Source organism: Rhopilema esculentum, chromosome 11 (genome assembly GCF_057945365.1).
Source record: "Rhopilema esculentum isolate cy_ngs chromosome 11, ASM5794536v1, whole genome shotgun sequence".
Lineage (NCBI taxonomy): Eukaryota > Metazoa > Cnidaria > Scyphozoa > Rhizostomeae > Rhizostomatidae > Rhopilema > Rhopilema esculentum.
In genome coordinates this window covers 667,206-739,294 of record NC_142825.1, presented here as the reverse complement: position 1 = coordinate 739,294, position 72,089 = coordinate 667,206, and the positions used below count along the sequence as shown (strand labels likewise).

General features: G+C 37.6%; 5 protein-coding genes and 2 pseudogenes across 5 annotated transcripts; 4 read left to right on the top strand and 3 right to left on the bottom strand.

The window, feature by feature from the left end:
• Window positions 1-3,029, bottom strand: part of LOC148958774 (uncharacterized) — a 5,309-nt pseudogene extending 2,280 nt beyond the window's left edge.
• The window catches only part of LOC148958773 (uncharacterized), a 7,073-nt pseudogene extending 40 nt beyond the window's left edge, over window positions 1-7,033 (bottom strand).
• A 10,597-nt stretch (window positions 7,034-17,630) lies between these two features.
• LOC148958772 (uncharacterized) lies at window positions 17,631-30,084 on the top strand. The gene is made up of 3 exons (XM_089111179.1): window positions 17,631-24,298; window positions 24,839-25,084; window positions 25,656-30,084. The coding sequence occupies exons 1-3, from the start codon at window positions 24,027-24,029 to the stop codon at window positions 25,777-25,779; spliced, it is 642 nt and encodes a 213-aa protein (XP_088967305.1). The 5' UTR covers window positions 17,631-24,026; the 3' UTR covers window positions 25,780-30,084.
• A 4,395-nt stretch (window positions 30,085-34,479) lies between these two features.
• Window positions 34,480-43,221, top strand: LOC148958771 (uncharacterized). The gene is made up of 2 exons (XM_089111178.1): window positions 34,480-37,429; window positions 38,246-43,221. Exon 2 carries the CDS (start codon window positions 38,249-38,251, stop codon window positions 38,681-38,683), a length of 435 nt encoding a protein of 144 aa, XP_088967304.1. The 5' UTR covers window positions 34,480-37,429; window positions 38,246-38,248; the 3' UTR covers window positions 38,684-43,221.
• A 9,933-nt stretch (window positions 43,222-53,154) lies between these two features.
• Window positions 53,155-62,577, top strand: LOC135693738 (uncharacterized). The gene is made up of 3 exons (XM_089111155.1): window positions 53,155-53,837; window positions 54,051-59,700; window positions 59,967-62,577. Exons 1-2 carry the CDS (start codon window positions 53,155-53,157, stop codon window positions 57,817-57,819), a joined length of 4,452 nt encoding a protein of 1,483 aa, XP_088967281.1. The 3' UTR covers window positions 57,820-59,700; window positions 59,967-62,577.
• On the top strand, window positions 58,051-58,746 carry LOC148958770 (uncharacterized). Its single transcript, XM_089111154.1, has one exon. The coding sequence runs from the start codon at window positions 58,051-58,053 to the stop codon at window positions 58,744-58,746; it is 696 nt and encodes a 231-aa protein (XP_088967280.1).
• Window positions 62,578-63,172: 595 nt separating the features above from the next.
• On the bottom strand, window positions 63,173-68,574 carry LOC148958769 (uncharacterized). Its single transcript, XM_089111153.1, has 3 exons — window positions 67,786-68,574; window positions 65,833-67,329; window positions 63,173-65,542 (listed from the first exon to the last, which is right to left on the bottom strand). The coding sequence occupies exons 1-3, from the start codon at window positions 68,572-68,574 to the stop codon at window positions 63,173-63,175; spliced, it is 4,656 nt and encodes a 1,551-aa protein (XP_088967279.1).
• Window positions 68,575-72,089: the final 3,515 nt, after the last annotated feature.

Here is a 72,089-nt window from a genome sequence, read left to right as displayed (position 1 = left end):
ACCACAAGCTGTGAACCCACAGTCCTTGTTGAATAACTGGCCTATTTTTGACCATGCGTTTTGCTTCATGGGCCTAATTTTGTATCCTTCGGAAGCGATACCACAAACATCTGTACTTGCGGACTTCTTCCAAAAACACTTCTTTGTCGAATTCAGCTGCAAGTAGTTCCTCGCCATTGTACTGGTCTAGGCCTTGTAGGTTGTTCTCAGGGGGGGGGGGGGGGGGGTGACAACAGAGACGATCGTCTCTGTCTTCACAAAACCTGTCTCATCGACGAAGCCTGGCATGGCAGCATTGTCTTAGTGGTTGTAAAGTTCCTGTTGAATGTTGGTATTTGCTAAACTGGCAAGGTCAGCCACAGTTATGTCTCCATTTGCCATCATTTGTTGTAAGAGATTCAGTGTCATTGCAGCTATGTTTTCTTTCTGCTGCTGTTGTTTTCGCATAACTTTTGGTCATGGATGTCACATGACAGGCTTCCAGCAATTTAATTGGCTTGCACCTTTTCCGGCCGCGAACAAGTTGAATCCATTTGAACTCACTTTTTCGCTGCTCCGAACAGTCACCGCGAATGAGCTCCTGAGCTGCACGAGATTTTAAATACGGATGCGTATGCTTGAAAAGAGTCGCTTCGCGCGAATAAATTCGCCTAGTGGAAAACGGCCTTTCCAAGATTTTCTAGGAAATTATTTTCTTATAGCAATTCATTGCGATTTAAGAAGTTTAGGAAGGCTGGGCAAGTAAAACCAATAATTGGATTTGCAATAGAAACAAAATTATTCAACAGCTAAAAGGGGGGTTTTCGGAAATCTAAAGGGTGTGGTCCTGAAAAAATTTTCTCGCAGGTATTAGCAACTCATTTTACCTGCCAGCCGCCCTTGGCCTGAGATAAACTTGTTTTTGTTCGCTGAGCTGTTTAGTTCGGCTCAAGCAGGCGGTTTTGTTTAGAAAGTGCCAAACATAATCCTGGATTTTCAAAAAGTCAATACTTTGACTTTTCTTATTATATTTATTTTGTTACACTCTTTTTTATATAAACCCGATAACTTTTGATGAGCCTCTATGTTCTTAACTTTTTAATAATTTTAGGCTCAAATGTTCTTAAAATTTTTGCAAATATTTGGGAAGTTACATACTGTATATAGTTTCTAAGACGTTTTACTGGGTACAGTTTAAAAATAAAGCAATGACTGCTAGTAGTTGAGAACTTGCGAATTTTAAAATGCGAATTGTTTTTTTTAAATTTTTCATCTGAAGCAGAACATGTTGAGTCTTAGTGTTCTTATTAAGTATGTTCTTATAAAAAAGAGTGTATCCAGATCTCTGTTTAATTTCCACTAGAGTAACCTTTCGGGTTATTCCTTGTAATTCTTTGAAAGTTTTTAGCATTCAAATTAGCTTAGATATTGTGATGTAAATTCAAAACTGGATTCAACTTGCCAGGCATATGCAAGCCACATTCTATCGTATTTGAGGAAAAGGCCAGGCGCATTTATGAAACACTGCCTTCAAAAAAGTGACCAAGCAAAGAGCATACCAGCAAGTCATATCTGCATGCAAGATTCACTATTAAAAGTATGGCAAGGAACTCTTTACCACAAGAATATGAACTCAGCTTTGAAAATTAAGATAATATGCCAAGCTGTTCATGTTTTGTTCATGCCTGTATGGAAAATGTGAAAGTAAATGTGACTAAGGCTGAGATATTTTACAATGTGATTTTAAATATAAAGCTTGTTGAAATAAGCTCTTCAATGCATAACCTGTCACCATATTGTTATTAAGAAAATTGATATTAAGATTTTTTTTAAGAAAACTTATCTAAATGAAAAAAAGGCCATTTGTACTTCAGTAAAATTGTCCTGTCTAAAAATTTCTCTACTTGCAACCTAATTATTTAGGAACATATCAAGGAAAGTCCAGCCTTGAAGTTTAAGAACAGTTAACAAGAGAGATCCTCAACTGCAATTGACCATTTCTAATCTAAAAAAGTTAATGTTGAAAAATAAAGCATGATATTACATCAAGAATAACTATAAAGCTAAAATAGTTATACAGAAATATATCTTTCAAAGTTCTAAATTCAAATTGACCCAACAGTATGCTGGATATGCTTATATTCTTATAAGGAAATGACTATACAAAGGGAAATATACATATTTTCTTGGGTGGAAGGAAAATATACATACTTTTGAGACTAGACAAAATTGGGTTTCAGAGTGAGTTGTTTGTCTATTAAATGTATAGTGTTAATTATATAGTAGTTCTAGCAGAGCCTCAAGAAAAGTCCTCAATAAATTTTATGAAATTTTGAACTCCGAACCAAAAAACTCTACACAAGCTATGCCTGTAGTAGCATTCCAGAAAAGGGGCAAGCTGAACTTGCATGAAGGGGAACTGTGTCTCATGAGGAAGTCTTTATAACTAGTGCATCAAAACAGTGGGTATGGGGGGATGCCTGGTCGTTCAAGCTCTGTATAAGGTCAGGTTATAACAAAAATTGTCAACATGTTTATCTTCTAAAAATTGTTCTTACTTAACAATATAGTCATCAAGGTCTTACTTGAAAAGAAGGAATGTTTGGATATGAATTTTATCTGGCATTTATAAGTTTTATGAACAGAGGATCTTTTGGTTACAGAATAATACCAGCATTTTCGCTTATAGGGTTTCATTATTTTTACTATGAGTCCTAACCTACTCATTCCTTCTTTTCCAGGCTACTTTGGTAAAGGGACAGTAGCAATTTGTTTTGCTGCTGTACCTCTTCCAAAATAGCCTGTTGTTGCTGCAGCTGTTGACTTAAAATATTTATAATTTCATAATCCTTTCTCTCAATTGCCCTCTTCCTCACTGTCTCTGCTGTTTCTTTTTCAATGTCATTCTTCTTCTTCACCTCTCCCCTGAACAACTGTTCTTGCTACTTCCTTGCAGTCTCTGTAATACCCTCAAGAGCCTGATCCAGCTCATCAGGCTCTTCTGGACTGATACCGCTGGGCTCATTTTTATAAGAAACATAGGTCAACATTTAGTAGCAAAGTCTCTCATTGCTGCTGCATTTTCAGCACTTGCTTTTGTCAACTTTCTTAATTTTATGTCACTAATTCATAATTCAAATATTTTAACTTATAACTGAAGGGGACTTGATTAACTTATAACTGACTTGGTAAAATCCCTTTAATAATAAATATTTGAAAATTTCAGCTTCAAATGCGTTATGAAGCTGGCATACTTTTGATAAAATAACTCTTAGTCAAATTTTAACTATGTTTTTTATAAAGAATAGGGAATAGAAAGCCATAATTTATAAGAAATATAAGACAGTGTTCAGTTAGTAGATGGCAATGCGATATGACTATGAACACAGGTCGGCTTTCCATTTCTTTGAATAGTGGTTCCGTTGCCATTTTCCCTCTGAAACAGGTCAATTTGACAAGGCTGAAATGCAAATAAAAGCTTGCTGAAATGAGCTGTTTTTACTTCGAAGAGATCAATTGATGTATCAATAAATAAAAAAGATCTCAATTTTTAACTATTATATCAAAAACATGAAACTCTTACCTTGAAAATTATCCCTTCTTCTTCTGAGGGAAATTTTCGAATTTTGCGTTGTAGGCCAGACGAGAAGTAATCATGGGTTATGCACTTTTTTCTGACCACACTATTTCCAGGCCACACAAACTTCCCCGTCATAGCTTCATCAGCGATGGGAAACTCTCTGTTGGCAGTGCTTAGTCACAGGAATTTTGCTAGCTGTATTTTCCTCAAGGAATGCTTTGTAGCGTAATCTCAGTAGTGCTTCAGTCATGACTTTGTGACAGTAGACACTTCTATTGTAATGTTTGCCACTCATTGCACCATTAACCAAGGACTGTCCAATCACATCAGATTCAATAAGTATATCCTGCAAAATAAGTTTTCAGTGTATGAATATCAAATATCTATCATCTTATTCTGTATATATATTTAATTAAATTATATATTTAAAGGCATTTGGGTCTTTCAAAGTTAAATTCTCCAAAGCTTAGTTATGGGAAATATTTTTGCCTCTCATTTCTTGAAATAATTTGTATATCTATAAGCAAAAGTCTGATGAAAGCAAACCTGCAATCCAGCATCTCTAATCTGTCTTGCTATTGCACTCAGAAATGACATGGTTGCATGGAAATCTCCCAGTCTCACTACAAATCTGTTGATAAAACCCTCTTCTTTCCACCTAATCTGCTGAATTTTTGCATAAACTGCTTCATCAAAAACTAGAACAAGACATTGCAAGGACAATTGATTAGCAATTTAGAGACTTCTTTGTAACACAGTGTAGATTGTGGAGTAATCACTACGTGAGCCATCAATTATAGGTAAATACCTTAATTTTGACATGGGTGGATTTTCAGAGCCTCTAAGCAGAGTATTGAAGCCAGATCAACCAGGAAGCAATTTTTTGCTGGAATCAAATGATTTCATTATGATATATGAAAAATCTAGTCTTTTTGAAAATTCTTGTTTTGAAGGTGTCTCTTCCATGCAAAGGTTTTCAACCATGTCTAACAGTTTTGGTGACTTTTTTTCCTAATGAGTATGGAATCAGCTTTGCCATTGAAGGTCCAAATGACCTGCCACCCTTTTCCCTCTTTTGCTATTCCCACTGTTATAAAATTTTCTGTTTGTTTTTTCACCACCGATATGAATTTGTACTTTTGATTCTTCATTAAAATCACCATTGTCAAAGACTAAGCATGTGAATCTTTTGGGTGCATAGTCTCTGCTTTCATGGACAATTTGGCTAAATGGAGTTAGTGTGGCTCAATGGCAGGTAAGATGACAGAAGCCATTCAAAATTTGAGCAAGTTTGAAAGATCTTTCAGCTTTCTACTCGCCATGCTTAGTGCAAGTGATTTCGGGGTTTGACATCTACCTTCAGAAGCAACATAAATAACACATTGGCAAATTGATAAAATCTTTGTAGAATGTGATTCGCTAAGCTTGACATAAGATGACATGCTTGGATCATCTAAAAAACCTAGGATCCAGCTAATGAAATTGAAAAGGTGCACAGGTACAATTCTTAGTGCATTCTCTTCTGTTAAGTCAACAGAGGTGGGCGGTCATGGTATGCTACAGCCAATTGCATCTTTTATACAATTATGCAAGGCCAATCCAAAACGTAAAATTCATGAAGTGTTGCTTCTACAGGAGTGGATGTTTTCAAATCTGTAATCTCTTCTCCATCAGAATCATGGTTAAACTCATCATCACTGCTGACCTGAGTCTGTCCCTCAGCAAGATCCCCAACAGAGATCTCTACCACATAAACAAATTCAATCTTCTTTCCAATCTTTGGTTGATGACACACTAATTGTGGATAGTCCCTTACAAGCCTTGACTTCAAGCGGAGTACACAGAAGTTCAAAACATCAAGACCTTCAACTTCTTTAACTGTTTTTGTGAATAGATTATTTAGATCTTTCATCCGTTTGTTTTCCTTTTTCTTTAAGAGTCTGGGCTTGATGATTTTGCAACAAAAATTCTCATAGCTCTGCTTGTAAATTTCATTATTTGCTAAGTTTTCGGATGTTGGACGGATAGCTGGTCGGCAATAGTTCAAATGACAACTTCTGTGGTGCCCTACTTCTATTGCAACACAGTCCTTGTTAGTTCTATGTGCACTCATATACTCTCATCTCCTTTTTTCTCAGCTGCATATCTTAACAATTCTCCATCAATAGTTTCAGCCAAAACCAATTTGTCAAGCTTTCTTTTTCTTGCTACCTTGTTGAAAAGAAATACTTTAATTTGACAGTTGCAAATGCAGTATTGGGATAGCAGGATTGTAGAATTAATATCTTTTAACAATGGCATAGTTAATTTGCGTGGAAATGGGTTAGACAACCCTTATTTCATCATAATATGGTTGGTTACTAATATTGCCTGACAGTCTATTAATATCGCTATCTGACCTATATCTGGTAATAGAGCTTTTCGCCTTTTGTTATTTTCTCACTCCATGATTTGAATTCATGGGCAATTTATTGGCAATTACTTGTTGATTGCCATCAAGGTTAATCTATTTCTGGCAGAACTCTTTAACTTTTGTTGCAGTATACACTGTAAATTTAAAAAAAACGGGCGGGATTTATTGGGAAAATGAATAAGACACTGTTGCTGACCAGTGTCTTCCGTCACTTTTTCTTTCCTGCAAAAGGCTTGCATATTCATTTGGTCTCGTATTGATGTGAAATAAATGTCACATCAAAGGTGCCACTAAAGCTATGTTTGCGAGTTTCCCATAGGTTTTACAGGAAGAACTGCAGGATTCTGATGATGTGAACAAACAGATTTGAATTCAGCATGTCAAAATCTATGTTTCAATTGAAAACTATTAGCGCCACGAGTTGTGCAGTGAAATTCTTTTTAAGCATTGATAGCAGCTCACAGGTAACGACCTACATGTACATGGCTTCATGTTTAGCATGCCAACTAATGAAAGTTTTACATACGCCAAAATTTTATTTATTGGTTGTCACGTCAAACCTCAAGAAAAACCTGACTGTCTGCTGAAGATCTTCAGGCCTACCCTGGCAGTTAAGCTTGTTTTTAGGTTATAAAATATTGTCTTAGAGCACTTCAAATAAGGATTTATCAAGTTTCAAATGGAAATAAAATATAAAAACATAAAATATTAAGAAAACAGTTTAAAATAATTAGAAAAAATATTCAATCATATAGTTGTGTTTTTACATCAGCATATACAAATAATTCCCTTAAAGGAGAACTGACACGCAAAAATAAGTTTGGATAAAATGGTAGTTTGTGACAAGGAATTTCCGGGATCGAAAAAAAATTTCAAATCTTAGTTACCGTTTTTCAAATACAGGCGTTTTAAGTTGAGAAACGCCAATTGTTCCGACAATTTAAGACTCGAGGCGAAAATCGTCACGAGTGGGCGATCATCTTTGACGTCACAAGTGACATGTTCTCAGCACGTATTGTGTTTCTCTGTAGAAACCTTTAACAAAATGCTGCTGCGGACAAATGTTTATTTTGTGCATGTGAAAGTAGCTAATTTTGCATTTTTGAAACATAATTGACTTTTTCAATGGTTTGGGACTCTGAATCGCAGTTTTATTACACTGATTTCAAAACAAATGGAGAGTTTTTCTGATGGAGAGCTTTTTGCTACCAACCAGCGCTGCCGCTTGGGCAGACAGTCGTCCAGTGACTCAACAGTGATGATGTTACAAACAAAGTACAGACTGGTAGTACAAACTGATATGGAATTTCTATCAAAAACAATGCTATTGCTACAATCTAAATGAGATCAGGTATCGTAAAACTAGAATTTCATTTCAGATTGAGGCGTCTTTGTCAAGACTGCTTTGTTCACTGAAATGGCCTAATTCGCTGAAATGCCTATGATGCCCTAATAGGAACTGCAAGTTATTCGTTATTAATGTAACATTCTATGATTGTTTTTCAATGTTTCAAACGCGTTAACTGTACAGTGATATTAAATAGCAAAGGCGGGTTAAAAGTTGACTTGTGCGGATTATATGCCATTTTTACCGGGCGTGAAGAGTTTCGGGAACTGATAAGTTACCTGGCAGTCGAAAAATCTGGATTTACGAAATAGGCTGCTCTTGCCTGTTAGTCAAAGAACTTGATTTCTTTGTCAAGGGAAATGCTGTTTAGCTGTCATAGGAATATCAACTGGCACATTATCTTCTTTTGCGAGCAATTTTGACTTCAGTGGGGGATGGTCTTTTTGCAAAACTAGGTTATTCCCTAGTGTCTCTACCTCTGTTAAAATAGAATAATCTAGTTCAGTGAAATTATTATTTAGTCACATTCGCAACTCACATCAACCAAGGTTTTTTCTTGAATTCATATTTCTGCACTCAAAGCAGGTTGCAGGATTGTTGTCATCGCTGTCTCCACTAGATTTCGCTTATCTTTTGGCTTTTGCTTCAACCCCCCTCCCACCAGCCCTATGTTGCAATTTTCTTTGTAATTGTAAAAATAAAAATTTTGAAGAAACAGTATCAGTCTTCCAACAAAGTTGACTCCTTTTTTCACAAGCTTAGAGGTTCTTTCAATGTTTCAAGGCATGCTGATTCAAAGATATCATGGCATAAAAATAAATTTTATGTGGTTATTAGCGTCTTAGCAGACTTGTAGGTAGGATTTTCTAGCTTTTTATACTTATAAATGAAATGCCTCACACTTTTTTGTCTTTTCACTCCATACTATTTTCAATAAAACACAAAACTTCATTTGTACTATCACCGTTGCAGTGAAAGCCTTTACACAGCATTGTTAACATGTCACTTGTGACATCAACCAAGAATTTTAACAACTCCTGGCGATAATCTTGTTTCTGCTTCAGGAAATTCCCAGGTCCTGGCTGTGATGTAATTGACAGATAAAAGTGCAAATATCAGAAAAACGGCGAATCCAAGAAGAAAACTTTTTCCAGATTTGAAGTAAGCGACAAATTTTGCACCGATTAAGCCAAAGTTTTTTTTGCGTGTCAGTTCTCCTTGAACAACTCTATTGGTGATTAAAAACTTACCTTTTCTCTCATAAAGCAGATCTGTTTAGGTCTTCATCTGTGCAGATTTGTTTAGGTTTTTCATCAGTGTAGTCAATTTAAGGGGGTTATTTAGGTTTTGATAAAAAATCATGATAAAAAAATGTAATTATTTCAATAATGACAGGTCACACAGATCTGTAACTTGCCAAAAATTTATTGATAACTTAGAAAGAAATTTTCCAAAAAAAATTTGAAAGTCACATGACCGGTCTGTATTTTGCAAAATTTTGTCTGCTTGTTTTAATAACAACCTGAAAATAATGTACCATAGAAAATTTGAGCTAAATATCTCATATACTTTCAGAGATATCCTTTCTTAAAATCAAAGACAGCTAATTTACAAAAACGGCTTTGAAAGTTTATTAACAACTTTTTTACAACAAATGTTATTAATTCGACATATTTTTTTATCATAACTGCTATGATTGATAACTGATGTACCTTATTTCTCAGAAGACAATTTAAAACAGGCTGTCCTACTTTTCGGCTCTTTTTTGGCATGTTCCTCAACCAGAAGGATATGGTATTCATTGACAAATGTTACGCCATTATCATCAGTGGATGTCACTTATTTTCTTTTGGGTCTTCTTTTGGTTTTCTGCAAGACAATCTGGAACTTTGTAGATACTGAATCCACCAGCCAAGTAATCTTGTCCAGTTTTTGAGTTTTTCTTTCTTTTTCTTCTTAAAAGTCTTCTTTGATTTCGATATTTGCTTTTGCATTTCTGAGCTGCACTGATCAAACGTTGGTTATTGAGCCAGCGACAACCTTTTAGCATGTTAACGCCTATATAATTTATTACAAACCTATTAAGGATGTTTGTAAGTGCACCTGGCACTTTGTTCCATTATAAAACAGCAGCTAATGTTGCTGTCTCTAATCTTCTTTTGCCACAACAAACTCTTTTTGGGCATTTCTGCCCTAACACGTTGTTAAGAAATACATTTTGATTTTGGTTTGGTCCTCTTAAGCAGCCGCGCAGCAGACTTTCAACTTCATAATCGGTAGCAGTTCTTTTCTAAAAACAGACAGTAGACATTTAGCTCTTTCATAGCTCTTGGTTTTTAGCACAATGTCCTTTTGATATTTTCACCATTGTTTTTAGCACAATGTGCATTTGATAATTGCACAAAAACAGGCATGCTCAATTGCATGTGCCTGTTTTTGAACTTTCATCCTCTGTGCGCTATTCTTTTGCCTATGGGTACCTATTCATCTTACTCCCAGTGACAGGGGAAACGATGATGCTTTTGATCCATTCAGCAAATTCGCTGTCTATAAGGGATCTGGTCTCATCTGTCGGTCTCCCTGGAGCTATAGACTCCAGATCGACCGGACAGGCCAGATCTTCGACATTGATTGCTCTCTTCAAGTCCTGCGCCCAGCTCATACTGTCACACAAGGCTGGGGTGGTACCCGAGGGCTCAAAGTACATTCCGGGATCCACTCCATCTTGGCAGGCAGAGACGCACCCAGCAGACACAGAGGACTGTTGTTCTTTCAATAGTTGAGCCAGAATCGTTTTGTATTTCTGACTCTTGACTCGCTGTCCTTTAATTTGATCGATGGTATATTTAGGGAATAATACTCTAAGTCGCTGGTTAAGCCGATCTCTCAGCCCAGCGCCAACGAGCCTAGCTTCCTCCCTAGCTAGAAGGTGGAGGGCTTCCTCTGTCCATCTTTCTCTCAGTCTAGTTTTTGGAAGCCGTTCAGCCTGATACGCTTCAGGGTGCTTAGCTCGCATGTGCACGCTAAGACCCCCTTTCCTCTTGCACATAAGGCCGCAGAGATCACAGTGAAGTGGATCAGCAGGACCTTCATCCAGCACAAAATTGCTAGGACCAGCCGCGGTGGCAGCTGGTTCCTCTTCTCTTGTTTTCTGCTTTGGAACCTTGCAAATAGCCGCAGTCGGGTGGTTAGCCCGACTATGGTTGGCAGCTTCAGCAACTGGTAATACCAGCCAAACAGCACGCACCGGTAAAGGATCAATGATTACCCAGATCAAGGTACCAGGGCATATGCTGCCCAAGCGCATGTCTCTAGAACGACCTTCACACACGAGTAGGTATCTGCCATGCGCTAAAGAGACAACTACTCCCCTTAATATATCAGATTCAGAGGTGATTGGAGTCAAGGTATAGTGTTTTTGATAGCAGGGTGTCATCATGGTACGTTGCTTGGCAAGCGACTATCCTCTGCTATAGGACAACAAGCGAGCTGGGTTTTACTCATATTTCACCCTTATTGCTACAACTTGGTCCAGCCGAAATTAGCTCCGTCTTGTTAGTAGGTGTAATATAAGAGAGTCCTAGTTACTCCTGCTGTTTACCCGCGCTTGGTTGAATTTCTTCACTTTGACATTCAGAGCAGAAATCACATTGCGTCAACACCGTTTCCGGCCATCGCAATGTTTTGTTTTAATTAAACAGTCGGATTCCCCTTGTCCGTACCAGTTCTAAGTCGGTTGTTAATTGCCTGCCGAACTGCCATGGCTGGCAAAGCTGGGCCCATTCACCGGCAGTCTCTTCCGAGGTAGATTCAACTGGGACAAACTCCCAATCTGATAGTATCTTCATCTCAGATTGACCTGCCCAACAAGGCCTTGATGCCAGAAAGTGAGCTGTGAGGCTCGCTTCTGTTCAACCAAATGAATTAAAAAACGATAAGAGTAGTGGTATTTCACTGTTGCACTGCTGCTCCCACTTATTCTACACCTCTCATGTCTTTTCACAGAATCAGACTAGAGTCAAGCTCAACAGGGTCTTCTTTCCCTGCTGATTTTGCCAAGCCCGTTTCGTTGGCTGTGTTTTCGCTAGATAGTAGAAAGGGACAGTGGGAATCTCGTTAAACCATTCATTCACATCACTAATTAGATTACGAGGCATTTGGCTATAACTGGTACCCAATAGCGACACACTCATGAGGCTAATCATCTTTTGAAATCATAGCTTGAGTGGTTTATCATTATGGATAACGATTCGAGCAGATGTGCACCTACCACCCGCTTTCGCTAAGATAAGTAGCGTGCACTGGCCGCCCTCTCACTTTAGGTGCGCCAGAGTCCAGTCCCAGTTCGGCCTATCGTTCACTACAAGCGATGAGCTTCATACGCTGGTCTCCGGTGTGCCCTCACCTATGTGCGATATAAGTTTTCATCCTATCCGTAACAGTCTTCACGCTTATAAGCTTGAGATCATTCTGTGACAGGCCAAGTTCGGTCACTGACTGAAAGGAAAGTGGTGCCATTGCAAACCTCCGATTCATAGCCATCGCTGTATACACTACAGCACTATTCCCATGGAGCCTCTGCACAAAGTCAGTCACACACGGAACTTGATACTTGCTGACTTTGCTTCGATGTTTGCTGTCCAGGTTCACATTGTCCGCGACCATGGTACCATCAATAACATATGATACCCCATCCCTGGAAACCAGCAGATCAGGTTTCATCTTAGTGCCATTTGGAAGGTTCATAAATACCTCTTGGCTAACAAGGTATCCTTTTGGTGTGAGCTTTCCCACCACAAAGTTGCAGAGATTGTTGTGCCGTTTTATGTGGTGGCCCCAGGTCCAAGGACATACCTGGAGGATGTTTCCAACAGTTTCAATTCTTCCGCAAGCATCACAATCGACCCTTCTGGCAGGTCTTCCTCTACTTGCACGTTTTGCTGTTGGTAGAACACCAGCACGCAACTGCATGCAACCAATGACCTCTGCCCCGCTCATCAATGAGCTTCCTTCACTAATCCACCTATGAATCTGGGGGACATCGGGGTGAGATATCAAACCCTGGCCATCTACACTCGAGTGGTGGAGGTCACGCCAACGCAAGGAAGCAGCTGCCAAGGAAGCAGGTGTTGAAACTTCTTTTTGCCCAACATTTCAACAATAGCAGGGTCAGCACTGCTCACCAGCTCTCCTAGTCTGTTGCTTCTCATGATGGGGACAGAGTGACGCAATGAAGGAATGGCCAGGCCACCATCCCTTTCCTTGGCGTGGTAAAAGGCGTTTGTTGTGTCCTTTGGTAATCGTAACCAGCTTCTTACTGCTGATCTTACGCAACATTCAAGCCACTTGAGAGTCTAATCGGTAACATTGGAAAGTACAAGTGTGTGGTACAGCTTGGGAATGAGGTAAAGCCGTAGCAAATATAGGCGCTGCTGTGGTTTCAGAGGCGCCTGACTCAGTTCCCTCATCCCATCATCCAAAACCTTTTTGGCTATACAACTAGCTCTGCTAGCAGAGATAGTGATGCTTAGGTACTTGTAGCCCTGCGTTATTGATAACACAGGTACACTTTCCTCTCCTGCTTTCAAGAAATCGTGGGGATTTACAACCCCCCCTTTGGCTTTTCCATCTACGTCAATTCGAAGGCTGGCAGACTTTCCATTAGCTCCAGCGCTAATTTCGAGTCCACCCCTGCCCAAGCTCTTCACAAACGCATCTAGCTGGCTTTGAAGAACTTCAGGTGACGAAGCGAGAAGCACTTCATCTGCACAGCGCCCATGATTCCGTTTATATAGCCCTTGTATGCGTGCATACTGATACCTACGCAGTTTAGAACCATTCATCCCAGCGACATTCCTTGACATCCCACCTGGTTGCTTACTCCCAGTGACAGGGGAAACGATGATGCTTTTGATCCATTCAGCAAATTCGCTGTCTATAAGGGATCTGGTCTCATCTGTCGGTTTCCTTGGAGCTAAAGACTCCAGATCGACCAGACAGGCCAGATCTTCGACATTGATTGCTGTCTTCAAGTCCTGCGCCCAACTCATACTGTCACACAAGGCTGGGTAGTACCAGAGGGCTCAAAGTACATTCCGGGATCCACTCCATCTTGGCAGGCAGAGACGCTCCCAGCAGACACAGAGGACTGTTGTTCTTTCAATAGTTGAGCCAGAATCGTTTTGTATTTCTGACTCTTGACTCGCTGTCCTTTAATTTGATCGATGGTATATTTAGGGAATAATAATCTAAGTCGCTGGTTAAGCCGATCTCTCAGCCCAGCGCCAACGAGCCTAGCTTCCTCCCTAGCTAGGAGGTGGAGGGCTTCCTCTGTCCATCTTTCTCTCAGTCTAGTTTTTGGAAGCCGTTCAGCCTGATACGCTTCAGGGTGCTTAGCTTGCATGTGCACCCCCTTTCCTCTTGCACATAAGGCCGCAGAGATCACAGTGAAGTGGATCAGCAGGACCTTCATCCAGCACAAAATTGCTAGGACCAGCCGCGGTGGCAGCTGGTTCCTCTTCTCTTGTTTTCTGCTTTGGAACCTTGCAAATAGCCGCAGTCGGGTGGTTAGCCCGACTATGGTTGGCAGCTTCAGCAACTGGTAATACCAGCCAAACAGCACGCACCGGTAAAGGATCAATGATTACCCAGATCAAGGTACCAGGGCATATGCTGCCCAAGCACATGTCTCTAGAACGACCTTCACACACGAGTAGGTATCTGCCATGTGCTAAAGAGACAACTACTCCCCTTAATATATCAGATTCAGAGGTGATTGGAGTCAAGGTATAGTGTTTTTGATAGCAGGGTGTCATCATGGTACGTTGCTTGGCAAGCGACTATCCTCTGCTATAGGACAACAAGCGAGCTGGGTTTTACTCGTATTTCACCCTTATTGCTACAACTTGGTCCAGCCGAAATTAGCTCCGTCTTGTTAGTAGGTGTAATATAAGAGAGTCATAGTTACTCCTGCCATTTACCCGCGCTTGGTTGAATTTCTTCACTTTGAAATTCAGAGCAATGGGCTTTGAAATTCACCTCAATCCTTTCCTGTGCATCACTATTTAGAGGATCTTGCTGCAGATCTTAAATGTAAACTTCTCAGCCTCTGCATCCCATTGAAGTCCTAAGGCTCGCTCTGTTGGAAGCTCTTCATTCTCAAGGCTGATATCTTTCAAATCTTTTGACCATTCATTTTGTGGTATTGCGTTCAGAACTGCTCTGCTGTTACTGATCCATTTTGTAAGACAAAATCCACCAAGAGAGATCATCTCACGAAGCTGCTTACTCAATCTTATTGCTTCTTCTGGCTTCTCCACTGATTTCAGTAAATCGTCAACATAGAAACTTCGATTAACTGTACTGGCAACATCAGGATCAAACTTTTCATTGTTATCCAAGGCCGTCTTCTTTAAAGCAAAACTTGCGCGGCTAGGTCACCAAACACCTCTAAACAAATGTACCATCATCTGATATTCGTGTGGCTCAGCAGACAAATTGCCATGAGGATACCAGAGAAATCTCAATGCATTCAGATCTTTAGGATGTTCACACACCTGGTGGAACATTGCCTCTACATCTGCCATCATTGCTACAGTTTCTTGTCTGAATCTGCGCAATCAAGCTATTCGTCAAATCTGGACCCTGAAGAATCTTGTCATTCATTGACTCGCCATGGTACTTTGCAGCACAGTCAAAGACTACCCTCACTTTATCTGGTTTCTTTGCATGGATTACGTTGTGGTGCGGCAAAAACCAAATTTTACCATCTCTGCATTCCAGCTGCTGGTCAGGAACTCTGCGTGCATACCCTTTGTCAAGTAAGTCATCAATAAATACTGTATACCTTTGTTTCAAACTTGAGTCTTGAAAGAGTCTCCTTTGTAGATATCCCAAGCGCTTTTCTGCATCCTGTCGATTATTTGGCATACAAGGTTGTCCCTCTTTCCATGGAATTGCAATCTGGTAATGACCATTCACCAATTGAACTGATTCTTCAAATGTTTTCAAAGCATGTTTATCTTGCACTGACAGCTTCTTCGTATCGTCGGCTATTAAATTCGTTGAAATCCTGATTAAGATAACTCTTAAGCTGATGGCATAGATACTCATCACTTGGAGAAATTGTGTTCACAAACATGCAATAAGCACTTCTGTTTGAGGAATCCAGTGGTCTATTCAGAGTGCAATCAAACTTTTTTTTGACAGCATATGGTCCTCCATTTAATGATCTGCGTATTTCCACTGGTTCCAATGCTTCAGGTACATCAACACCCATCAAAAGGCCGACTTACCATGATCTATCGCTCTAGGCAGTTCCACACCTTGCAGATAAGCCAATCTGTCCACATCTCCTTGTGTTGCCATAGCATCTTTTGACACATTCAATCGTTGGACTGAGAGCACATTGGACAAATGAACTTTGACTTTTTCATCTTAATCCATCACTTCTAAGCTCACCAATGATGATCTGAAATCTTCTTTGTAACCATCGATTGTTGCCAATGATATTTGACAGTTTTGTCACTCCTTGTTCAAGTTTTCATCAATTCGACATCACAAAAAGTTGCTGTTGAGCCACTGTCAAGCAAAGCATAGGTTTCAATGATTTTACCTTTTCCTCTAGCTTTCACCTTTATTGGAACTATGGACAATGCTTGACTGTTGGGTCCGGCCCCTGTCTGGCTTGCTAATCCCTCGATTTTGCTTCGGCTCACGTTTCACATTATGTTGATTTCCAGAAATTGTCTGTCTCAGCTTGTTATTGCGTCTTTCTTCAAATTTGGCAAGAGCATCATAGATTGCTGACAAATGTTTGCGTTTAATTGAACATCCATGCAATGTACAATCACATTTTCGCTTGCAACCAGCAGAAAAATGAAATGAGGATAAACAATTATCACAAAGTTTCTTCTCACGCATAAACCTGAATTTATCTTCGCCAGGCAGCCTTCTAAACTCGTCACAGCTCTCCAGTTTATGATGCTTGTTACAGTAATAGCACTTCACATTTTCACCAACAATCTTTGAATTTTCACCGCTCATTTGTATGCTGAAATTCATGTTTTGTTGAGGTGCTGGTCTCATAGTTGTATGTTCTTGTCGTGTACCCATCCGCGTCGAAGAGACAGAATCCTTCACTCCACCATCCAAAAGTGCATCAAAGACAGGGTTGTTTCTCTCCATAGCAATGGCCTTGATCAGTTTTCTCACGTCTTCTACATTTGGATTTCGTCCTTTTGATCGAATTTCTTGGATACATGACTGCCATCCTGATCTAACAAACACAGGGCATCTCTCCAAAATCCGGACTAGCTTGTTTTCGTTGTTAATTTGTCCAAGTCAGTTGTCAATTGTACCCAGAGCGAAAAAGAAATCTGGGCTTTCAGAGAAATTGCCATCAATATCCAAATAATTTAACATGATTGGTAATGAGTTAGTGCTGCAAAATGCAAGCTTTTGATGGATGAAAACGAGCATAGGAACAAACAGACATAAAAAAATCCAAGTCATGCGACCACCATATTGAACAAAACTATGGTGTTTAGCCTATGGTTGGTTAAAATTGAAGAGAAGTATTCCTATATAAAAAATCTTAGTCATGAAAACAAGTTTATTTGGATGATGAGTCAAGAAGATACTGATTTGATTCAAAATCTTGCGATAACATAAGGCAAACATTCTAAAAGCGTGAAATTTATCTACCTTCTGAAAATGCCCCGGGGCCTTAATATTAGGCTAGTTGACACATAGTTTATTTTTATTTCCTATCTTTTTGTTTATTTTATCCTTATTACTTCTGTTTATTTTTTCCACGTTTTCTATCTATTTTTTTTCTTTTCTTTGCATTCTATATTTATTATATTTATTTACCTAGTTTCTTATTTTTTTTGGGACAGACAGCATTTACCATTTCTTTTTCTTGGACTTTTCTGCATGCTATACCATCTGTTATCGCACTTGTTCTATTGTTCTTTTATCTATTGTATTTATCCATCTTTTCTCACCTCTGGTTGGGCTAAGAAACTATCATTATGTTGTTAAATTAGCTATTATTGTTCTTGCTCGTAAAATGTGTTACCTTTTGTTCTTTTGTTTCGTATTCCTTCTTTTACGCTCCAGATGTATGTGTTAGTTATTCTGGAGAAGCTTATAGCGAAACGTCAACCAAGTTGTTTTTTTATTGAGTATCTATATATTATATATATATACATACATTCATATTTATATAGACGATCAGTAAAAGAACAACTTGATTAACGTTTCGCAATATGCTACTTCAGAATTGATTCTTAAGAAGCTTATTGCCAAACGTTAATCAAGTTGTTTCTTTATTATCTATTTAAGTTTTTAGAAAACATTACAGTCTAGAGCTTTTGAATACACACATATATATATATATATGAAGATATCTGATGCCAGCATGGTCAAATACACAAGTTTACTCAAAATGATTTGGAGAAATTTGAAAAAGCAGTTTCAACGAAATAACATTCAAACTTATGCCTGTTCAAACAAAACATGAAAATATGACACCTACAAATTAAGTTAATATTCATGTGACACCAAGACCTATCCTCTCCTATCAAACATAATTGAATATAATATCAGTTTACCAGTAAAAGGCACATAACTGTTTTTATTTGTCAGTTAATGAAACCATGAGCCAAATTGCTTGTCATCCTGAAAACAATGAATTCCAGAAGCAGTCTTCATAGTCGAAAGTGCAGACTTGTTTCCTGTTTGACAATAAGTTTTTTGAATTGGTTTCCTGTTTGACAAATACTTAGTGTAATAATTTCCCTCGCTCTTGACATTTGCTATTAATATCTTTGACAATATTACGGTAAACGTCAGCATTGCTGGCTTTGGGCATATTGGTAAATATCAGTTTCCTCTTGTAGCTGTCATTGTTTGCAACAATGTCAATCAAATCATTCAATAGCTCTGTAGACCAAATAGCCTTAGGTCCTGATTTGCCCTTAGCCTTTTTCACTGGGAGAGTTGTTTCCTGCAGTGTTTCTTGTTGTTTTCTTGAAACTGGTTTGTTTGAATCATTCTCGAGATCTTCTTCACTGCATGAAACAACTCTTTTTAGCCCTGGTCTGAGCCTTTTTCTAGGTGCCCCAACGCCACGTTCGGAACCACTTTCTTTTTCACTTTCTTTGAAGCTTTCTGCAGAATTGTCAGCAACACTTAACTGAGCATTAACTTCGTTGAAACTTCAAACCAAAGTTTATTTGGCACGATCGACTTAATTGCCACATTCCGAAGAGAATAACAAGTTTCCTGAACACAGCCATTTTGTTTTGTTGTGGAAACTACGCTGCACTGTACTGCTCATGCTCATTTATGTATTCAAAGAGAAATTTGCAGACCGGGGCCAGTTTTGAATTGATTCATCAATCGATCATCCCATCATGTAAAATGACAATGAGCCAAAGATAAAATTATTCAAATTGGTTCAACTGAAAGTGATTAGCTCATCATGGGCACATCATGGGCACTAGCATATCCTATTCCTCTCAGAGCATTGAGGATCTAACTGAAACGCTCAACAACGAATTGAAATGTTTGAAAGAATGGCTTCAGGGCAATAAATTGTCTTTGAATGTAATCAAGACTCAGGCAATGGTAATCGGATCTAGACCAAATCTGAAAAAGATTGGTGAAAACACTGTGGATTCTCCTGCATTTGTTATCAATGATTCCCCTGTAGAACTCGTCGACAGTATTAAGTATCTTGGTGTCCAAGTTGACCAATACCTCGTGTGGGACGAGCAAATTAAATCTGTTCAAGCCAAAGTCTCCTGCTCGTTAGGTTTTTTAAATATGCAAAGAAATTTTTGCCAAAAACTGTACTTTGCAATTTATATAGAGGTATTGTAGAGCCACATTTTGGGTACTGCTGTTCTTTGTGGGGGAGCTGTGCAGAGTTCCGACTGGTTAAAGGCATTGAGTCATAGTAAATAGGCCTTCTCTATAGGAGGTCATTTGGTTTTGGTATGATTGCTGCTGTTTCATGTGATATTTGCATCAGTTGTTGACAACTTGCTATTGATGGCAACTGTTTTGTCAATCAGTACGAGGTGAGTTCATGTGACCAGTTCAAGATCAACCAATCGCATCGCAGTCATGAAAATCATGACTCAGCAGATTTTGGCACTTAGGGTTTACCCAATCCATTTTATCATGACTCAATGCCTTTAAGCTTCAAAAATCTTTCGCATTTATTTGTTAGAAATTCTGGTCGCAATATTATCAACCTTAGAAATGCCGAAACTGACTTGCTAGTGCCATTCATGAAAACTAGTGATGGACAGAAAGCGTTCGCATTTTGTGGAGCAAAAATCTGGAATTATCTCAGCCGCGAGGCCAAGCAAGCTCCCTCTTTATCTTCTTTTAAGAACAAGATAAAGGGTTTGTTGTAAATTTATTGTAAATAGTTGTAGATAAATTATTTATGAATGTAATTAGTTTCCTTTTCCCGTTATTAATTTTAGTAGATTTTTTAATTTGAAGAGGTTTTGGCATGGCCCCCTGAAAGTCAGTCATGACTGACAGGGCTATCGTGCATAAATAATTTTAAAATAAAAAAATAAATTAAAGAAAAATAAAAAACAACATAAACATGCTTATTAATTCAGTTTGTTTTATATGGTGAGCCAAGAGATGAACCAATTCAAAATAATAGGCTCATCTCGTCATCAGTTCATCATATAAATTTACCTTTAGCTTCTATGAAATTGAGGGACTAAAATGTACTGCAAATACTTGCAGATTCACGTTCAAAAACCCCCACTTAAGTCATGTTTTTCAAGATAAAAGATAGACAGCTTTGTCGATTTGCAGAATTTGTTCACCTTGCCACAACCTCAATTGATGTGTGGATTAATTCATAGAATAATTTCAATCTTCATAAGACCATTTTCAACAAACGGCCAATACAGTTATTCTTTGAATACAGTGGCTTTTCTATTCCAATCAGAAATTCTAAGACAACAAAAACGCCCACTGGTACTGATAGTGATCAAACAATTTCGTGCAATCACTTCTCAGACATTAGGATTAATGATCAGAACGAGGATGGTGATGCCATATCTGTGTACGCACTCAAAATTTTGTGGCTCTGGCACCCAGGGTACACCTATCTGTATTGTTGTATTGTTTGCAATTTTGATAAATGCCACTTTTAGTGTCCACCTCCCTGTAAAAGGTGCGACTTTTAGTGTCCACCTGTCCAGCTCCCTGCTGGTCTCAGATAAACTCGTTTTGTATTTTTCCCAAATATGCAAGTATTCACTGCAGCACCGAAAAGAAATGGCATGTGTTCCAAGGTATAAATCATTTCATTTTTGTAACAACCTTTGAATTGAGACATGCTACTCCATCGAAACCGAGTTTCTTTCCTGCAACATCAATACAAGAAACATTGACAGGTGACAAAGATGGCCTGCTGATCAGAAGTTTTCCTTGGTATAACAGAATGTTGGCTGCATGAATCATACAAAAGTTCTTGTTTTCCAACTGGAAAATTTGAATGTGATCCTCTTCTTTGGAATAATCTACTGTGACACTTCACTTTCAGGAGAGTTTTCAAACTGTGATGCAGCTGGATGATTCCCTTGTTTCTCCTTGCAAAATTTTGCTATATACATTTCATTACATCAAAATTTCTTTTATTAGAAACAGTGTGATTTATCATGCATGTCTTTTTGAGAAGCTCCCAAACTTGCTGTCTTTCTTTTAGAGGAACTGCCTTTGTTGTCTGCAAGTTAGACAGTCTTGTCAATAACATTAGCCATCATGGTTTCTAGCAGAGTAAGGCAATCTCCACTGTTTTCATTACTTTGGCATGTTTGAGCTGTCCACAAAAAGCTGTGATCTTTAAGCAAAATATGTTTCCTTTGTTTCTCCGAAATCAACTTTGAAATGCTTTTTGATATTACTAGATAAGTTGTAAGAAGTGGAACAGATGAGATCACTTATGTTTAGAAAAGTTTCAGGAAGAACAACCACTGATAATAAGAAGACTTGGTTTTAGGAGTTATTTGGGACGATAAAAATGATAAGTTAGTGTTAATTTTTAGCGGGATAGATAAAAGGGCTAGTCCACTCACTAAGCGCAGTATGCTGAGTACATTTGCATCAATTTTTTACCCTCATGGAATAGTCAGTCCCAAAGTGGTAACTGCCAAGATCCTTTTTCAGGAGGCATTGTTGTTACAATTAAGATAGAACGACCCCCTGCCAGAATCCTTAGTTGAAAAATGGATGTTGGTAACATTACCCTATCAAGATGTGTTTATGACAAGAGTGAGAGGGAAGTAAGAAATGTAGAACTTCATGGTTTTGAGATGCTAGCTGTAAGGGGTATTGTGCTGTTGTATATTTTCCCTACGAAACAGGTGCAGGGATTGATACTATCCTATTTTGCTCTAAAAGTAGGGTTGCAACCATTAAAGGAGTGGTCAATACAGTGTTTAGAACTTTTGTCTGCCAGTATTTTAGCATCATTGATAGATTCTGTTAGAAAGGCACTTGCTTCACAAGTAAAAATTGATACAGTTAAATTGGGGTTAGATAGTAAGATGGCATTAAGTTGGATTCATCATAAGGGCAAATGAAAACAATGAGTTCAATTCAGAGTGTTAAAATTTTAAAGGTTACGCAAATTGAGGACTAGGTTAGAGGCACTGAAAACCCTGCAGACATAGGTTCAAGGGGGACCTCAGCTAGCCAGCCCAAAGAAAACCAATTGTGGTGGGAAAGTCCAAAATGGTTAAGAATGGTAGAAGGGTAGAAAAGAATGGTCAGGGGGCATAGAACTAGAAGATACAGAAAAAGCAAATCAGGAGAAAAAGGAAGCCAGTGTTCTTGATATAAACAGGTATAGCAGTATTTGAGTACTGCAGAAAACTGCTAAGAGTAACAGCCTTCATTACAGGTTTGTATCAAATTTGAAGGCTAAATTGAGTAAGCAGCCTGTAAATCAATCACTGGACCCTGAAGAGATACTGCAGTCAAAAAACGAATGGGTAAAGGACGCAAAATTGCTGGGAAGTCATATGACAGAATAAAACTTCAACTTGGTGTACAAGAAGTTGGCGAGTTAATAGTTTGTAAGGGCCCATTAAATAATTCTGATTTGAAGCTTGAGTCAAAGCAGTTTTCGCAGGTTAGTTAGAGCAACATTAGCTGAGGTGAGAACACGATTTTGGATTTGAAAGATTGGACAATTTGTGAAAAAGATCTTAAAATCTTGTTATAATGGTAGAAAACTGGAAGGTAATGTTTATGGAGGACAACCAACAGCTCAGCTGGCAGATTTCCGAATGACCATGGCTAAACCATTTGCAAATTTTGGCATTGACTTTGCCGGCCTGCTCTAAATAAAGGCAAGCAATGGTGAAATGATAAAGGTAAACATTTGCTTATTTTCGCAGCTAGCTTGGGTGAATGAAAGGGGAGAAGGTATTCATAAGCCAAGAAGATGTTGGAGAATGCCCATTTAAGAAAAATCTGTACAGCATTCTGTAACAGCAAACAAAGCGCTTGTCATGTCAAACCAACAATTTGCAGGAAACTCGATTGTCAAAAATACCCTTCTCCATTTCATCTACTGTCAGTTCATGATCGAAAATTCCCTCTTCGTCATTTTCTTCCAAAATGCTCTCCATGGCCTGAATATTTTGGAAGTCCTGTTGCAGCGTTTTGCTCAGATTCTTGAATACTGCGATGAATGAAGCAAGCTCTGCAGTTTAAGAAACGGCAGTAGTAACTAATGATGCAACCTTTTCCAAGCCTTTTACTGGTATGTCGGTTTTGGAAAGCTCTGCAAATCGATTTGGGTCAAAACAAGCAGTTTCTCTTATCAATTCTGAATTCATGGAAAAGCGCTCTGCGATACTCATCGATATCTAGTCAATAACACGTCTGAAAACTCCTGCACAAAATTTCTGTATGATGTCATCTGGCGTTTAATCCTGTATCTCCTCACCGGGCATGGTCTTCCTCCTTGCCACTCTTCGCTTCTGAAACTCTGTCTTCTGAAAGACGAAAACCCACCCTCGAAATTTTCCTGCCGTTTTCAAATTTATTTAGATCCCAGTCTTACCGCGTGAGTGTATTCGCCATTTTCATCACATAAAATTAGTAATAATGGTCAATTGTCTTTGGCAAATCATGTTTGAAATTACTTTGGGCTGTTGCTGAAATTTTTCACTTTTATTAAATCAATTTTGATTCCAAAGGACAAAGATACATTTATTGAGTTCGAGGGTGAATATGAAAGCCTTCGTGCCGTTGTGATAATTACATGGGTGATCACGGCCGAATCTAAAGCGGAACAGTGAGTGCATCCATGACGGGATTATGAACCCTTACTGGATTTAAGGTAAGTATATAATTTATTTTGTCTAAATGTGAAATGTTTAAAGCACTTTGGGTGGGGAGAGGTTAAAGTGCCACTGAACTACTTTTGCCTAAAATTTCTCTATCGGACTTTAAGGTTTAATTATGGGGATTGAACATCGCTGAATTGATTGCCGTTATTAATTATTGATTTTGCTGGAGGAAAATGCTTGGTTTGGGGGTAGTTTTACCCTATGGTCTTGCGAAAAAGGCCTGGGGCGAGTGACGCATTCTGATTTATACGATCATAACAACACTTGGAAACCTAGTGTTGTTGGTAGGGTTAGAGCAGAATGCAGATTAATTTGAGAAAGAATATTATGTCTGAAACGGATAATTCAAAGACATCCTTTGCGATGATAAGTGACGAAGAGTCTTCCCTCGTTGGTGAAGAAATAGCAGAAGGATTGGGTGTCGTGTCCACTAGTTTGGAGCCCTACCAAGACGAGCTGTTAGTTTCGTCGTCGAGTGAGGAAGAACTGGCATATCATGAGCCGGACATTGATGGAATTCCTCTGGAAACACTAGAGGCTAGATTCGAGAGGATAATGCCAGTAGATGAATGGTAGGTGCATCGATTTGACGATTTAATACTAATAATTTGGAGTTGATCTGCGACTGATGGAAAGTGCTGCAAATTAGGCCATAGGCCTACTGCTCGAGAATAAATTGGTTTTGATATGAAATTGTGTTTGAGAGACGCTATTACGAGCTATTTTGTCCAAAGACACACAAAGCAATTGAAAAGGAGCTTTAAACGATGCTATTAATTCCACTGCTTGCAGTTTGGATTTTAGACTTATTTTATCGTACGGCTAGGCTAGGCCATTGTTCTGCGATATTTTGAAAATGGTGTTTCAGAGTGACTGAGTACAAAATTTTAAAACTTTGCTGGATCGCCATCACGACTCAATATTACACCGATTTCAGTCCTGTTGTTTAAAAATTGCACCATTTTTTTTTACTTTGAAGAAACCCATTGAAGGCATTTTTATTAAAAACTACTGTATAATGTAGACGAGACAGTGCTAAAAATAGAAAGTTAACATCTTGAACATCCTGAGGTTCAGCTCAAGTAATATCAAATTAACATTTTTACCCCTAGGTGTGATTGTGGTAAATGCTCAGTTGATAACTTAGTTGGATCCAGGGAATACAGATGTTGTTGGGAGGTACCACAAGCTATTGGGCAGTTGACCTTTGAAGGTACTGCAGAGGAGTTAAGATGCATCACTAACCATCCAGATTTCCCTGCTTTAATTAATAACGGTGTATTGAAACTAGCAGGGTCACTTTTCAAAACCAGGGATGGTAAGCGTTACCGACGTCATGCAAATAAATCAGAAAATGAGTAAGTTTATAATATTCTTTCTTGGCCTATTTGTTAAGACAAATCTACAATAAGACTAAAACTAAAAGTTAGACCTATATCTGCTATAATTGGAATACAGTAAACTCCCTATTACTCAAACCGCTGATAACAGAAACATTTAGCTGATAAATTGATACAGATTCCCTTTGCCAAATACTTTCATATAAAAAAACTCAATCTACACTTAAATATTCTATGCCAAAGCTGAAAAGGACATAACATCATCAGTTTTCAATTTTGACGGCCAAAACTGTAAATATTTCAAAAGAAGAAAGCTCAGTAAAAGGTCTTAGAAGATTGAAAAAATGAAAACACATTCAAAGAGTAGAACTTTTGTTATAATTTCCAAGGATATAGTACTCCAACACATTATTATTGTTATGATTATATGTATAAATATTATAATAGTCAATTGTAATGTCAACTTCAATTAGACAGTTGCAAATATGATTGTCTAGAATTTGCACAAAAGAAATGTCACATTGAAATGATACTCTAATTAATAGTTACATTGAAACTCATTGTAAATGGATTTACATCTTTTTTGTAGATTTTTAAGAGCTGTTGCGTATAGATGGCTGATTCGTTGGATGTTTGGCTTTCTGGGGTATGACAACACCAGACCTCTTCCGGCTTGTATTTATCAATCTGTCAGGGAAGAATTCCCAACATGAGCCAAAAAGGTTACAAGTCCACACAACAAAGGGAACCCGAAAACTGAGAAATGCTGTTGATCCAACAACAAACATCAGGAGCTTGGTGTCAAGGTTATTTCATAACAGAACAGAACAAGATTATTTCATAGACAGAGGGAACCAAAATTTTAAGAATTTATAAAACAGTTAATGGGATGCTAACCTGTTGTACCTTTGTTGTGGATCCAAATTTTACTGGTACAGTGTAAAAGGGCTCTAAGGTAGGCCTGTGTATATAATGTAAAGTGTAGGTACATTCCATGTTCCACATTTAGGTAATTTTAGCGACTAAGCCCAAACATAAGAAGAACCTCACCCTATAATGCAGCTGAACAAAATTAAACAAAATAAACTAATAATTTCATTTTGAAGGTGGATTGTTACATGTATGTCCCTTTCGTGGCTGTCCACATTTTCTACAATGACGGACAGAAGGACTTTTCTTTTTTGTTGCTTTAACACTTTCTGTTGAATCTTGCATTGTTTGCTGTTCTGCCAGAATATCCTGCTCTTCAGCTAAAATGTGACCAAGTTGTTATCACCAACGTTTGCAACAGGAAATCATAGTATATGAACACAAACATAAACCTCTTAAGTGATAAGAAATGATGACATATTTTGTGGATTGCAATTGTTTTACGCAATGACTAATTGAAATGCAACATAAACATACCTAGAGATTGAAAAATACCTGGAATAATTGTGTTCTGATTGATTTGTATCTTTTCTTCACAACATCAACGGGCTCATTCATGCGTTTGGCTACACCTTTCCAGCAATTTTGCTTCTTTGTTTTATCTTTGAAGTCTGGATGTAAATTTTATATAGGGGCTCTTTTTGTGCTGCTGCTACTGGGCCTAGCGGCTCAGGTGGTAAATTCTGCAAAAAGTTTGTTTTATTTGCAGACTAGCCACTCTGGATGCTGTTAAAATACTTTATTTTACACCGATATGTGACCATTTTTTTCTGTTTTTGTGTAATGTGATTTAAAAATAGAGTTCAGAAAAATTACACTGTTCTGAATTTAACTAGAACTAGAATATTCATTCAATGATTCAGTGGTTGCCTATCTTTGTAATATAATGTTTATGGATACATTTTAGTTTGTTTGAATAGCTACTTAATTTGTTCTAGATAACATGTCAATTATTTGCAAGTTGAATCTCACTTTTGCTGTAATTTAATCTAAAGAACTGTAAAAAAAGTTAAGAGAGATTTTAACAGTTAGAGAAGTCATTACTTTCTTACAGTCTTGTTACTGATATTGTTACCAAGCAGAATAGGATTTGTTGTCACAGCCTTTGGTTAAAAGTTTTGTGCTATGGTGGTATGTTGTGTTCTATTTTGAAACACATTTGAAATGTTGCATCTTTGGAAATTTTATGTGGTTAATCATATGAGCTACATGGGCCTATTGGCATACACTGCACTTTTGTTTTGGAGATGCATCTCCTTTTTTGCTTCATTCATACTAAGCCAATAACGAACAAGGTATATTAAGAATGCAACACCAGAAGTCAAAATCTTGAGATATATTTATTTGAACAAGGTGGTACTAGGAACTGAAAATGCTGTTTGATAAAATATGTTTTCACATTATGTTAGTACACACAGTGAAGGCAGATAGAATCTGTTTTTAATGCATATTAAAATGCAGTAATTGGCTAAAATGAAGCCAAAAATTATTTTAATTTTCTTTGGCAAAGCAGCAATGTAGAAGGCTAAGCATAGGGAAGTCAAGTTTCAGACCTCAGAAGATTCAAATTTAAATTTGATGGACATACTAAATACGTTAAATACGTCATCCCAAAGTAATTCTTCTTCCATGTATTTCCAAATTATGCATTATCATATATGTCATCATTGACAAATGATTGACGCATAAATATTTTACTCTAAAGCAGTGCAATTATCATATGCCCAAAGATATGATGCATTTAAGAGAGTTAGCATCCAAAAAGAACTATTTTTGTTACTAGAAAAGGTTTTTACTCAATTCTTTGTCTAAGTTTCTATGGCTTGTTTACTCTGAAAAGTGCCTGTATTTTTAGTAATTGCATTGGTCAACTTGCGTTAATAATTCTTTTCTATGATTAGTCTTCTGCCCTTAAATTTGTATCAATAATTTGAATATCCACAAAACTACACGTCTTTCTATAAAATTCCACATGTTAAACCATTACAAAACCAAGCACAATTTGCCACACACATTTTGTTTTGATCTTTGTGTTATTTTTCCCTGCATTACCCAATTTTCAATTACTAGTGTTGCAATGCTTATTGAGAAATTCTTTAATGTTGCATCATTTTTGTTTTTTGAGCAATATTATAAGGGAACAAGCCTATTGTTTTGATAAGACGACATCACATTTGTCCATTTTTTTAGAATAAAAGACCTCTGTCTTCCCAAAATGTTGGGGGACGACTGCCTCCCTTCATCCCCTCTTGGTGTCTGCCACTTTTTATTGTTTGTTTCTATTTCTCCTCTTAAAATTTCAATATATTTAATAATTGCATCCATAAAAGACAGAAAACAATTTCTTGGGCGTTTCCGGGAAATGGGCGTGGTCGGTCTGTCATAACGGGTTTTGAGAATGTCAAATTTTTGTCTGGATCCTCCCCTGATTAAAACCCTTTTTGTAACTCTTTGTTCTTGTCACTTACACTGCCTGTCTCCTGTGAAAAAAATCTTTGGGCACTGATAATGTTTGCATTATAGCCAAATGGATGTACATATCATTTTTTCTACTCATGCACCTTCGCTGTCCAAAAATTTCCTCTACTAGATCCTGATTGAAGCGCTCTGTCAAAACATAAGGCATTCCATTGTTGAGGAAAAAATTTATGCATTCTATAATTGAAAATACAGTTGTTTGGACACCAATATATGTTTGTTTTGAAATAAACATGTTCTCTTTCTCAACGTTCTTGTGATTCCCTGGTTTCATTTCATTAGATGCTTTCCAGACATTCAGATACTTCAAGAAAACATATTTAAGCCCTCAAAGTCTTTATCATTGGTGGAGAATATGAAGCTTAAGATGGTTTTTTTTTCAGCTGCATCTCTTTGAAGCTTCTTACATTTAAACTATCAAAGAACCTATCAAACATTTCACAGAAGGTTGCGGTTGCCATACATTTTTCTGTACAGAAATTCTTCAGGACACTTGCAATATTTCAATAAGAACCGGGCATGCATGCATGACTTTCATTTTGGAGTAGCTGATAAGCTTGATATGTGCATTTGAAAAATTTGGGTAATAATTTGAAACAACCTTGTAAGTCATTATTGGAGACATCTGTAATATGTCTTCACAAAAGAAATTAGCTATTAAGCCACGTACAGCGTGCTTTATTGCCAGAATCTGAAATCAGTAGGCTATTTCTGGCAGTCTTCCTCAAATGCATCACTGATAAAGGAAATGTACAGGCTACGTCAGATACGTTTTCTGTATGGTTAAAACAGCACCTGACTTTGAAGGACTTCTGTCCAGGTTTTTGTGGAAGCTGAAAAGTTGTCTGTTCGCAACAGCACCATCACACACAGGAGCAAGAACCCCAAGATTACAGTTCAGCTCCATATTTCAAAGGCTTGTAAATCCTACAATCTCGCTGCTATATTTATCAAAAACAAACCTAGATGACATTTTCATCTCATCAAAGGCTGTACATACATATCGCTGATGAACAGATAAGCTTCCAGTTGCTTGTTTCAACTGGTCCACAACTTCTGTTATGAGCCCTTTCTTTGGTGGGATTACATTTCTGTTGCCTCGAAGGGTTCTCTTGCTTGGAAAGCAAAGTATACTAGAGTTTTTAGCTCATCAAACATTGCATCGCACCTCAATGTCATAGACAAGCAAAACCTTATAGCCATAGGATGGTATCTCTTTGAGCTTTGGCCCAAGTTCTTCACCTGCTCCTTCCAAAAAATCTTCATGAATGGGGAAGCATTGGCAAGGTTTTGCTCCATAAGCTGGTTCAGGTCATTGCTCAGTTGATTATCAATTTTTATACCTGTATGTGCAATCACTTTGCTCATCTTCTGTACCTTCTACTCAAGCTGGCTTCATTTCAGTATTTTTTTATCACTGTCATGCAAAGTCTACCAATTTGAGGCAATGGAGCTTTGACCTTTAAACATTATTGACTTTTACTTGATTCTTCTGTCTGTTTTCTTTGCAATTTAGTTAGCAAATGCTCACATTTTGTGCATTTTGCCAAAATGTACATGGTAGCAGCACCTGAAATTATCGTTTATTTACATAACATGTATATTGTATCTTGAATAAAAAAAACAATTTTTAAATCAATTCATCATCAATATCTCGTTTTTTTTCCTTCAAGTATCTGCCCTGACATCTTGCAATATAAGAGTGGTAGTCAAACTGTCAATTGACTCAATCATAAATTGAATAAACTCAACCAAAATCATGAACACTGTAACCATCTGTGAACTGTCTGTGCTCTGCCATTGCTGAAAAGATACTTCCTCCTCATCCAAATTTGATATAAAAAATGATCGTGGCTTTTCTGTTCCAGGTCAATTGCTACATCTATGAAGCATAAATGTTTTGTTTTCAAGATCGCACACAATCATTGCCATTAAATCTTCATATGTTCTATCAATGTTCATTGCATCGACCACGAGAACAACATTTTGGTGTATAACACAAACACAGACTGAATGAGAACCATTTTATTTTCATCAGTGTCATGCAGAGTCTTGAAGCGTAGTAGTGTGCAAAATTTTGAAAACCCTATCTTAATTTGTGGGTACCTTTTTTGAACCGTGAGTGAAGAAAGCTCAAATTTTTTAATAAAAGACGCTGATGTTGATGTTTGTGAATGATGATGAAGTATGTGATAAAGATGCACCAACTGACACAGACAGAGATAGCTTGAATGCTTCGTTGGACCACGATTTTTGTCCAATAAATAAAAGAATTGCCCATCATAATATATTACTTTTAGCATTATAACATTATGCTAAGTTGAAAACTGTTATTTGGTTTATTTAGACAATTTTTGTTGTTGTTTTTTTTAAATTAACATACAATGTGGTAGTGACATAACTTGCTTTGAAGCAGCTTTTACACTTTTATTTGAATTGAGTTTCCAAAGATTGTGTAATATCAACTAGATAGAGTTGACAAAGAAATGGTTAATTACTTCATCATCTGTTAATGTGCACTTCCCGTAAATTTTGTTTCTTTTATGTTTATTTTTAGTAATTTTACTCGTAATGATTAGTTTGAAGTTTAAGCAAGATTGTAGTAACATGTTACTGGAAGTCGTCAAACTGTTGTTTTGTTTCTAAGACAAAACAAAGAATTAAGTAATAGTAATTGTTCAGTCACAGTCATAAACTGCATAGTGTCGTCTTTATGACCTCATTCAAGCATAATAAATAGGTAAAAATTGGGGTAGAACTTCACGCCAGGCATTTTAGGCAATGAATATCAAAACACACTTGCAGCTGGCTTGACGTAGAGCTGTAGGTCGCCTTGAAAGATGTACATCATGGAGTTGACATGGAATGCACCCTGGCAAATCTGTAGAGTCAAGCAATTAATGCAACATCTTCTATATCTTTTGCATAAGAAAATTTCCTAAATCAGAGATATAATTTTCAATATGTATTCAACCAGGTTGAATGCCAGTTGTATTTTCACATTAATACCACTATTTTGGTACAATATTTGGAAACACTTTTTATGGTATAATTTTTTATAACTGACTATTTAATTTATGTTGATAAGGCCACAACGAACCTTTTAAGATACAAATTTGTACACATAAATATGGTTCAAATGAATTTTTCAAATACTGGTTGTTACGCAGGTACCTATAAAGTTTTCAAAAGACATATCTACCAACTTACACCAAGGCATCTTCTTCCATCAGAGACAAAACAAACTGATCAGATTTTGATTTCAGCAACCCATTTGTTAGTGCGAATAGCCCTTGGTCGTTGTAGTTAAAGCTATTTTCATCTAGCCTAGTTTTTACATTGCATTGTTTTCTTTACGCCTCTTTGTATACGTTTTATTAGGCCATATTTGGTATTTCTGTTTTTGCGTGTTCTTGCTTTTCCTCGTTTACCACCAGTAGCTATAAAGGATTTGCACCCCACGTTTTGGGTGGTTATTGACTCGCCTTGCATTGCGCTGTGTTGGGGGAAGTTTTCTATCGTTTCACATGCAGTTTTTGGCCTGGTAGTTTCTACATGCTGTGTTTGGCCGTCATGCAAAATTTTTATGGCTACGAGGACTAATAGATTGTAAGTTGTATGTATTATTATGTAGTTATCTTTCACTTTATTTATTAGTAGCTCATACTTAACATTTTGTAGTCTAGTTGGGTTGATACGTAGATCTATCTTCTGCTAACATTAATTAACCTTTCATAATTATTCGTTTTCATTATATTGTAATATTAAGCTTCTTGTAGTATTCTCAACTTATAATCTTCATGTATGTTAATTGCTAACATTTTTCTTTAGCGAACCACGTTTAACACATCACCACAGAACCTGTGTTGTTTCTTCCTGTGTTATCTGCTGGGGATTTAGCTGTGGTGTGTTCGATATACCAAAGGTAGTCAGAATTCCAAATTGTGGACTACACCATTATTTACAATGCAATTTGTCAAATATGCCCAGATGCTGTTAGCTAACTCCATCCCTAAAGTTCAATGGCATAATTTTAAATAAGCATTTTAAGATGTTGCAGATGTAATGATGCTGGGTTGGAAGAAGCATCATCTGTTGAATTTTTTCCTGCTTTGCTTCATTTTTCAAGGCGCTTTAAGCCTTATTCTGACTGGGATATTTTTTGGCATACACAATATTTGAAGTTTAATTTTTCTTTTGCAATTTCTGCCTTCATAAAAACTGAAAATCAGAAATTCAAAAATGATGTCATATGGGTACAGAAAATATAAAGAAAATAAACCTCTCAATATTTTTGAGAAATAGGCCAAAAACTTACCATTCCTTAATGATTGTTGCTGTTTCGGTTATATACGCAGATATATTATTTTGCAGTTATTGAAAACAGAATAGTTGTGTCCAGAAATCCCCTTTCATTTATTCGCTTTTGACAATTTGCTTATTCAACAGGAAAGTGCATATTAATTGTTAGTTTGTACCTCTCCCTGCATCTGCGTTCCATTAAAACACCAAATTTTGAAAAATGGCCGGCAAAGGAAAGGAACAGAAAGATAGCCTACCTCAGAAATAGAAGAATCAACATCAGACTAAAAATTTAAGTCATTAGGTAGCTCATCTTCTTATAACAAACGAAGAATCCTGTCAAGATTGACAACATCAATGAATGCTGTACTACAGGCCATCCTGAGTGTGCACTTTCATCATACTCGCCTGCAACACTAGTGATGCATATTAAGTCCAACAGCCGGAACTCCTCCCTATTCAGTATCCACAAGCTTGATTTCAAAGGAAACAACACATTTAGGCACATTTAAGTCTGTTTGTCTTTTTTCAACTTGTTGTAAGTAACTCAGACCGTTTTCCAAGAAAGCTTTATTTCATGGAGTTGTACTACTTTATCTCTCAGCTTAGCATTTGGAGCAATGAGCTTAACAAGGTCATTACTGATTACCTTTTGTTGATCTTGATATTCTTGAAGATCTTTTTGTAGAACCGCTATAACATCTTCTAGTGTTAGAGCTGTTTTAATAGCATTCATAGTCTCTTTCACAGATAGTTTGATGAGGTCATCCTGCAATTTATTCAGGCTTTGATTCATTCTGTATAAGATTGACCTTCAATACAAATACCTCAACTTTTGTTCAGAGCAACTGCATCGTGTTTGATGCTTATGCGCCATATTGAAAAAAGCATCAGAGAGGATTTCATACAAAAGCAAGGATATGGTAAATGGTTTTCCCAGCTCTTCCCCTATATTCAGAGCAGGGAATCTGCTCAACCGGAACTGGCAAACGAACCAAGTGCCACAGAATCTTTAACGAGCAGCACATCAACGAGCCCCTGTGAAAATGGGCAAAAAAGCCTACTTTATATGTTCCTCAAAAAAAGAGGAAGGCTGTGGAGCATAAAAATTTGATAACTGATGCAGTTAAAAACTGTAATAAACTGCCTGAACAGGATCCAGCTGAGTCCTTGATAAAAATTTTTAAAGAGGAGAATGAACAAGCGAGGCGACATGAAGAAAGAATGATGCAAATGCAAATAAACATGCAAATGCAAATGTTTCAAATGATTTCCGGGATGAACACACCAAATGCTGCAGCTTCAGGTTTCATTCCACAGCAGGGAATTAGCACAAAAGCTCAACAGCCTGCAGGGAATTAGCACAAAAGCTCAACAGCCTGCAGGGAATTAGCACAAAGCTTTGGACTGAGGTTTGGTGGAAGCAGTCAAACTCAGTCTGCAGAGAGCTTTTCACAGTCATTAAATGGACCAGCTGAAGAGAACTACTACTTTCAATTATAATTTCACTGTATAATTTCACTGTGTATTGTGGGTAATCTATCCCTTACCAATCTGTTTCAATTACCAAATAACATATCTAATTCAAGTAGCCTTGCCCTTTTAGCTTCAGAATTTGCCACAGTGCTTTAAAATTTTCATTTGGGAAAAAAGTGACTGTGATATTAGACTGCTTTGAAGTTTTTCCCCACAGAAGTTTGATCGTCCCACCAATTTGATAGCTAAGGCTAAAACTCTTTCAAGCTATAAGCATCATAATACTGGTAAAATATTGATTGGAATTACTCCACAAGAGACAATATCTTTTGTATTAGAAGCAGGAGGAGACAGAACAGCAGACAAATTTTTAACTGAAAATTGTGGAATTTCGCAGAATTTATTGCCAGGTGATCTGGTTCTTGCAGGCCGTGGTTTCACAGTTCAAGAATGTGTTTGGTACTATGGTGCTAAAGTAAACATACCAGCTTTTACAAGAGGCAAAGACCAGCTCCATCAGCTTTATATTCATGTGCAGATATTTTTGACCCACCGAAAGAAGGGATCTCGGAAACTGCATGTCCGATTCGAAAAATTCTTTTTTTAGAGGGTGTATCTGTAAGAGGCCATATATGTATAAATAAAAAATCTGGGAGGTGGGGGCAGTGCCATAGGGTAAATTGCCAAAAAGAAGCGCACCAAGCCAAAAAATTTCTGGTTTCTGCTAAATATCTCTGCAACTCGTTGAGGTTCAAAATGAAACTTTTGGGGTATCCTGCCCCCGCTCAAGGCGCATCTTTTCATGCAATGTGCATTGTGTTTGGGCGTGGCACCTACGTCGCAGTGACGTCAACAATGGGCAAATGGACCTCTTTATTGGCACTTTGAGGCTATTTTGAACTTTTAAGTTACAGCAGGTACAGACTGGTGAAATGGCTCAAAACATGCCCCAACATTAGTTCTAACGGGGACCCAACGTTTCGATGGGGGTACCACCTCTCTGTGCAAAGCTACGTTTGCCAGAAGGTGGTCCAGTAGGGCAAAAAAGGGCCAAAAATTGACTTTGGTCCATAGCTTTTGAACCACAAACGTGAAAAATATGGGACATGGTGCACATTGAAGGTCTCAGTACCGGCACCATTTGACGTGAGTTTGGGCGTGGGTGGGCATGGCACCTACCTCACAGTGACGTCAGAAGGGGGCAAAAAGTACCACATATTGTCAGATGGGTGCCAGCCGAGTGGTACAAGTGAAAAATGTTCCATCAAGTGGAAAGTGGTCGCTATATGGTGTAGTTGTGATTCCTGAAGGGGCTTGGCGGTACCGGCTACAGTTGCGCCGCTGTGTGCCAAAAACCAAAAAAGAGGGACAAAAATGGGGTGCACCAAAATTGTTTTGGCCCTAACTTTTGAACCAGTGGGTGTACCACTTTGAAACCTGACTCATCTAGAAGAAATTAATGAGGGCTACACATCATGGTCAAAATGGTTTTCAGATTGGGGGTGGCTCTGACGTCACAGTGACGTCATAGCTACGTCACAGTGGCCAATTTAGGCCTATTTTTAAAAATTCGCTGTTATTTTGTAAAACAAGTTTTAGTGTTGTTAATATGTGGAAAAGATAGGTAAGTTAGTGTTCTTTGATGATGCGGAGAGTAATTTATGGTACCTGTCATAGTTTAGCCAAATTTTGCACATTTGGCCGGTATTTGAAAAACGTTTGGGCCCATAACTTTCATCATACATGAGGTACCTCGGATTTCGATTGGTGGTATTGGTTTTGAGGTATCACCTAGCAATGACGTCACTTTGACCAGTTGAAGTTTTGGCACATTTCTGTATTGGTGTAATTGTTCTGACTAGGCCCGATACCCCTTTTGTAATATGACTTTTGAAGCTTTGTTCCCATAACTCGGCAACTATACAGAGTAAATTAGGGGTCAAGGGCTCATTTTCAAGGGTTTTACAAAGGTAATCTGCTGGAATGGATATTTTCTAGATTGGGTGTGCCTGTGATGTCATTGTGACGTCATGGTTTTGATTTTTTATGCGATTCAAATGGTGGTATTGGTTCTTGTGTAGCGATAAAGGTTTAATTTTTTAACATTTTTAAATTTTCAAACCTTCAAGAATTATTATGTTGCTGTCTGCCCAATCGTCGGCCCGTCTCTTTTTCTCATTTATCTTATTAGTAGAGAAAGAAACAATCAAGTCAAACCGTTCTTCGTTCAGTTTTTAAAAACTTCATTTTTAAACAATGTAATGGAAATTTCTTTTGTTCATATTGATTGTATGCAAATCATCGAACGTTTATGGCGCGTCAGTTTATAGAACTAATTTGCATAACAATTTCAATGCTGTGGTTCATTTAGTTCTGAGGCATGCCGCGATGAGGAAGATGCTTGTGCGATCTTTAGAAATTTACATGAATGGGTTATCATGTAATACTGGAAATACTTAATTGAATTGTTGATCAATTGAATGTGAGCCGTTGATCTGTTTGTTGATAGGATATTATACCATTCGCAGATGGATCGGTAGAACTATCGGGGGTTGTTCAAGCCTCGTGGCGTGGTTGGATTGGTTTGGCATCGAGTTACTGATGTTCGGTAAGTTTCTTATTTATTTTAGTTTATAGTATCTTTTAGGTCTCTATTTACGTACTATTATTTTCATGATGGATACCCTCACTGTTTGCGTGTACAGAAGCCTATAAACTTGATGTATTTTTGATTACTTTGCGTCATATATATTTTTTCGCTCATTGCACGTTTTGATGCGTTTGATAGATTCATGATATAATTATGATTCGCTTCTTTTCATTTCAGGATCAATCCAGACGCTGATGTCTACAGGCGGATTTATTTAGTCATATTGAATATATTGCTGAAATGTTTGTCAAGAATTTGACAAACAAGAATCTGAAATGTTTATTTATCAAGAAAATGTACCTACTTGTAGGTACATGAAATTCCCGCATCGATCTTCAAAGGTATCCCTCGAAAAAATGTGTAGGTTGGTGTCTCTGGGAAATTTTCGCATCATTTTTCGACAGGACGTCAAGGAAGGCTGTGTCGGTGACCTCGTTTTCAATTTTTTTCTCTACGTCAAGTATTTCCAATTTTCGTGATCGTCAACTCGCCAAGGAAAACTTTGAGCACCTAAAAATCTATGAAAGGTAGGTCAGTTCATCAAATTTTCCTTATAGTTTGATTAAGTATACTAGTATAGTAAATTACAGCCATTTCTATCGATGCGAAAGATGTTTTTGATGTTGCGAAAAATTTCTAGTCCGGTTTAATTTCATCATGGTGGCCATTATCTGCTTGGTTGATGTCAGTTCGATGTTGGTGCTGTATATAACGGCAAATACCTTAAAAGCTCTATTAGGCCCCCTCTCTATTAAGCCCCCTCTCTTATAAGCCCCCCTTTTTAAGCAGATATTTGAAATAAGCCCCCCCTTTCTATTAAGCCCCTCATTATTATACAAGAAAGACTACAGAGTAAAGTGCAATGATTTAGTGATAGCTTAAGATATAATTAGTCGTAATATTGCCAGTTTCTAATTTCATGTGTTTGAGAGTGATATTGATCCTTTTGAAGCAATACCAGATGATGATGTTTTGCAGGAAGATATTGCTGCTTTGATTACTGATTCAGACGAAGATGAGGAAACACTTAAAACTTCATTGAATTCCGTGATTTAACAATTAGACTTTAGCCACTGTTTTGTTATACATTTTCGTTTTTAGATTACAGGATAATAAAAATCATTTTCACATCCTTGATTTTGATTTTTGGTATAAGCCCCCCCCCCCTCCAATAAGCCCTCCTCTCTATTATGCCTAAAAAATCTTGGACCTCAAAAATTAAATAAGGCCCCCCCCCCAGGGCTTAATAGAGCATTTACGGTATGATGACTTATTTTATTGAGAATCATAAAAATGCTGCTGCAGCCCAGATAGAATATGATTTCTTCTAATTGTTGCTTTAGAACATGGCTACTACCAAGAAAAAGAAGATTCCTCCATGCAAAATTGGTGATGCAAGAAAACATTATGAGGACAAATATGCTGTCCTTGGTGAATTAGAAGAACTTCGAAAGGGGCACATTTTGAAAGTATTTAACAGTGATGGTGACACTAGTGTTGCAAAGAAAATCCAAATATTGAAAAATTTGTTCTCCAGTAATTTTTCTAGTATTGCATATCAGTTGGAGAGCAAAATAAAGAGAACAGTTAAAGAGAATGAGAATGTAGATCTCCTAGAAACTACAGAAAGTATGGTGTCTGATGAGAATTTTGCTTCTGCTGAGACAGTAAAAGAAATTACAGTTGCTCCTTCTTCTGAAAGCAATGTTATACCTGTGACATCTCCTGAAGTTACTGTTGGTCCTTCAACTTATTCGCCGTTGAAAACTAGGCAAGGGTGAAAATGTCAGTCCTGTCATGTTCTCAGAAAGAGTTTACAGGAAATTCGCCTGAAACACATTGTCCAGCGTAAAGCCAGACTATCAGTTAGTAAGGCTGAAAAACATTCAAATGCTACAAGGGTTTTGAACCAGAAGATAAAACGAAAGAAAAGATGCTGAATCAGTTGAAACAAACACTAGATAATTCTGAACTTGGTTTAAAACTTCAAGACACTAAGAAAAAACTTTCAAAGGCTAAAAAAGGAAAAAATAAATTAAAACAGAGACTTAAGGCAAAAATAGCAAAAGTTGCAAATGAAGTGAAAGAATCAGCTTCAATGACTATTGGTGACCTTCAAATGCAATTGAAAAGAAAGGATGATGTTATCAAGCAGCTACAACACGAGAAGCTTCTTCTTGAAGAAAAGTTTCAACTTTGACCAAAACTGAGTTAATTGGGAGGGAATGGAGAGGAAAAGCTTCTTTTCCCCACCATAGAGCTCGAAGAGTTCTCTCCCATTCCTGACCCTAACCCTACATTGGGAAACGTGGCCTCAAGAACAAAAAAAATGACGAAATAAACCACTCACCATACATACCAGCGATGGAAAATGCTCCCAAAGACGACGAAACCACGTTTTATTCAATCCCTCAAAAGAGCGCGATTACGATTATAAACTCTCTGCCTCATAGAGTACCCCAACTTTTCCTCTACCTGAGAGGATTTTTTTTTTACCTGAGAGGGTAAAATTTAGTCACTCAAAAATTAGAGCGAGACTCACACACTCAAACTTGCTCAACATGAGCAAAAGCAACATGCTTCAACTTGCTCAACATGAGCAAACACACTCATTACGACTTGCTCTACGCGCGAGCAGTGCACAATCAAAGAATGATAGAATTATATAGTAAAGCAATAATTTAATCTTGCTCAACACGAGCAACTCAATTACTCAAAATTTGCTCAAATATGATCGAAATGCAATCATAGAATATAGAAATATGATATATCCATAATTTAAAATTTGCTAAACTAGAGCAACTTCCGCACTCAAAGATGCTCAATATGAGCCAAAAAATACAATCATAGAACAATAGAACTAGAACAATAATTAAACTTGCTCAATACGAGCAACTCAATAACTCAAAAATTTGCTCATCCCGATCAAAAATACAATCATAGAATAAAGGAAAAGTAATATGGCAAAACTTTCATCTTGCTCAACACGAGCAAACACATTCATTAACACTAGCTCTACACGAGCCAACTCATTCACTTAAACTTGATCTACATGAGCAAAATTCAACAAAAGAATGATAGAAATATCCCATAGCAAGAAGTTAAACTTGCTCAACATGAGCAAATACAATCATTAAATCTAGCTCTACACGAGCTGCTCATTCACTTAAAACTTGTTCAACATGAGCAAAATTCAACAAAAGAATGATAGAAATATATCATAGCAACAAGTTAAACTTGCTCAACATGAGCAAACACAATCAATAATACTTGCTCTTCACAAGCAGCTAATTCACTCAAATTTTCTCAACGTGAGCAAAATTCAACCATAGAACATTAAAAAGATAATGCCACGATACTATAAACTTGCAAAAGAAGAGCAAACACACTCATTAAATACCTGCTCTATTAGAAACGCATTCATTCGTAACTTGCTCAACATGAGCAAAAGCAATCATAGAATAATAGAAAGGTAATTTAGCAACAACTCAATTTTGGTGAACATGAGCAAACACAATCATTCATATAAGCTCTAGGCGAGCATACTAGTGAAAAATAGCGAGAGGGCATTGCCACCTGCCTATTTGGACTGTTTATGATCCAACAAAGACTTACATGCTAGATTTTCATATCCAAAGAGTTAGAACGTTGGCACTTGAGGTTTATAAAACACTAAACAACCTTAATCCTAATGACAAAAACCCATCAACGATAAAAATCAGATTATCAAGTTATCAAGGGTCTGAAATCTTAAATTCACCCTAAGAACCAAAAAAGGAGAGCCAAAACTAAAAGGCAATTCAAATATCAAATCAGAAAAAGGTTCACTATTAGCAATGACACTTATTGTTACTAGCTCTACCCGAGACACTCATTCACACCAGCCCGCTCGACATGAGCAAAACACGACGATAGAGTTAAAATAATTCAATGTAACAGTTTCTTAAACTTGCTCAACATGAAGAAGCACAGTAATTAATTCATGCTCAACACGAACAAACACAATCATTCATACCTGCTCTCCTTGAGCAAAACAATCATGACAAAAACGGTTATTTCACCATAAATACCCCTTAAATATCTATTATTAAAAAAAGGTTATTTCACAAAACGGGATGGTGGTAAAGTCCAGGGGAGAAGGGTCTTTTTTGATATTTAAAAGGAATCGAAGGACTTAAAACCCTTTGGGATTTACGATGTTTTCCAGAGTAGTTACAACTGCTTGGAGCCATATCACTATGGTATCAAACAAGAAGATGTGTAGTACGCCTTAACATCAATCTTTCATATAGGATCACTACCGAGAGTTAAAAATCGGGGTAGGGCAGGAAGGAGGAGGTTCGCCCCCTATTTGCTATTGCTATCATAAAAATTTTGAACACTAGGGCTCATTGTAAGCTTTATGTAGCAATACATCCCCAGGTTTAAAAACATAAGTAACGTCAACTGATCAACTCGTCAATGTACCGAAATGTTGAATTTTTTATCCTACATTACTAAATTTGTTACTAGTCTTAGCAATGTCCTCTCTATAAAACGAAAAAACCTAACTCATTTTTGGGGGTGATAAGCAGCTTATAAGTCTAGTTCAATTCCAAATACCCCTTTAATAACCATGGGTATACAAAAAAGCTAACAAAGGGTCTAAGACACCATGCATAACAAAAATGTGATTTTACGGCAGATATAACAAACATAAATCTCCAGTAGAAGATGGTTGACCCCCATCATGAAAGAAACCGACGCAACAATGAAAGGTAGATTCCGTACCATGCAAAGAAACACCAGCAAAACATGAAAATGTTTTAATCTGAGGAGCACTGCCAACAACAATTCCAGAAGGAAAATTCTTTAAGTGCAACAATCTCATTGCTCACCCGAGAAACTTATGAAAAACGTGACACTCTAAGAAGGTATAATTTCTTTGACCACAATTCTGAAGAACTTCACTATGCTCGGGCCACATATCCACGAAACGTTCAAGGTTACGAAATGCCCACATACCCGAGCTGCCAGCATCATCAGAGGTAACAAAAATATTAAGAGCAAAAATAAACTACGCCCAATTATCAAGCAAAACTGAGCAAAATGGACCAGTCTTTAGATAGAAAAAGACAACAACTTTGAAAGGCAAGAAAGTTGTTACTTTAACAACAACTATAAAAACCTGCAAGATGAATTGCAACAAAGGCATTATCACAGCAGTATTTTTGTCTCAAGAGCCTTCATTCTCAGACTAAAACCGCTATTCTTATAGCATGGCTTAAATAGAGGAATAAATAATGATGGAAGGCTAAAAAAAAAGCGCCAAAAGTTAATAATTCATTTAATTTCTTGCCGAAAAAGCTTTCAATTACACATGGTTGTTCATAATAAGAAATAGTAGAAAGATATACTACGTGGCGCAAGTCAGAATAAATGTTATCAAGCAACAAGAAAACTTGCCCCTTGAGTAAAAATTTTTAACAAACTAAAGATTGTGAAATTATAGCCCAAAACTGTTGCAACTTTATTGCGACTGGAAAGAATTCTGCTAAGCAGGCACAAGCTCGAGGCGACCAATTGAAATATTGGAAGAAGTGAGACTGCTCAAATACACACGAGTATTAAATTTCACTGCAAAAGACCAAGCTATAGCCACCAGAGCAAAACAGCCTGGTAAGCATACCTGGTAACCAGTAGAGGTACTCATACTTCGTCAGTCACCTCTTCATCAGCAAGCCTGTACCAAACATAGTGGTGAGAATAGGACAGCGTGGAAACAGCATGCAAGCAAACAAAATACAATGAAACAGCCTAGTTGTATTGTGGCTTCACGAAGCAAGATCATTAATTAAACTTATCTTAATAAAACAAGCAAGATTATTAATAAAAAAGAAAATTAAACTAAAATAACCCTTAATAATGTATTATTAGTCAAGAGTGCCACCTCCGCCATCGTGCTTGATTCGGGAGGAGAATAGAAGAATACATGTGCTCTTCTATGCGACTTGGCCGTGAATGGATTGAAATATATTTTCATAATAATTGGACTTCAATGAGGACTTTTAACATACTGGACATTTATGGATTGATTGATTTACTGTTATTTTGTTGCATTATATTTTGTTGTTATTTTGTTATTTTGTAGCAAGTATTTTGTTGATTCCATTAAGATACATCGCGTTTGAAATTGGAAATTATTTTTGCGCGTTTTAACTCTTTCCTGACGCCATTTCTATGTAATAACATTTGAGTCCTGAAAGTTCTTTCACTGTAAATTCAAGGTATGTTTATTTTTTCTAATAAATTTGTTCTCTGAGCTATTATAGAGCATTCATTTTATATTCAATTATTGAGATAAAAAATATTACTATGGTTCATTTTGCTGTTTTTGGAATGTGGATGCCAAAAAACAAGATATTTTTAGATATGACATCAGGATGACGTCATTTGAATTTGTTGTTTTTGAACAACATTGTGCATGAAAGGCAAATCACCAACATATACAGAATTTCTTTCTTGCTACTAACACTAGAAAATAAGTTAAGTATAGAGGCTCATTTAAAGTGGACAGACTGGGGGACTAGTCAGAGCCCAACATTCACCAGAAAAAATAGTTTGACATCATCATAATTTTTTATCACATCCAAATTTTCTGATGGTCTACCCCTGAAAAACAGTTGACCCGTGAATAGCGTAGCTAAGATATGCCACATAAAGGATGCAAGTGAAATGGCTGAGATTCATTGTTAGTATTCAGAAACTCTTTCAAACACTTGGAAATTAAAACAATAACTTCACAGTTAGTCTATGTGTAGTCCAACTTTAAATGTTCAATGAAAGTTTGCGAAACAATTGCGCTTCTTCACCAAACAAAGGTACACTTTGCACTTGGTGCACATTACATGAGAAAATCTGTCTTGCAATGTCTGCATCTATTTTGCTTCTCATGAAACTCTGGAAAATGATTAACTTTATCTTTGCAAATATCAATTGTGGGTGTTACAACACTAGGAGGTCTTCTCTGTTTGCAAGGTACTTCCAAGACATCATTGGAAGGTCTTCCTCGTTTTAGCTTACATATCTTTCCTGCATTTGCCAGGCTATGACCAATTTGGGCTTGGAATTTCAGGAGTGTCAGTTGCTTTTTCTTTGGAATATCCATTTGACCAGAGTGTCTTCGGTATAACAACCAAGCATTAACAATGGAGATGCCAATGCAATAAAAGACAATATGCATATAATATTTTACCGATTTGTGGCCAATTCTATACAAAGATAAAAGCATATCGCACAAATCTACTCCACCCATGTGGATATTATATTCATGGATGATCAGTGGGCGTTCAATCTGTACATATTCTCTTTGCTTCTTACACCATCTTCTGGCTGCAGGGCCATCTTCCCCAGACATGTAATTGGAGATCAGCTGCACTATCCCATTATCCATCCATCTGACTACAGTTATACCACTATTCGCCTCCACAACACTGTCAGAGGAACCGCGCCCATTCCTTTTCAATTCCTTCTCAGATTGCAGATGGTGTTGTGCTCCTTTCATCCTGTCTTTTCTAACAGTTGCAACAACCCAGATTTCCTTTTTGGCTAGGTGTTGAAGAAGGGGCAATGAACTGAAATAGTTGTCAAAATAAATTTTATGATTCATGTTATGTGGTAATGTATCACATAATCGACGCACAACATTTCCAGCCATTAGCAGTTCTGGCATTTCTTCTTTGTCATTACATTTCCCACTATAAACTTCAAAATCATAGACCAAACCACTGACACCACATCTAGCCCAGACTTTTATTCCCCATTTGTGGGGCTTCTTAGGACAATATTGCTTGAAACTTGTGCGACCTTTTGTTGGTATCATTTGCTCATCTATAGATTGTTTTTACTCCTGTGGAATGCTTCGACATTTTTGAAGAACTGAGTCAACAACAGGTCGCACTTTGAATAGCTTATCATGGCCTTCTTGTCAAGCAGGGACATACTTTATGTTATCATTGCAGTGAAAGTTCTTTTTCAGAATTTCAAATCGTTTCCCTGTCATTACTTCAGAAATTGATGAAACACGTGTTTCGTTTGCCCAATACATTCTTATTTGAGGAAGCTTTATTATTGACATCATGATTAGAATACCAATGTATTGTTCCATCTCGCTCTTGCTTGTTTGAATAGAGGCCCCAGTTTGTTGAACACTGTAAAGATTAGTCTGTTCTGCAATATGCTGAATCAGATCTTCACTGAAAATTTTTTTGAAGTAATCAACTGGATTCAATGCTTCTTTTGGAGGTTGTGGTAGCTCTTGACCTTTGAAATTGATATCAAATTTTGGTGAGGTCCTTTTTCTCCAGCGTGTCTTCATTTCTTGGATGTTCTTTTCCTTTGATTTTGATTTGACTGAACTCTGCTGTAAATTTATACCAGTGACTGATCCTGGAATTTGTGTTTTGGCTGAGGCTTGTTGCTCATCTAACACCTCATTTGACATATCTGCCTCAATTTCTGACATATATAATTCAGATTCACTGAGCTCTTCTTCAGATCTTTGGTATTCACTTCCAGATGAAGGAAACAGATCTAATTCATCCTCTTCGTCACTACTCTCTTTTTCACTGCTTCCTGGCTCCAAAACAACTGGATTTCTTATGTGTTGGTTCTCAACTATATCTGTCTTCACAGTTCTCCCATAAAAGGACTTAGTAGAGATTAATGTACCATCAGCCATATCTGTTTGAAATTAATATTATAAGCTTTTCAATAAAAAGTGTAACTACTTTGAGAATTTTTTATTATTTTAAAAGTCCTAAAGCGTGCAAATGCCACAAATAACATCACATAAATTCTTAAAGGTGACAAAACTGTATAAAATATATAATCTATGGCTGTAAAAGTCTTTCTTATAACGAATGCACTGATCAGCTGATTTCATTTTGTTGTATGTATTCGAGTTGTTAATGCACCATGTTGTTCCACAACAACAAATTTGTTTCCATGAAATTTATAAAACCTGTGCAAGAACTTGATAAGAACAATGGCTTGATTCACAGTTGTTAGGTAGAGTAAAAAGAATATATTTTTTACTCTGCTAAATGTTACATGTTGTATATATTAAATTTGATTGACTCACCGTGAGTTCGTTCGTTTTCAAAATTCGCAGTTAGGTCTCAGGAACACGCCGTTTTCAACAAACTGATTTGAAATAGCCTCCTTTTCAAACAAGCAAGCTGAAGGCCTATTGTATACAGTCTTGCTACAGCCTCTTTCGATTGGTTAAAAATTGAATGGAAACAAAGGCACCATTGTTTTAATTTGTTGTTCCACAACAACAGGGTGCATGAAAGGGATCCTACTTTGGAAAGGTATGTTGTAACTAACAAAATACATAACTAAATCTAAAAGATTTTTATTGTGTTCTTTTGACGGAATTTTGCATTTTTCTCATACTTTTAAATGGCTTTGGCCACCATTTTATTGTTACTTATTAAAAAATTTGTTTCGGGCGAATTTGCAATTGCAACAAATGTTTTAGAACTTTTGAGTTCTTTGTGTGCAAAGTTGTATAAATAGTTGAAAAATATGACTTCTTGTAATACATTGTAGCAAAATGACTCAAAATGAAGATAGTATGGAATTTTACCAAGAAGAGCCAAAGGCTGCGGTCACACTAGGTTTTTAAGCATGCTTTCTTTAAAGGTGTCGTGCTAATCTCCTTGCTAAATATTTCTGGAATTTGGCCGGCTTTTAGGATTCTCAAAAAAATCCCTTAAATGCTTTAGGATGCTCGGTAGCTTCCCAAAACCAATCTAAATACTTGTTAAGCGTTCTAAATAAATAAATCCCAGCTGTTCTGTTTCCTACTTCTGATGTTTCCTTGGGGTTGGCATGAAATGAAATACACGCGACGAAAAAATTTTTTTCATTAACGTACTTTCACTGAACAAATTGAAGAAGCAAAATCAAAAGTACTGTACAAGCATGTCGTACCCTTACAGTTTTCCAGGCAGTTCTCGTGAAAACAACTATCCACCACAGTCATTTCAGTACCAAATGTATTCGCAGCAAATGGAATTTGAACGTTATCAGAATGCACGTATGGCACTGAACATCAAGCAAAGGGGAAAAGGAGAAAGAAGGCCCCTAATAATTTAAAAAATATTTCCAAAGAAATAAAAATTTAGTTTGTTTATTTTCAGACCCCTGCCTGAAGCCTTCTTAAAATTTCAGACCCCAATAAAATTATATTAGCAATTTTCAGATACCTCCTCATTTGCTTCCACCCCGGTCCCTGCAATAATTTATGACTGCTTCCTTAGATATGGTTCTTTTGAATTCAGTTGTTTCTTAGAAAGTTTTTTATCAATGTCCGAAGATTTGCACCATTGTTTTCAGCAGCATCTTCGTTTATTGCTACCATGCCTTTTTGTTCACGTCGAGAGCTTTTTTTGTGCGAGGGAATAATGGTCCGAGACCGCAGAGTGTCCATCAAAAGGGCAATTTCACTTCATATCTATTATCGATAAAACGGACATCTTCTTCAAATTTCTTCATCACCCCCTGCTCTACAGAATTGTCCTTTACACCAATCGATTCATTATTCCAAAAGTTTTTTTATTTCATTTACTAAACCGCAGTCTTCTGTTTCAATCACTTGTGCATCAATCTTTAAAAGATGTGAAGATTAATTTTCACTTACCATTTTTGTAGGGCCAGACACCACCCAGCCTACCTTTGTATCCATAGCAACAGGACTTATTCCCTCGCCTCGTATTACATTACCTCCAACGAAATGCCAATAATAATCCACTCCAACCAGAATTTCCACCTTTCTATTGGCTCGTCTCCATCACAGTAATCCGCAAGGTCTAACCCGCGCAGATGCTCGTATTTTACGATAGCCATAGATAACAACTGGTTGCTGATAGGCGTGCAAATAACAGGAACTACGTATGCTTGTACCATGATTTCCGTACCATCCTTGCACACAATTCCGAGTTGGACAATTTCACATGTTGTGAACTTCGGTGATACCTTCCCAAACGTCTTTATAAACATTTTGTCCTTGCCGATCACTGGCAAACTAAGGGCATTTTTCAGATCTGACGTCACATAAGTATTTTGGCTCCCTGAGTCGAAAACCAGGCGGACAGTACTCACGTTCTGCTTTTGGGGGGTTTTCACTGGCACTCGTGCGGTTTGTAGCAATACCGAATTCCTCGTGTTTGTGTGCATGTTCGTTGTCGATTGATGTGGAGAAACTTCTAAGGCATCGTTTTTCTTCTCACTGCCTTTTATCGCATTGGTCTTTTCGTTCACCCCCTCTCTAACATAGCAATCGCAAATCGTAGAGTGATGTCAGCGGTTGCACTTCAAGCATCGCATGTTGGTGCGGCAATTTCGTGCGACATGACCCGGTCGCAAGCAAATAAAGCATCGATTCTTTTGCGCCAAATATTTTCCTTGTCACGTTGTGGTCGGTTACTGTCTTACACAAATGCGACTTGTGTGCTGCATCGCAATAAACGCATTTAATCGCTCTATACTTTTCATTATCTATACCATGTTCTGTATACAACCCGGCGGTCGTTGCTTGGTTGTTTCGTGCCACCCATCTCACCTTCGTTTCTTCCATGGGGGTTTGTTTACGACTTTGCCCGACGGGTACTTTACTCAACAAACATTTTTCACGCACCTGCACTTCTTCATTGATACAACATAGTATTTCCGATAAATCCAAGTTTTTCACTTTTCTTGTTATAGCGATTCTAAGCTCTGCAGGGAGTTTGTTTATAACAATCGGCGATAGCAATTGTTCAAAGCCACTAACTGGCAATCCTAGTGCCCCCAAACTTCTAACATTTGATTCAATTTGGTCGTACATTTCTCTCAATTTCTTTACATCATTCATCGACTCTACTGCAGCAATGTTCAATAGTTTATCCATGTGGGTTGAAATGATGACCTGGTCATCACCAAATCTCCTTTTCAGCAAATCAATAGCTTCGCTATACGTCGCGTTCGAAACTTTCAACCCCGCAATTGCATCCGCGGCAACTCCTTCTAACTGCGATTTTAAATAACTAAATTTCACAACATTTTCTAAAGTTTTATCGGAATCTATTGTAGCGCGAAAAATTTCCCAAAAGGAGGGCCATTCAGTAAGAGTTCCTGTAAAAACTTTCAACTTCAGCTGTGACAGCTTTGTTACTGTTCTAGTGGCTCCCTTGTGGGCGTGTTTTCTCCATTTGCTTTTCCGTTCCGCTTTTCTGAATCAAAACCTTCAACCGCGATTCGATTTTCGTTATACAAAATCGTATTGACGCTTCCACGTCTTTACTCTCAAAAACTTCATCTTCGAACTTCGATACCTCTATCGCGCCCACTATCGATTTGTCCATCTCTTTTAGTTCAGCGAGTTGCACGAGCAAAATCTCCTTGTTAGTTAGCAATCTGTTTGCTTCTTCTTCTCCATTCTCTTTCAAAAGCTTCTCCGTATTATCAATTATTTTCTTAACGTATCTTCTTGTAACGCTTCTTGCCTTAACTTTTTTCTTTAACTGTGCTTCCGCCATATTTCCGTTGAACGATATACAAACTCAAAATATATCCCGGCAAAACGGCACCATGTGGGGAAAATGCTGGCCCAAGTCACTCTGACTTGCCAATTATTATGCTCAAGAAGTTTGTGTGATTAAACGGCTTGAAAGGCCACAATCTCAAACATAATCTTGATGTTCTACCTATGTTGCAGAACCCGTTTCCAACTATATCGATTTTAAAACGATGGCTCAAGCTTAACTTGAATCCTTTTTCTTAAACGCGTGTAACTCTCAAAACTCTTACTCCCTATCTGCCTTGATCACGTGATATTACGTCAAAGTTAACAAAACGGTATTTTCTACATCGTCTCGACAATTTTCCAACTCCCTCCAACTTTTACTCAAGCATTTATATAAACTAACAGATACATACGACGAAAATAGAAAAGTCCATATAAGGTAAAATAATGTCGTCTAGCGACCCACGCAATAAACAAAACATTGTCTATAAATATTATTACATAATTGTCAATTGAAGCAAATGACGTAATGGAGTTGAGGGGTTTCCGTTATCCAACAGAAGGCAAGACTTGGAAACAGAAACCAGCTGAAGTCAAGGCTCGCGGAACTGTTCAACCTCCTCCCATCTGTAGTGCGAAGCAAAGAATTCAATTATAATATTTTAAAGCGCAAAATGTCTTCGGAAATGGAAGATTATGGGCAGCTTTTCAAAAGTGAGTTGGCGCTGGGAAAAGGAGATGACAGCAGGGTCGCCGAGAGGGGAACAAAGGGGCAAATTGCCCTAGGGCCTCGAGGTCTAGGGAGCCTCATAAAGCAATGAATTCCTTTTTTAAATGGAATTTATTAAAAGTAACAAAATTACACTTAAAAAGTAAAAAATCTTAAACAAATTAGTGAATTTAAGCCATTTGCAAGGGTGTGGTGGCAAACGGCATTGTTTTTTCCGTTTCCCCCCTCCATCGGGCCTCCTAAACTTCTCGGTGGCACTGGATGGCAGAGAGAAAGAAGTCATGTGCATAGTTAACATGAAAAGGAAAAAATAAATCACACCTTACCACAAAATAAACCGTACACCACAACTTTTCTCTATTGATCAGTTTCCCTTGTCTGGCGTACAATATTAACAGATTTACTAACTGCTCATATTTTCGGTGTACCTAAACAAATGCCCTGGTGGACCTTTAATGAAGTTTAATTACAGCCCTTTTTGTGTCTTGGACCCCTGCCCTCTGAAATTTCTGGTTGCGCGCCTGTGAAGGACACAACAAGTTATTATAACCTCTACAACGTTGCTGGTTTTATTATCAAGCCTTTTTAATAAGCATCTCCAACGCGCTTTCAAACCCCGAACGCGCTCTCCACAACAGACGTGGCAGAAGAAAGAATTTTGTTGTATTTTATTTCCGATCTGGTCAATGCTCCATTTTCAGAGTATGGTTTTAAAAGCCAACTGCTGAGTGAATATGCCCCATCGCCAATAATGAAGGGTTTTACTGGCTGGTTCTCTATAAATGCGAGTGGATTATTCAAAATATCGCCTCTTTTTTTATATTCTCATAAAATTTTACAAAACAGACAACTACAAGACGATACCACAGGGAGCATGAAAATACATAGCAACCCTGTGGCCATTACATTTAACATATTTGATTCAAATTAGAGTTACATTAAACTTTGCAAATTACATGTTACAGATTACTAATAATTAAAAACATTTACAATTTGGATGTTAAAACAAAAACAAGGACAAACTACATTGACAAAACAAAACAAGAACAATGAAAGACAAATTACATAGGAGAGAAGATTTATAAAACTACTTAATGAAACCCAAAACTCAATACTGCACATTTTCGAAATCAATACTGCACGTTTATAAATTAATACTGCACAAAGTGTGCAATACTGCACACTAAAATAGGCCCTGATTTACTGGCCACAAAGGATTCAAGGTATCACTGAAGTTATGTTTGAATTTGTGAAAATTCAGCTTACTAAGTCCAACACGAACTTGTGTCAAAATGGATAAACCTTTTGGGTCGTGGATGTTGTAGACTAGTTTTTGAGGTGGACGGATAAATGCAAATAGTTGTTTTTTGAAAGCACTTACTGAGTGGGATTGTTTGATCTCTGGGTCGAGTTTTTCCCATTCAGATAAACAATTTGGATAAAAACTAGCTTTAAATTTCTCAGTTCTCGCGTGTATTTGCCCTACTGAAGCCTGTCTGCGAAGAATCTAGCCTGATTTCTGAAGTTGGGGTATAGGGCTTCTAGTGTAGTCTGGTGTCAAGTTATTGATTATTTTAAAGAAAGAAACAAGGCGTCTACTCCATCGTCGGTTTATCATATCGCCTCTTTCAGCTGTATGATAAATTGAACTCGCACGTAAAACCCTTGCATCGTGAATACTGCCTGGAAAACCAGTTGATACATCTATAAATTTCAATTTTCCATCCACTACAGCTTGCGTATTTATTGTGAACTTTTGCTTTCTGCAGAAGTAGTCAATAGGCGAATTTTCAGGTGCAATGATTTCTACATGTGTGGCGTCAATGGCTCCTATAACTTGGGGGGTTTTACAAATCACTGAAAATTTTTCCAAAGCTATAGAAGTTTTTCTCTCATTTCTTTGAAACTTTATAAAAATGCTTGATCGTTTCGGAATAAATTTGCAAAATTGTTTGGTTATATCGACTGCGCTAGATTTCCCAACACCAAAAACAGCAGCAGTTGATCTAAAACTGTTTCCTGTTGAAAGTCTCCATAGCGTAATGGCTACACGTTTTTGGATCGGAATCGCCTTTCTAAACTTAGTGTCGATTTTTTCCATATCGCCAGCAACAATATTAAAAATATCATTGAATGAACGCTTATAAGATCTGGACTCTTGTTTTCAATAGTCATCGAGGGTATCAATTTCTACATTATCCCATAGTCTATCAAACCATTGCTGAGGCCTTTCAATAGACCAAACCTTCTTTGCTGTTCGAAGCAAATTTGCTTCTTTTAAAACCCAAAAAGCATGACAGCTGTTCGTTGATAAAAGGAAACGGTTTTTCGTGCTCTGGCCAAAAGAAAAGCTCGCTTTGCCAAGATCTGTTTCTTTCTAATAGCTGGTGCTCTTGAATATGCAATAAATCGATAAACCATGGCAAAGAACAAGATAGAAGATTCGAACTCCATGATGATAACAAATAAAGAAACATTTCAAATTGGCGCGAACACAGAAGCATTGCTAGAGGAGTATTGGCGGGAAATGTACTCTGCGTGTTAGCAATTTGCAAACATGTGACGAAAAATTTCGACATTAGCAAACTTTCAACAAACACTGCGTGTTGTTTAGAAGTGTCGCCTTTCCTTGGGTTTGGCCTCTGTCCCAGTTCCCTCTCTTTGGGTATCCACGTGCTGGTCACGTCTTCCGGTGGTGACACCCGAAAAAACACGCTCGCTCAACATCAGAAGCAGCACAGTCAAGGCAAAAGAGACAGTGGCGCCGTCAACATGTAATCTTTTAAATTTATAATCAGTTCGCTTGTTTGTTGCTGAATATATCGTAAAAAGTGAAACTACAACTACTCTATGCTTTATTTCTCGGCATGCTCAACCCTACTTCACAACATATGGCGCCCAACGTGGGGCGAGCTATTTATCAATAAAGTGTTAAGAGTATTCGAGTAATTTCAACCAAGAAATCATCGAAGATGTCACAGGAAAATTCAGATGAAGATCAAATCAAGCGATTCATACACACGCGTGGTGGAAATCGTGCTGCCATTGCAAGACTGGAGAAGGAAATTTCGCAGTTGAAAGACAAAGAATTGACTGCAGAACTTTCGGTACGCATCAACTCGATTGCACTTTCGGTGTCACAAAAACAGCAGTTCCTTACAGGCCTAGACGAGAAAATTCTAGAAAAGATACCTTTAGAGCAAATGGACAGAGAAATTGACGATTCAATGGAATGGGATATCAGAATTACCACACTTTTACAGCACATCGAGGAGCTCAAGAAACCTAGCCTTCGTCAGCCAAGTGTCCCGAGTACACAAACAACTACAGAAACCCAGCCAAGTCCAGCCATAGGAGCTTCGGCTATTTCAGAAGTGGAGTCTCAGAATCGCAGTTTCAGTTCTGTTTCTTCCACAAATGGAGTTCGTTTACCAAAAATAGAACTGCCAAAGGTCAATGGAGATATCACACAATTTAATTCGTTTTGGCAAGCGTTTAACTGTGCCGTACACTCAAATGACACAATACCAGAAGTTCACAAATTGAACTACTTGATGAATTTGATCTCAGGGTCCTGCTCATCGCGTCGTTGCGGGGCTCGAGTTAACCGAAGAAAACTACCAAAATGCTATCGAGACATTGAAAACTCGATTTGGTAATAAGCAGAGAATCATAAGTGCTCACATGCAATCTCTTTTAAAGTTGCAAGATTGCCCAAACGATAAAGTCGCTCAGTTGCGTTATATTTATGACAAAATAAACGTCCATGTCAGAGGGCTTGAATCTCTCGGCATGTCTCAAGAAAGTTATGGTGGTTTGCTGATTCCAATTATTATGCAACGTATGATATCACCATCCACGTCGCAAGGAAAGTCACAGAAGACATCTGGCCTATCAAAGAAATTCTAGAAATTATTCGTTGCGAAATTGAAGCCAGAGAATTAGGCGAAAGCGTTCTTGCTTCAAAGCAAGTCAATCGACAACCACATCCAACACAAGTGTATCGGAAACAGACAATTCCAACTACAAAATCATTCTTTGCCAACGAGCAGCAAGGAAAATGCTACCTTTGCAGTAAAGATCATCTCACTATAAACTGCAAGGAAATCATGGATTTGGAACAAAGGAAAACACTTCTACAAAAGGCAAATCGTTGCTTTAAGTGCTTGAAATTGGGACATTTCGCAAAAGATTGTAATCGCAAATGCAAGAAATGTGGTTATGGACACCATCAAGTGATTTGTTACAAATCAGAAGAAGGCACTGCAGAAACATTCGATCGATTGGTTACTGCAACTGTGAAAGGGAAGAAGGAGGTATTGCTACAAACGGCCAGGGCCAGTGCATTTGGTGAAGATCCAACAAAGAAGATGGCAATTGATGTCCTATTTGACAGCGGAAGTCAGAGAAGCTACATATCTGAAGAATTGAAGAAGAAACTCTCACTGAACGTTGAGAACGTTGAAACTATAAACATTAACACTTTTGGTTCAGATAAGTATAACAAGAAAAAATGCGAGTTAGTTTCGATTAACATAGAAGTAGAAAATCAGGTTATACCAGTCTGCGCACTTAGTTATCCCACTATTTGCTCGCCATTCGCTTCTCGCGGCATAGAAATAAGCGAATACCCGCATCTTCATACACTCAAGTTAGCAGACAGTGTAAATTCCCATACAAAACACGTACAGCTATTAATTGGTGCTGATCATTATTATGATTTTGTTACAGGTGATGTCATTAAAGGTAATTCAGGTCCTGTTGCGGTTAGCAGCAAGTTGGGGTGGCTGTTAACAGGACCTTCAAGTTCAACTTCGAACAATGTTGAGACTAACATTCATTCTCATCTTATTCTAGATCAATTTTCTATTTTTGACAATGAAGCAAATGAGCTTGAAAATTCAAACAGCGAGAATCTTGAAATTACAGAATCGTTGAAACAGTTCTGGAAACAAGAATCAATGAGATTGCCCGAACTTGTTGAAAACACAGAAACAGAATCGACAGAATCAGATGAAAAGAACGAACAGACCCCATTCGACATCAAATTCAATGGTGAAAGGTATGAGGTAAGCCTCCCTTGGAGGGCTGATATTTCGCATGAGTTATTATCAGATAATTATGATAAGTGTTTGATTCGTTTGAAAGGTTTATACAGTCGATTAAAAAAGGACCCAAAGCTCTTTTCAGAATATAACTCAATTTTTCAAGAGCAATTAGACAAGGGTATAATTGAATATGTTCCAAATAAACAAGGAATTACTGAAAACATTCATTATCTCTCTCACCATGGCGTTGTGAGAAAGGAACATGATACGACCAAATTACGCATTGTGTTCGATGGCAGTGCTAAATCTCAGCCAAATCAACTCTCCTTAAATGATTGTCTTCAATTGGGTGATAATTATATGCCTTCTTTGTTTGATACGTTGTTAAGATTTTGTGCTCATTCTGTTGCCATGACATCCGACATAGAAAAAGCGTTCTTACAAATAGAAATCAAACCAGCTGATCGAGACTCGTTACGCTTTTTATGGTTTGACGACATTAACAAGGAGAATCCATCTATCATCCAGCTCCGTTGGGGGCGTTTAGCCTTTGGCCTCAAACCATCGCCCTCAATCCTCGGGGCTACCATTAGACAACACGTTTCCTCCTTTGAAGATGAGTACCCGAAGGTCGTCAAGGTTTTGAGCCGACTTTACGCTGACGACATGTCTTGTAGTGTCAAGTTAACTGAGGAAGCACTAGAAATCTATAAGAAATCTAAAGAAATCCTGTTAAAAGGAGGATCCAATTTGCGTAAGTGGAAGACAAATAATAAAGAGCTTTCCGATAAGGTCAATATTTTAGAAGGTGTCTCCGCAAGTACCTCTAAAACTGTTCCCAGGGTATCGGAGGACGACCAGTCTTTTACACAGTTTTCTGTCGGTCCGCCAAATTCCAAAAACAACACCAATATTTCAAAAATACTCGGTGTTCAGTGGAATCATGATTCAGACAAGTTTCTTCTTGATTTAAAGCAAATTTCTGAGTTTGCAAAATCTTTGCCACCAACAAAAATGTCCTTGCTAAAAATTGCCGCAAAGATTTTTGACCCGTTGGGCTGGGTAAGTTCGTTTACCATCAATTTAAAGATCTTCTTCCAGGAATTGTGCGTTGAAAAGGTAGCCTGGGACAAGCCACTCAAAGATAACCATCTCAAGCAGTATAACACCTTAATATCCCGGTTGAGTGTCATTACAGCTATTAAACTTGAACGTTGTTTCATTAACCAAGAAGCCAGTGTTACAAAAATTGAAATCCACGCCTTTTCAGACGCCAGTGAGCGTGCCTATGCCACTGTGGTTTATTTAAGGGTTCTTTACAATACTGGTAAGGTAAGGGTACAATTTGTCGCTTCAAAAGCTAAGGTTTCGCCTATTAAAAAACAAAGTATACCGCGTCTCGAACTGCTCGGCGCAAATTTGATGGCGAAATTTGTCGAAACCATTCGTTCCGTGTTACAAGATGAGTTAGGCCTACCTATAGAAACATATTATTGGGTCGATTCTATGGCCACTTTGTGCTGGATAAAAAACGACAAACCTTGGAAACAATTTGTACGTCACCGTGTTTCGGACATTTTGAAGTTTTCGGACAGGGAGAACTGGTTTTATTGTCCAGGACCAGAGAACCCTGCCGATTTACCATCTCGGGGTAAGTTCAATCCCTCGTTGTCTGCAAATCGTTTTTGGTGGGAGGGTCCTAAATTCTTACAATCAGACCCAGAAAATTGGCCCACTTTGCTACCACAAAATGAACTTCAAAGCAAAGAAGCTTTGCAGGAAAAGGTGAAATTTGAACCAAAAGTAACTCATGTCATGGTAAGTACAGGTGCAGACCCAGATGTACAGCTGAGCAATGTTTTTGATAGTTCACGTTACAGTTCAAAAGGTAAAGTGTTCCGTACACTCTCTTGGGTTCTGAGATTTATTCAGAATCTTAAAGCAGCGGTAAAACAAACGCAACAGAACAAGGCAGACATGTTAGATGTCTCAGAAATAAGAAATGCCGAAATGATTCTTATTAGGGCAATTCAATCTCGTGCATACAACAATGATGTTGAGTTTCTACTGTCTTCAAACAATCCAGACACAAAACCCACAATGTATATAAAACAATTCAATTTGTTTCTAGATAAAGATCAGGTATTGCGATGCAGAACACGTATAAACAAATCTTCCGTTTTAGATTCGGCCAAACAACCAATTTTGCTTCCTCAAGGCAATCACTACTCATCTTTGCTTATACAGGAATGTCATCGGAAGGTCTTCCACAATGGGGTGCGAGAAACGTTAAATTTACTAAGACAGCAATATTGGGTACCTCGGGGGAGGGAAATGACAAAAAAGGTCATTCGTAGTTGGGTACTTTGCAAAAGGTTGGAAGCTTTTCCTTTCAGAACTAAGTTTGCACCACAGTTACCACAGGTTAGAGTAGACGATGCTCCCCCATTCACCAACACAGGTATGGACTTTGCTGGTCCCTTAATGTTGAGTGATAAAAATTGTTTCTCAAAAACATTACGTATGTTTATTTACATGCATGTCAACCAGGGCCATCCACCTGGAATTAATCGAATCTTTAGAGGTTGAATCATTTTTGCGTGCATTTCGCAGATTTTGTGCACGTCGCGGCTTACCATCTATGCTGTATAGTGATAATGCTAAAACGTTCCAATCCGCAGCAAGGGAAGTGAAGAAATTACTTAGATCTCCAAGATTACACGAAACCTTTGTTTCACAGGGAGTCAAATGGAACTACATAACAGAAAGGAGCCCCTGGCAAGGAGGGGTATGGGAAAGGCTCATCAGAAGTGTGAAAAGATGTATTATAGAGGTAGTAGGGCGAGCGAGGCTAGATTTTCAGGAAATGGTTACAATTTAACGGAGGTAGAAAGTGTCATTAACTCACGTCCCATGACATATGTTTATGATGATACTGAAGGTATATCTTACCCCCTTACACCATCCCATCTTATTAACGGCAGAAATTTGTCTCATTTACCCCATGACAGATACCTGGAAGTGGTTAGTACCTATGAAACTCTTTCAGAAAGGGCAAAACTAAACAGATTACTTCTAGGTCATTTCTCAAAAAGATGGAAGAATGAGTATTTGCTGGGATTAATGGAAGCTTACAAGCCAAAATCTCATGTAAAAGAACCAGTAGTGTCTTTGGGAGATGTGGTACTTCTCAAAGACGATCAAAATAAAAGAATGTTCTGGAAGCTCTGCAGAATACAGGAACTTATACCAGGCAAAGGTGGAAGTGTAAGATCTGCAAGAGTGCAGGTATGCACAAAAGAGGGTAAGATCGGTAATCAGGTATTGTGTCGACCATTAAAATTGCTTATACCTTTAGAATTACCTTGCCATTCTGATTCATTGCATTCTGCTCAAGAGCAAGCGCCCACGCAGCCTGCGCAATTGCAGCGAGACACTTCAGTTATAACCAGGTCGAAATGCAGTGCAGGAATTATTGGAGAATTTATTCGTAGAAATAATTCGAGTAAGAGCTAAATCATATGAAGAACATTATCACGTTATTACGCTATTGTATGGACATTTGTTGTATACTTAATATACATTTCCAGTTATTGCTTATCGTATTATATCTTAATTAACTTAGTTTAGTTTGATCACTGTAGTGAATCAAATCGGGGGAGTGTGTTTAGAAGTGTCGCCTTTCCTTGGGTTTGGCCTCTGTCCCAGTTCCCTCTCTTTAGGTATCCACGTGCTGGTCACGTCTTCCGGTGGTGACGCCCGAAAAAACACGCTCGCTCAACATCAGAAGCAGCACAGTCAAGGCAAAAGAGACAGTGGCGCTGTCAACATGTAATCTTTTAAATTTATAATCAGTTGGCTTGTTTGTTGCTGAATATATCGTAAAAAGTGAAACTACAACTACTCTATGCTTTATTTCTCGGCATGCTCAACCCTACTTCACAACATGTGTTATCAATTTGCATTTGATCAAGCATCCTTATAAAAACTCATATGTGACCGGTTGGCATGATTTAAAGAGCAAATAAGGATTAGCAAAAAGGATGCTTTTACAAGTATAGTGTGACCGCAGCCAAAGGCCGTTACGGTTTGGTTTAAAAATGAAAAAAGGTTATTATTTGCTTACTTCATAAAACTCAATACATACAAGTATTTTCCTTGCAAATGTTTGTAACTTTCATTAAAAATTGATGACTTATATACAAATTTCGTTAACAATAAATTTCATATAGTTTATGGTCAATCTTTGCATTGGGAATTTCGTGTCAATTTTTACAGTATTTATTAGATAAGAGAATTTATACTGTTGTATTGTAAAACTTAATAGTCACATTCTTATTCTTTTAGGAAATACCATTCGAAAAAAAAATTTTTAAAAATGAGGAAGACTGTGGCAAAAGAGTTCAATATAAAAGAAATTAAGGCAATTCTGTTCTTAAATAAAGAGAAAAAGAAGCTCAAGGAGCTTAGGTATTTATCTTATCACAATTGTAAATCCTACTGTTGTACAGTAAAAATTTGTTCATTTTTCAATTTATACGCTGCGAATATATCATTCTTTAAATTATTGAAATTATTTGAAGACGGTATATTTCATTTCAGATTGTTATGAAATCTTTATCAGTGTTTAAATTATGTTACATATACATATTTTAATATAATGTACAGGCCAATATATGCTTGCATTTTCATCGAAATTCTAAAAAAAGGTTTTTATTTCTCTAATTCTCTTTCAGACCAGGGATGACAATAAAGGTGAAGATAATAAAATAAAGAAGTCCCAACAAGAAGCAGAGGAGGGAATTTCTTTTTTATAGAAAGGAATTTCCCTCCTTTTGTAATAATTTCTACTCGGGAACTTTCCCGAATATGACAGTCAATAATACTAAGTAGTTTTGTTGTTTTCAAATATGTTCTGTTGTTTGTAGTAGTTTTGTCGTTTTTAAATATATCCCGCTGTTTGTTTGTTTCTTTTCATATTTTAAATTATGAAATTTCAAAATGAAAGAAAAACACAAATTTTCTATTTAGACATTTATATTGAAAGAATGGAAAAAACTTTAAATTGTTGTTTTCTTTCAAATTATATGACCAACATTCCTTCATATTCTGCATGTTAGTTTTATTCAATCTTCATAGTTGCATATCAGTATAAATTTAGGGTTTATTTTTGGCTGTTTGAGATGTTGATAGAATGAAAAAAACAAAAACATTACCTGCCTGTTTATGCTCAAAATATAACTTGTCTGACAAAAAGTTCTTGATTAGTTGAATATTAATTTCATTTACTCTTCATAAATGTCTGTATCAGTTCGAATTTAATGTTTCTATTTAGATGTTATATTTCTGTTTAGACTTTGTACGTTGAAATTTTGAATTATTGTGTGTAAATAATTATAGAGAATTTTAAAACAATCCTTTTTTGCTCTTTCTGTAACTAACTTCTTACACACAATATAATTCTCTAACTGAATTAACTAGACAAGTTTGGGTCCTGATTAGAATTTGCAGCTATTTATAAAGTCAATAAATTTGCAAAAATTTTCAATTTTAAGTTACGCATATAATGAAATAGAAGATTGGTCAAGGTTCCCAATACAGAGTTAGCTGTCTAAAAAGGCATTGCCGTCCATCTTGTGATTTAGTTTCCAAGCTTTATTGCCATAACTGACAAATACTATAGAATAGCTTTGGTTTCTTCTAGGGTTTAGCAAGGCTCATTTTCAAGGGTTTTACAAGGGGCATCTACAAGAAGCAATTGATTGTTCTTCGGCGTTTTCAATTTCTGGTACTGCAATGTCTATGTAGCCCAGTCCGACCCTCCATTTTGTGTTGCAATTTCTAGGCACTAGGCATCAGACGATATAGAGTATGTTAGGGGCTAAAGGTTCATTTTGAAGCTTTTTGCAAGGGGCATCTTTTGGGGTGGTTAATCTTCATATTGGGCGTGGCTGTGATGTCATAATGACGTCATAGTCTTCAATTTCACTGAATTTTTGAAAATTAACTAATTGAATACATGTTGAACATCAAAATGAATAACACCAAATGAAAGATCTCATCAAAGCGATTCGAATGGTGGTATTGGTTTTTGTTTTATTTTAAGAATTGATGTTTTAATGATGTTTTCACTCTTTTTGTAAATCAGTGTCTAAAGGCCAGTTTCCACTTAAACGAAAGCGGTCGAAATCGATATCGATCGATTTCACACATGCGCAGATAGCATGCCGCAGACTCCCCCTCGACCGCTATCGACCGCTGTCGATCGAATTCGATCGATTGACAAGTTCAAACCAGTTGAACTTTTCTGTAGATCGAATGCGATCGATAGCGGTCGAAAGGTATTTGAACCAATGAGATTAAGTATATTTTAGCATGTGATCAAGTTACTAGGAAATCAGGAAGTGGAAAAATAGGCGGAAAAAACAAAAAACTATGAATAGGCAGGCCAACTTTATGGTGCTACGGCCGTATGATCTTATTTGTAAATAACAGAATTTTCTAGTATGGCTTCCAACGTTCCTTATTCTAACGAAGAGCTAATGGCATTCTTTACCAACGTGCAAAATCAAAGCAGGGCACAAGTTAACTGGCGAACAGGGCAGCTTCTGCCGAAACAGAGGCCTCAGCAGTGGTCGATGATGAAAATTCAGCTGTTTACTTAGCTAATGTTACTGAGGGCAGTGAAGATGCTGACAGAAGTATTGATGAAATGTTTGTTGAAGATGTACGGTCGTACAAATGCATATGTGACACTAGCTGCAGGGGTTTCAAAGATACCCGGATGAAACAAAAAGCTTGGGAGGAAATTGTGGAAAAGTATGGGAGGAATGGTGAGTGTTAACTTTCAGTTTAAGCCCTCCTCGCCCTTGAATCGTTTTGAAGCCATAAGAGCACACAAAATAGATTTATTCTGGATTCATTTTTCATTTACATTTTGTTTTTTGCCTAATTGGAAAAAACTTACAAGGAAATTACAAACGATCTTTAGACAAATAAGTTATTACGAGACTCCAGGGTCTCATAGGTTTTGAAAATCTTTCTTAGTTGACATGTATGGTCTAAAAATAAAAGTGCATATACTTTTCATCTCACACCGTTTTTTCGTTGTAGTTGATGATTTAAAGAAGATTTGGAAAAACTTCAAAGAAAACCTTTCCAAATGCCTAAAAAAGAGAGACTTGATGACACGATCTGGTGCTGCTGCAAGCTCACTGCCTGAATGTAAGCTTTTTCACCAGCTACAATTTCTTAGGGATAAAGTAACAAATCGGCCTACAGTCAGCAACTTGCCACAGGAAAGTGCCCCTACGCAAGAAATTCTGGGAAAAAGCTTGGCATCGCCTGTTAGTCTAAGAAACCCCACTTAGAATCAGATTCAAGCGTAAACATAAACATAAAGAGCGTAAACGCTGTAGGGTAAAAAGTACCACAGAGTGGTTCGCAAGAGTTAAGTTCTAGAGGACTGTATATATTCAGAATAAATGTAAGATAAATAGTTTGATAGTTTGACGAACAAGAGAAATATGGAAAGAAATCACCTGATTGTCTTTAGAAATACCATAAAATCATCAGAAAAACAGTACAGCAAGAATGATTCGAATAAGATTTAATCTTCGTGAGACTGTCAATACAACAACGTTTCGCAAGAGTTTTTTTTGAATGAATGTTTTCAATAGTGTGTAGATACGTCTGTGCGCTAGCGTTTAGTAATAATAATAAGTTCCAATTTGCCACACCTATCAATATCGTAGCCTCGTTTTCATGGTTCGCTCACACTCCCCCCTTGGCCAGTTAAATACTGGTCAATTAAACGTCTCTTCTCCGCACCAACAACTGCTGCTGTTCGAAGGGGTCGTGTCCTTAGAGAATTGTTCATGTCGTGACTTTGTAACAGAACTAAAGGTTCAGAGCATGTCACTTCGAGTGGAAATAATTTCTGTTACGGTCGAGCTATAACGTTTCCGTTTGACAGTTGTACATTTGCACCACGAATTTCATTGTCTCTTCCAAAAATCAACGATTTGATTCTTCCGAGATTCCAGAATAGGGGATTAGACTTATTTTCGTTGTGCACGGTGACTATATCACCTTCATGTATGGAAGATCGATGTTCATCGCGTTTGAGATTGCGATGATGCTCGCGAAGTTCTGATAAATATTCTTTCTTCCAACATACTTTAAAGTGCTCGAGAGTTAACAAGAGATATTTTATTCTTTTAGTTAGGTTCTCTTTCGTTCCCCATTCTTGTTGATCTTCAGAATCTCTCGCTACCGAAAAAGGCAAGGAAATGAGACGTCTACCCATAAGTAGATGTGATGGTGTTAAAGGCTCAGAGATATCTTCAGGATACAAATGAGTCAAAGGACGCGAATTTAGGACAGCTTCTATCTCGACAAGAACAGTGTTCAAGTCATTACGATTTAACTTTGCAGATCCTACAACCTTCTTCAGACACGATTTTGTACTTTTGACCAATCTCTCAAAAAACCCACCCCACCAAGGGGCCTTGGGTAGATTATACATCCAACTGATTCTTCGTTCTGCGAAAAATTTCCTTAATTCTGGTAGTTGAAATAGTTTCACGAGCCTCTTTGATGCAGATTTAAATGTCATAGCGTTGTCTGATACGACTAGAGACAGTATGCCTCTACGTGCAGCAAATCGACGAAAACACATTAGAAACGCATCAGCTGATAATTCGTCGACTAGTTCAAGGTGTACAGCGCGAGAAGTAGCACATGTGAAGAGCGTGATGTATACCTTCTTTATCTGCTTCTGATCACTCTTGACATACAACGGGCCGGCAAAATCAACTCCGACTGAAGTAAATGGGAAAGAATCTTCCACTCTGAAGCTCGGTAAGTTCGCGGTTTTAGGATTTCCATAGGACATTCCTTGTGACCTTTTACAGAGAGTACACTTGCTGATAACTCTCTTGGCAACTTGACGTCCCTTTACTATCCAGAAGTGACTACGTAATTCTAAAAGAGTTTCCTTCACGCCACCGTGAAAGACATGCTTGTGAGAATCCTGTATCACTAACTTTGTAAGATGATTTTCTCTGGGAAGTAGTGCTGGGAATTTGCTTTCAAAAGATATGTCTGCATTACTAAGACGACCTCCGCAACGAATGATTCCGACTTCGTCCTTGAAAATACCTAGTTGCCGTTCAAACTGCTTGTTCTCGTGTTTAGAAATATCATTTTGAACTTCTTTGATCCAAAACAATTCTGCCTTCGCCATCTCTTCAGCTGAAAGCTCTCCATCGAATTTTTGACTTTTCTTTCTGCAGTTATGAAGGAAACGCAGTACGTATGAAGTAACGCGATAGAGGCGTGAAATGCTGCTGAAATTCTCTAACTTGATTACATTTCTCAAAGAATTTTTCTGCACAGCATCAGCTAGCAAAACCGTGCTGGACTTCTCCTGTGAGACATTATTTTTACGGATTTCCTCTTGACATTCCTGCGGCATTTCATCTTGACGATCAACGTTAGGCCAATTTCCAGGATCTTCTTTTAACCATTCTGGACCTGACCACCAAAGATCATTCATTTGCAGTTTTGTGACGTCATAATTGCGAGTAGGAACATCTGCAGGATTTTCCTTTTCTGGGCAGTGTGACCAGAGGTTGGGATTGACCAATTTTCTGATTTCTTGGACACGGTTTTCAACAAATATCTTCCATTCCTTTCCTTCTCCCAATATCCAATAGAGTGCTGAAATCGAATCTGTCCAACATTTGACCACTTTAGTTTTAACAACAGGACTTGGTGAATTTTCCACAGAATCGATTAATCGTACAAGAGTTAGACAAGCTAGCAGCTCTAGTCTTGGAATGGTTGTTTTAGATAAAGGTGCTACCCTTGATTTAGACATAACCAAGCTCACATGACTTTTTCCGTTGACAGTTATCTTAGCATATACCGACACTACATAAGCACTTTCAGAACTATCGCAAAAGCCGAAAAGTTCGACGAGGTCAGGTTTCCCATCGATGGAACCAAAATAGTACCTTGGTACAAAAATAGTTTCTACTTTATCTAATTTGGAGATGAGAAATTTCCATTCTTTGTCAAGTGCTTCAGGTAATGTTTCATCCCAAGACAATTTTGCCTTAAAGAGTTTCTGTAAAAACACCTTCAGAGGATTAGTCACAGGTGAAATGAAACCTTGAGGATCGAATACCTTTGCAACTAGCCTCAATACATTGCGCTTGGTAGGAATCAATTCGGCAGCGAACTTTGCAAGTTCTGACAGCTTGAACTCAAAGACATCCTCTTCGAGATCCCAGTTTAGCCCTAAGACCTTTACACATTTTGATTTGTTATCAATTTCTTCCATAGATAAACTTGACTTCGCAAAAGATTTTCTTCTGTTGTAGGTAAAATGTTTTCTATACATTCACTAGAATTGGATTCAAAATCTTCGATTTTGTCCCTAACTTCTTTAGAGTTTGACTGCCATTTTCGGAGTCGAAAACCTCCTTCAAGCATGAGGTTTTTACATATTTCATAAAGATTTAAAACTTCTTCGATAGAATGTCCTCCGGAGTTTACGTCATCAGCATAAAGCGAATTAAGAAGTTTATTACACACCTCAGGGTAATCTGTAGAATAGCTTTCAATGTGCTTTTTCAAGGTTGCATTTAGCAGAAACGGTGAGCATGTAATCCCAAAAACAACACGAGAAAATCTGTAAGTAATAATTTTTGGCTGCTCGTCATCTAAACTGTCTACCCAGAGAAAACGAAGAACGTCCCTATCAGATGGGTGAACTGACACCATATGGAACGCTTTTTCAATATCTGACGTTAAAGCGATTGGGTTTAGACGAAACCTTGCAATAATTTCAGCGACAGTTTTAAGCAAACACGGCCCAGGGTAAAGACATTGATTTAACGAAACACCAGTTTTATCCTTCGCAGAGGCATCATAAACCAAACGCACTTTGGTGGTTTCTTTATCCTCCCTAATAACTGGGTGATGAGGGATATAGTGCGTTTTTCCAACTCCACCAACAAAATGAGAATCAACTCTTTCAATAATACCCCTCTTTTCTTGATCATTTATAATGGAATCATATACGTTCAAGAGTTTTCTATTCTTTTTCAGTTTAGAATAAAGCCCAATGAGACGTTTTTGGCAAAGCTCGAAATTGTCGGGAAGAGTTGGGTGGTCTTTTTTCCAAGGAAGTTTAACCTGATATCGGCCTTCTGAAAATTCAATTTCGTCTTCGAAATCTTCGTAAACAGACAATTCGTTTTTTAATATTCCGAAACTTTCCAAGGTCCAAAATTTGGAAACTTGCTCCTCAATGGAAGTTTGATCTTGCATAACATTCAGAACATGAGTTGATTGGACGAAATTGGCGTGTGTTGCCGAAATGTCTGGGCATTGAGCTACAGGTCCTGACAAAATCCATCCCAGGGTAGATTCTAGTGCTATTGGAGATCCTGGCTCCCCCCGTATCGAACCACCTTGCATAAAATGCCAATAAAAATCAGAGCCTATAAGCACGTCAACCTCCAGTTGCTCGTTGCTTTCGGCGGGAAAATCTGCTAGAGGTAGCCCCTCAAGATGTCGATAATTGCTGGCAGCAAAATTTATTGGTTGGCTTTTCAATGGAGAACAAACAATGGGTACAACATAAGCATTGACATACATATCAAGGTCGTTATAAGGACTTGTTACACAGAATTGCATAATATCGCAAGTTTGTAGATTTCCTCTGTCGGACCCAAACCCATTTATCGTGAGAGTTTCTTGAGAAATACTGGGAAGGGCTAGAAAGTCCTTCAGCCTCTTCGATATGTATGACCGTTGACTTCCAGAGTCAAAAATCAAACGTGTGATGGTCCTTTGCCCGGGGTTTTCGGCCCTTGAAATATAGGCCTTGGCTGTCTGTAAAAGAACCGCATTTTTGCAGTCAACAAACATTGTAGTTGTTGCCTGGCCAACATCTCCTGTTCTTCTTTGCTGATGTGCTGCGCTAGATTGTGTTGGAATTATCGGATTAGCCGATATTGCACCTTGGCTTTCATTAGCGCGCGGCGGAAAAAGTGCTTTGTTTTCGCAAACACTAAGATGGTGTCTCTGCTGGCAATTAAAACAGCGAATGTTACTGGGGCAATATCTGGACAAATGTCCTTTCTTTAGACAAACAAAGCAACGACCTTGCTTTTTCAGAATTTCCTTTCGCGCTCGGGTATCCGTAATTACGTTACATTTAGCAGAAGAATGCGAACTTTTGCAAAATGAGCAAGTAATTTGTGCACCATTATTCAAAAGTGCCGAGGTTGTATGAGTATTTCCATAGAAATGAGAATTTCGACTTCTTGAACTGCCCTCTTTTTGTGCAACATTGGATTTCTGCGAGGTTAATTGATCACATTGTTCTCTTGCCTCAAGCTCAGACTTCAAAATTTCTAAGACTGTTTCTACTTTCCAATCGTCTTTTTAGGTAGCTTTTGTAACTAATAGAGTTATACTTTCAGGAATTCTACTCATGAGCATGGGCATAAGAAGAGCTCCATATTCGTTAAGATTTACTTTTAATGACTTCAAACTTCGAATGTTTACTTCTAATTCATCATACAGTTTTCGCAAGTTTTTGAGATCCCGTTCCGATGAAACTTGGGGCAGATTTATTAAACTTTCCATGTAAGCATTTATAATAATTTGTCGGTTCGCAAAACGATTTTGCAGAATTTCAATAGCTTCACCATAATTTGAGCCAGTAACTTGAATGCCTGATATAGATTTTGCAGCGGGACCATCTAACAACGACTTCAAATGTCTGAATTTGTTAGCCGGTGAGAGAGCATCACTTTTATGGACAATTTCGAAAGAGTCCCACCATTCAATCCATTTCTTCGGATCTCCATAAAATTTAGGAAGCTCTAGTTTTGGTAATTTCGCTGCAGAATCAACATACGAAGAGTTGGTAGAAGTAGATATGTTTGGCCGAGATATTTCCGAATTTGATTGGCTTCCATTTTCAAGTTTCAGACCTGACAGTTTATCTTCAATTTCTACTAATAAACCGGAGATATCAGATTGAATTTCTTCGCATTGAATCACTTCGTTTTCGATATCATCGTCCTTCATTTCAAGAAACACCTCTTCGTCAATTTTCCTAAGAATGTTCGATTTTTCCTTTAAGAAAACTGATAGTTTTTGAAGAACCAAAATTGAAGGACTTTCGCTATATATTTCGTCCCTGGCATCGTTTAAGAGTTTACTAGTGTGCGCACGGTAACCAGCTCCAATTCTACTTCGTTTAGGGCGTTGAATTAATTCAGGTACGGAAGTGTTTGTTGCTTCACCCTCTTGCGACATAGTTCATAGTTCATGGCATGACATCAGATTTATGCAACAAGTAATAAAAATCCAAAAGATAAAGACAACAATTTGTAACTAAGAAAAGAACGTCAAACTAAGTAAACAGCGAAATCCGGCTCGGTGGACCATTTAAGAAACCCCACTTAGAATCAGATTCAAGCGTAAACATAAAGAGCGTAAACACTGTAGGGTAAAAAGTACCACAGAGTGGTTCAAAAGAGTTAAGTTCTAGAGGACTGTATATATTCAGAATAAATGTAAGATAAATAGTTTGATAGTTTGACGAACGAGAGAAATATGGAAAGAAATCACCTGATTGTCTTTAGAAATACCATCAAATTTGAAAAATCATCAGAAAAACAGTACAGCAAGAATGATTCGAATAAGATTTAATCTTCGTGAGAATGTCAATACAACGACGTTTCGCAAGAGTTTTTTCGAATGAATGCTTTCAATAGTGTGTAGATACGTCTGTGCGCTAGCGTTTAGATAATAATAATAAGTTCCAATTTGCCACACCTATCAATATCGTAGCCTCGTTTTCATGGTTCGCTCACAGTCCTGTCCCTTTTGCCCCAAGTCCTGCATCAAGCCTGGAATCGATGAGCACCAGGGAAACGAAAAAGAAAAGCCACAACACTACTTCAAAGAAAACCATTAATTTCAGATGATGGGCATCCCGATAAACTTCTAAACGAAGTATTAAAAGGAGATAATAGAGTGGAAGTTGATGCTGACCAGAGTTTCGCAAACAGTATTGTTCCAATTTTGAGGAACCTCCCTCCAAGAAAGAACAGACAAGTCAAAATAGAAATTCAGCAATTGTTGCTTAGATATGAATTTGACGATGATGAGATCTAATCCGCAATTTTACAGTAATTTATTTTAGAAACACGATATGAATTTTATTTCAAAATATATTTTACAATCGTTGTATTAAAAGAAATAGCTTTACTCAAATGTCAAATGGATCTGTTGTTCTAGTTATTCTGTCTTTCTGCCAATCAACTGAGCCTGCTTCTGAATTGAAATAGTTTTAATAGTTTTCCCGAACCTGACGATCATCTCTTGAATAACTATGCGAGGCAGCATTTCTGATTGGTAATGACCCATCGCAGATACAGTCCAGATTTTTCCAGTCTCCTTCAGCATAGCCTTGTGGGCAATAGTTGCTTACTTCTCCAAATTTTCTCCCAAACATAAGGTAATTATGAAGGGCAACCACGGCTTTGGTAATCGAAACAACTGTCTCAACCTCTGCAATTATTGGCCTTCTAAAAATTCTAAATCTCGAGGCACAGATACCAAAAACATTTTCCACTTGACGCCTAGCTCTGGAAATACGGTAGTTAGTGATTTGCTCCTCTGTACCCATCGCATTTCTTGCATATGGTTTCATTAGGTAAGGCTTTAAAGGAAATGCCTCATCTCCAACGAAAACATACGGAAAAAATCATTAGTCCCTGGCAACATTCTAGCTTTAGGGAGTTTCAACAAACCATTATCCATAGCAAAACCAAGCTTGATTGCTGCAAAAACCCCTCCATCACTTTGTCTTCCTGAATCTCCGATGTCGATCATTGTAAATTCGTAGTTGGCATTCACAACAGCCATCAATACTCTACTGTGGGTCTTCTTATAGTTAAAAAAGAATGACCCACTGCGGGCAGGGGCTTGCATAACAACGTGCTTTCCATCTATTGCACCAACACAGTTTGGAAAGTTCCATTTCTCCTCAAATTCTTCTGCTATTTTTCTCCATTCGTCTTCGCTACTTGGGACCTTAAGATATCCTGCTTTAAACAGCTCAGTCCAAATTACTTCTGTAGTCTCTTTAACGATCCTACTAACAGAAGTTTTACTCATTCTGTAGCTTGCTGCAATAGTAGTTTGTGCATCTCCAGTTGCAAGATACCTGAGAGTGACTGATACGCGCTCCCCTGGCTGAAATGCTTCCCTTTTTACACAACTCTTTAAAATATTTGGAGCTACCAATTGCAACAAATGTTCGTATTTTTCCGGTGTCATTCTAAATTGCTGGTAAAAAAGCATATGATCATACAATTTCATTTCTCTGATCAACAAATGATATTCACCCTTCTCTTTTCGCTCTGCGTATAACTTCCTAACCCAAATCCTTTTATTTTCCTTCTCTTTACTTCGTCGTCTTTGCCGTCTTCTTAACAATAGCAGAACTATAATTTGCCTTCTTGTCAAACCCATTCTGAAAAATATATATTGGCCTAATGTTATTGACCTTTTATCGTGAATTTTCTTTCGACCGATGTCGATCGAGGGCGGTCGATTCGACCGCTTTTGTTTAAGTGGAAACTGGCCTTAAGAGGCTCGACCCCTCATTTTCTGTTTGACTTTCCAAACTTTATTGTCATAACTCTCAAACAGTATGGAGTATGTTAGGGGCAAAAGGCTCATTTTGAAGGTTTTTGTATGGAGATTAGGGTTGTTTTTTGTCATTTTTGGGCGTGGCTGAAATTTCATGGTGACGTCATAGTACTGAATTGCAGTGATTTTTGAAAAACAATTAATTAAATAGATGTTATAAATCAGAAATGATTGCATCAAAAGAAATATCTCATCGAAGCGATTCCAATGGTGGTATTAGTTTTTCCGTAGCGTGAAGAGATTATTTTTTATGATGAATTCAAATTCAAACCTTCATCATTAGGTTGTTGTCAACCCTAATGCGAGCCATGATCGTTTGGCAGCTACATTTTTAGCTACATTTTAAACGATTGAGGGAATTTGTTCATCTGTTATCTTCTTAATTGTCAAACAAAGCCAGATAGTCTCTTTTGTTCTGGCTGATTGTTTACATAAGGATCAAATATCCCATCCAGACAGCGACAGCAGGTACAGTTCGAATTCGTAGTGGACATGCCGTGATCGAGTCATCATCTGATTGCCTAGGCGATCATTCTTAATCTAATTGCATTGGCTTTCACACTTCGAATTACTTCATTACTTTGCTAATCAATTGAATATGATCCGAGTTTGATAGGATTTCATCTCATTATCAGACATGGATCGTTCGACATTTATTTTGTGTTGTTGAAGACCGCATGGTTGGATTATTCAGGCAGTGAGTTCATCGTTTTTCGCTTAGTGGAAGAAATAGTGGTAAGTTGCTTACTTATTTTGATTTTATTTTAATCTATATTGAGATAGTCATCCCTTTCGCGATGTACTTAAAAACCCCTTTTTGATGTTTCTTTGATAAAAAAAATATGGTTTTTTACAGGATCAATCGGAGCTTCGTGTTGCGTACAACTATAATGTGGCTGACCCCACGTGTTCCAACCGCTTTAATTTACTGATTTGGTTCGATCGATTATCCTCATGGATGGATTTTCTTCATCGTGAAAACTGTGGACCAAGGGATTTTCCGTTGCTTACAAGGAGAGTATTATTTACCAAGAAAATTCCTTGGAATGGAATGGAACAATTTTTTATTGCAACTTGGACTCTGTCAAAGTGGGATTTATTGTCAAAAT

Excerpts from the sequence above, each read along its gene's own strand:
- LOC148958772 (XM_089111179.1), top strand. The coding sequence starts at position 24,027 with ATGCAGATTAATTTGAGAAAGAATATTATGTCTGAAACGGATAATTCA. Across the intron at positions 24,299-24,838 it reads ATAATGCCAGTAGATGAATG|GTGTGATTGTGGTAAATGCT; the intron begins GTAGGTGCATCG and ends TTTTACCCCTAG. Across the intron at positions 25,085-25,655 it reads GCAAATAAATCAGAAAATGA|ATTTTTAAGAGCTGTTGCGT; the intron begins GTAAGTTTATAA and ends TCTTTTTTGTAG.
- LOC148958771 (XM_089111178.1), top strand. The coding sequence starts at position 38,249 with ATGGCTACTACCAAGAAAAAGAAGATTCCTCCATGCAAAATTGGTGAT.
- LOC135693738 (XM_089111155.1), top strand. The coding sequence starts at position 53,155 with ATGTCACAGGAAAATTCAGATGAAGATCAAATCAAGCGATTCATACAC. Across the intron at positions 53,838-54,050 it reads GACATTGAAAACTCGATTTG|GAAAGTCACAGAAGACATCT; the intron begins GTAATAAGCAGA and ends CCACGTCGCAAG.
- LOC148958770 (XM_089111154.1), top strand. The coding sequence starts at position 58,051 with ATGTATTATAGAGGTAGTAGGGCGAGCGAGGCTAGATTTTCAGGAAAT.
- LOC148958769 (XM_089111153.1), bottom strand. The coding sequence starts at position 68,574 with ATGTCGCAAGAGGGTGAAGCAACAAACACTTCCGTACCTGAATTAATT. Across the intron at positions 67,330-67,785 it reads GAAGTTTGAAGTCATTAAAA|AGACACCATCTTAGTGTTTG; the intron begins GTAAATCTTAAC and ends AATTGCCAGCAG. Across the intron at positions 65,543-65,832 it reads ATTCTACAGATTACCCTGAG|GTCTTAGGGCTAAACTGGGA; the intron begins GTGTGTAATAAA and ends AAATGTGTAAAG.